This window comes from Miniopterus natalensis, chromosome 18 (assembly GCF_054644295.1).
Source record: "Miniopterus natalensis isolate mMinNat1 chromosome 18, mMinNat1.hap1, whole genome shotgun sequence".
Classification (NCBI taxonomy): Eukaryota; Metazoa; Chordata; class Mammalia; order Chiroptera; family Miniopteridae; genus Miniopterus; species Miniopterus natalensis.
The window spans coordinates 32454180-32515127 of record NC_142098.1 but is presented as its reverse complement, the minus strand read 5'-3'; the positions used below and the strand labels follow the sequence as shown (position 1 = coordinate 32515127).

The window sequence follows — 60948 nt, the reverse complement described above, 5'->3', positions numbered from 1 at the left end:
GGCAGTTGATATTCATTCATTATCTCATCTGTTAGTTCAATTGCTATTGAACACTTGACCCTAATGGGGAAGGGAGACATGGCCCTGCTCCCATGGAGCTTAGTCTACTGGGGCAGACAGACATTGTTCAGATGCTTACCAGTGTGGTGAGCAAAAGGCAGGGATGTCTTGAGTAAGAGGGATAAAAGGATTAATTTGGCTTTGGCTGTTGCTCACCCAGAGTTGAGATCGGGGATGGACATGCAGCCTGGAGGCCTGTTTGAGGCCACAGCAGTGCAGGGAAGACAAGGCGAGGGCTTGAGCTAAGGCTGAGGCACAGTCCCCAGTGGGTGGGGGAGGGCTGATGGGATGTGGAAGGGAGGTGTCAAGAACCACTCGTGGGTCCCCAGCTTGGTAAAGGGAACAGGACGGGGCCCATTCCTAAGATGGGGTTCTAGACAATGAAGCCAGAGGCCTTCCTCACCCCACCCTCCACCCCCAGCCCAGCCCGCCTTCCTCCTGCCAGCAGTGGCCAGGACTCCGTCCCCGGCGCCAGACACAGGCCACGCAGCTCAGCAGCACAAGCCTCTTTTTATTAACCACCTTCCCTGGTCTGAATGTGCACGAGTAGAAAAGACACAGTAAAATGCCCTGGCAGGGAGGGAAGGGGGCTCCTGAGTTTAGGCCTAGAGGTCGGATTCCAGCCTCTTTTCCCGACTGGTCTGGTTCTGTGCAATGACTCCCTTACCTCCGCCACCCCTGAAGTCCAGCATCGGGAGGCTGGGCGGCCACGCTGGTGGGGGCCGTGCTCCTGCTCGTAGGGGATGGGAGCTGGCAGGGCCTGGTGAGGCGCGGCAGGCTGGTTGAGAGAAACCAGCAGAGTGGCTCTGGCCCCAGGGGCCAGGGTGTGAGGAAAGGCAGGTCACCCAGTCTGGGGATTGAGCAGAAGCCTATCCGGCCTCTGCTCCTTAGATCTGACTGCCCTGAGTGGTGGGCTGTGGGGCGAGGTCCCAGTACCCTGCCCCAGTACAGAGGTTTTGGGGCAGGGAAATGCCAGGTGTTCCAGGCAGAGGAAGCCTGCTTTGGTGCCTGGTGTTGGCCAAAGTGAGTGGCCAAGGTGTTCAAAACGGGAATGTGCAATGGGGGAATAGTGTCCCTCCTCAGCATGCCTGGGGCACAATCCAGGTGTGACCTCAACCTGACTGACAGGCTACACCAGGCCTGGACATGAGGAGCTGAGGAAGTTGACAGGACACTGAGCTACACAGAAAAACGGGGTGGAGGTGGTGAAGTGATGGGGCGGGGGAAGGAGCACACAAGATCCAGATTGAAAGGGAAACTTCCAGGCTGGTGGAACTGCTCTCCAGTGTTGCCCAGGCAATAACTCAGCTGCCCTGCTTGCCTCTGGGCTACCATGCTAGGGTTGGCAGGGGAGGGCAGAGAGAAGCAATCATTGAAGGAGAGGATACCGGACAGGTTCACCTTGATCCTGACCAGCCCAGCCTGCACAGGTCTGAAAGGCTCCTAGCCTTCTCCATCACCCACTTTTGTGCCTCTGAAAAGAGGGACCCATCTGGAATCTGAGAGAGAAACAGACTCCCCGCCATGGGGAAAGCTAACAGAGGACAACTCACAGCACTGAGGCACGGGATGGCCCCTGGCCCCTGGCCGAGCCAGGCTGGCACCGTTTGTAAACATAAGACTTGGTGATGTCTGGGGATGGAGGAGAGGGGTGCCTGGACCCCCAGGTTTGGGGAAAGACACTGGGTGAGGCCCCAGGAAGGAGTGGACAAGGTATTAGCCCCATCTGCCTCTGTGCATCCGTATGAATTCAGCACTCTCTCTGCAACTTGCCAGATCCCAGGGGAAGCCACTGCTGGCTGGTCTGCTGACAGGCTGGAGCAGGTGTGGAGTCCCGGGGTCATGAGCACAGCCCCTGCTCGGGACAGGCTGCTCCACGGAGACGGCAACCCTCTACTCGCACCCCTTTTCCACAGGGAAGTCAGGCTGGAGTCTTTCTTCTGAGACCTGCTGGCTCTCTTCACCCACGGGGTCCAGGCATGGAGAAGTCGAGAGCTGGAGGAGCGGGGAGGCTCCTCTGTGACACTCCTCCCACCACCCTGGCTCTGCCAGGACAGGGGAGCAGGAAGGGAGCTGGGTGTGAGCTGTCCAGAAGTGCGGGGCTGATTTCACCCCAGATCCGTCCCTGGAAAAGGATGTCCAGGTGTCACCCCACCAGTAGAGGGGAATGATGCTCCAGGCAGGGTGGCCCTGCAGCTCTCAGAGATGGGTTCCTGGGTGCAAGGCAAAGGCCATGTGTCTCCCGGGAGGCAGTGGTTATGCCAGTAGATCCACGAAGACGGCATTGGCTGTGGTCTGGCCAAAGATGAAGGCTCCCAGGGTGACTAAGAGGACTCCGTAACTGACCAGTGCCCACCAGCTGCAGGGCAGAGAGAGAGGGGCCTGGTCAATCAACCCACCGTGACTCCACAGACTTACCCCCCCAGTTAATTACCGTAATCACTTAAACCACTTCTGTGGGTGGAGCACTTCCTGCTTCTCAAGGACTTTTCATACAAAGATGTGTGCTGCCAGGTGTACGATCCCTAATCCACAGGTAAGGAGACCAAACCTAACGGGATCGACTGGTCACAGCAAGCCAAGGGCAGGACCAGGATTAAAATGCATGTCTCCTGATGGAAAAAGCAGGTCACATAGAGTGAGCCACTTCATTAAAAAAAAAATAATAATAAAGCAGACACATGCAAATGTATCAAAAGCGTAAATGTCTATGAATCAAGAATAGCAACGGGGTTATAATGTATGTATCAAAGTGTACGTATCAAAAACAGCAAGGGTATTAACGGGTATTGAGATTAAGGATGATTTTTATTTTCTTCCTTAGACTTGTCTATGTTTTTTAAGTTTTCTATAGTGAATATTCCTTGCACAATAATTTTTTAAATCATGCAACCTGTTCTCAGCCTCTCTACTATTCAGGGAAACGTGCAAATTAAAACAATGTAGTGTTTTACATCCATCCATTTAAAAGGCCGTTACACCCAGTGCTGGCAGGGGTGTGGGGAACAGTCACTGCTGCTGGGACTCTGACTAGCACTGCCTTTTTGGAGGCTAATTTGAATCCATGCACTGAAATAATAAATGAGCCAAGCCCTGAGATGGAACAATTTCCTTCTAAGAATAGATGCTACCCAGATCTTCGAACAGGTGTGCCAAGGTGTGTCTGTATACGAGTGTTCACATTCAGGACACGTTCATGCAACAGAATATTCTGCAGCCATTAAACAAAGAAGTGAGTTTTCTTGTGCTGACATAGAATGATCTCCACGATTCATGGTTAAGTGAGGAGAAAAAAGAAAAAAAAAAAGCAAGTGGCAGAAAAGTGTGTCTGAAAAATACACTAGATCCCCAACCCCACGTGTCTGCATATACACATGCACAGCTTTGTGCATACAGATAGGTACACAAGCACAGAAACAGTTTGGAAGGGCACAGACCATGCTGATGACACAGAGCCGGTGGGGAGGGAATGGCACCTGGGCTGCAGGGAGGAGGCATCTCCAGTATTTCCTCTAAGGTCCTTCAGGAGTGTTTGAACTGTCGTAACTAGCACATTATCCATTTTTTAAAAAGTATTTAAAAAACTCCTGTTTTTCAAAGTGTGAGAGTCTCCTGACCACTATGATTTTAAGGGCCCCCTGATCTAGTGTCTCCCCTGAGGACCCAGGGCTGGGCCCTGCTTTACCTGGCTGGCTTGACTTCTTCCATCTCAGAGAGTTTGGCTTGAATGAGGCACAGCCCTGCAAGAGAGGAGGCACCCCAAGGGCTTGGGTGGGCTCCCTCCCTCAGGCCCCGCCTGCCCCTTACCAGGAGGCAGTGGTGGAGAAAGGCCTGTTCACACTTCCAGATGTTCCGTCTCTGCCCCCCAACCCCAGCTGGAGGCCTGGCACCTGCTCTCCCAGGAGGGGCCAGCATCTGACAGGCACACCTTGGGCTGCACGTAAGACTCAGAGCTAAAGGGGCAGCACACCCCACGGCCCTCCCCAGTGCACTGCTGAGCACATGTGGCCCCCTTGCTCCAAGCTAAGTGGCAAAGGTTTCCAAGGTGGTGTCCTAAATAGAACATCACCCGTGGCGGGTGACAGTAAATGCTGGTGATTCCTCCCCCTGGCGGGCGAGCAGGTGAGGAGCTGAGGCCGGGAGGGAGGCAGTGCTGGGGGGCGCCAGGGGGGGGGGCCACACCTGGGAAGACGAAGATGAAGCAGGCGGCCAGGCCTCCGATGACCGAGATGACCTTGCCGATGTCGGGGATGAAGAGCGCCAGCAGCAGGGTGAGCAGGAACCAGACCACCGTCTGCAGCACTCGCCGCCGGCGCTCCCGCCCCAGGTCCTCCTCCACGGGCATCCCCTGGTAGCGCAGCCACAGGCCTTCAACCACCGCCCTGCACACGCGGAGGGGCTCAGAGGCTGCCCTGCTGACAGTCCCCACTGCCAGCTCCCTGAGCCAGACGCCCGACTGGGTAGACGTGGGCGAGCCGGTTTCCCCTCCTGTAAGGGGGCCCAGCAGCGACCTCAGGGCTGCTTGGGGACTGGGGATGGCATGAGGGGTGCATGTAAAGGGCTTAGCGCCCTGCCTGGCCCAGGACATGATCACCCGGGGGGAACGGGTTCTATTCTCCCAAAAAGCAAGGGTCTGGGATACCCTGAAGGCTGTGTGTTCTAGAAAAGGGTCTGGGCTAGAGGTTCTTAGAGGACTCACAATGTTCTGGGGACTCTGGGACAAAGGGGGCCCCAAGACTAAAAAAAAAAAAATCCTGTCCAGTATGGCTCAGCGGTTGAGCATCAACCTATGAACCAGGAGATCACGGTTCGATTCCCAATCAGGGCACATGCCTGGGTTGCAGGCTTCATCCCCAGCAGGGGGCGTGCAGGAGGCAGCCGATCAATGACTCTCATCACTGATGTTTCCATCTCTTTCTCTCCCTCTCCTTTCCTCTCTCTGAAATCAATAAAAACATATTTAAAAAAAGGGGGGGCCCGACCCTGCTGGGGGTACAGACAGGGTCATGCTAGGCACCGACTCTTCCCCATGGGCTTCAGTTTCTCTTTCTCCAAAATGGGTTCCATACAAGGCCAAGAGACCATGTCCAAACGGCTTTCAGGGGCCCTGAGGGAGCAGCCCATGGGGTGGGGAGGGAGCTCACCGGCCACAGAAGTGCAGGATGGAGTAGGAGGTGAGCACGCTCAGGATGATGAAGGCGCGGGCCACAGCCACGGCCATGTCGTTGGAGGGATAGGACAGGAGCACGTCGGGGTCCACAGAGGCTCCAAAGGTCAGGAAGCCGCAGATGCCTGAGGGCAGGGATGAGAGGGCTGGGTCGGGCCCCCTGGGAGGGTAAGGGGGACGGACCGTCCACTGCTAGGTGTGACGTCAGTCAGACGGGGAGGGCGCTGGAGCAGCTCTGGAGGCCTAGAGGGTGCTGGGCTGGGATCACCTTTTCACCTCTGCCCCCCACTGATCCTCTGCTCATCCAGCACCATCCCGTCTCAGAGCCAGCTCTTCCCACCACCATCTGATCCTTCAGGTCTCAGCTCACTGTCCCCTCCCAGCCCGTCCACAACAACCCCCACCCCAGGCACTCGCATAACAACCTGTTATTCCTTCACAGTGGCTTTCCCTTGGGAAAGTGGGAGCCCTCACCTGTGCCCATGTACACGGCGAGGGCTATGACCATGGCGGCCGTCACCACCGCGCCCCAGGTCTTCACCTCGGGCTGCTGCATGCTGTTGAAGATGGGCACACTGCTCACGTGGCACTGTCAGGGTGAAGGTCACAGTTATGGTGGGGAAGTGACCTCACCCCGTTTCCAGAGGGAGGTGCCTTGGGGACAAAGACCACAGGGACGAGGGGTGAATCTGAGGTCCCTACTCCATCCTTCCTCCCAGGACCCCCCCCCTCAATCCTCCTGTCATGTGGGCTCCATCCTGGGGTGGGGAGCGAGCTAAGGGGACGACAGGGACCTTGCAACTGGCACCTGAAATCCAAAGCAGATGGTGGGCATGGCATTGAACACGGCCATCCAGGAAGTTGGCCTGTGGATAGACACAGGAGAATCGGCCGCCTGTGAACCCCACACAGCCACCAACCACCCCCAACCACCCCCACACCCTGACTCTCCATTCAGCCTCCACAGCCTCTACACATTCAACCACAGAAGCTGGGGAACAGGGAGAGGACATGTCTCCATTTCACAGGTCAGTAAACTGAGGCTCTGGAAGGTCTCTCTGGGACCAAAATTCAGAAATTTTGGTTCTTACATTGGGGCTTTTATTTCTTTGGTTTGTTCCTTTCAAAGAAAGGAAACTTTTATTTTTTTTAAATGACCAAATAGATTCACCCTGATATAGAAGATACAGAAATTACAGAGAAGCACAAGTTGGAAAAATGAGCAACTTGGCCCTGGCAGTCTCCACAGCTGGAGGCCTCATCTCGCGCTGACTCGGTTGTTGGATGTTAGTGGTGAAGTCTCTCCTGTCTCTGATTCTACCCCAAGTGTCTCTTGGGGGCCCCCACCCACCTGGTCAGGATGTCCCCTGGGGTCATCTCTTTATCCGGCCAGATGTATTTGATGATAACGATGGCAGTCACGTACCAGGTGCCCACGACGCTCAGGAAGCTGCCGGGAAGAATGCATTGGACTCCCTCCTCCTCAGCCCCAGCTGCCTTTTCCCTGATTGCACCCCAGGGGCATCCGCCCTCAGCTAGAGTGACCACAAGAGTCTACTGAACGGATGGGAGACTATTTCAAGCAAAGGCTCAAGAAATGCATGAGATCCCGGCTGGTGTGGCTCAGCGGTTGAGCATCAACCTAGGATCCAGGAGATCAAAGTTTGATTCCCGGTCAGGGCACAGGCCTGGGTTTCAGGCTCGATCCCCAGCAGGGAGCGTGCAGGAGGCAGCCGATCAATAATGACTCATCATTGATGTTTCTCTCTCTCTCCCTCTCCCTTCCTCTCTCTGAAATCAATAAAGATATATTTTTTAAAAAAAGAAATGCACGAGAAATAAGTTTTGAAGAAACCGGCCACACCTAGGAGGGAGCTGGATCCCAACAGGGGATCAGACTGAGAATCCTGACCATTGGGAAATGCCCGGGCTCAGCTCCACGGCTCAGAGGACTGGGCTTCAAAGCACGTCTCCTCCATCAGAGCGGCCCACACCTGCGAGGGCTGCATGCAGGGCCTTTGAGAACTAGGAGGTGCTGGAGGTAAAAGGGTTGAGGGTACAAATACCAGAATGGCAACATTACAGTGGACCTTGGAGACAGCTCAGTGTGACCCTGTCAATTATGGGTCGCAGGAAACAGCTTTTCAGACCCTGAGCCAGGAAGCCAGTCCTCTCCCTTCATAACAGGCCGTGTGGAGGATGCTGCCAGGCTGACAATCCCCCTGATCAAAAACCCCATTCTCTCTGGGAAAGCCAAGGTCTAGGCCAGGAGGCTGCCTTCACCCTCTGACTGTCACCTGTCCCATTTTTAACAAGGACATCAAAACTGAATATCCCATTGATGCTAAGAGCCACTGTCCCCCTTGTTACTGACAGAAAAGGAAGTTTTGTGCTGGAAACCCTGCAAGCCCTGGCCAGCCCATTCTCGCTGCCCCAGAAGGTGAGGTGGCATGGCGGACAGGGTTTCCCCGGCAGCCCTTGGGTCCCCAGCTGCCTGTGATCAGAGCTCTGTCTGGGCCAGGTTGGGGTGGGGCCTCCGAACCTGGCATATTTCTGGAAGCCGATCTCCCTGGGGATGGAAAGGGGCAGGATGAAGAGGAAGGCAGTGAGGCTGATGGTGAACTTGCGGTCTGTGTACCAGGGGCTGCCACCGGCCCCCTCGGGCTCCTTTGCCAACACAGCTATAACTGAACAGGGAGGAAGGAAGGAACAATGTCATGCCAGGCTACTGCAGGGTGCGGCCCTCCTGCTCTGCTGGGCCTTGAGACCTCCATCTGTCTAATGGGCCCAGCAGGCAGGAGGGAGGGTTTCTAGGTGAAGGTCGGGCCCAGGCGAGGCCTTGGGTGGGTGTTCCATACCCTTTCCCTCCCCCCCAGAATCCCCAGGGCCAAGGGGGAGGGATGAGGCAGCTACTGAGGGAACCTCACTTTTGTCCTGCTGGTCCCCAATGATGATGAGGAAGGCGATGCAGGTGCCGAAGGTATAGATGGCAATGGACACCTCACACAGCACGCCCGTCAGCTTGCCACACACAGCCCACACCACCTCCTGATAGGTCCGCTCATTGCTGGCCTGGGAGCAGTAGGCCAGGATGACCAGGCCGCTGATGATGAAAACCAGCATGCCCTGTGGGCAGGGGCAGAGCAAGAGGGTGTGGAAAGTCCTGGCAGCAAAGCGCAGCCTGGTCTTGCTCAGCATTTACTGGGCCAATGCCCAAAGCTGCTTTGGCAAATAAACCTCATCTTCCAGGGCAATTTTAATAGATTAATGGAGGCTGCCGACTGAGATTTTTCTTTAGAAACAAAACAAGCTTTGTGGAAAATTTCAAACACACAAATGTAGGCAGAGTGGTATAATGGATCCCCATGTACTCATTACTCAGCTTCCAAAATGACCAGTTCATTCATTCTCCCATTCTGGATTATTCTGACGAAAATACAAGTTCTCATATCATGCCCAGCCAGCGTGGCTCAGTGGTTGAGGGTCACCCCATGAATCAGGAGGTCACGGTTCAATTCCCTGTCAGGGGCACATGCCCGGATTGCAGGCTCAATCCCCAGTAGGGGGTGTGCAGGAGGCAGCCGATCAATGACTCTCATCATTGATGTTTCTCTCTCTCTCTGAAATCACTAAACACATTAAAAAATGTTCTCATATAATTTCATCAGTAATATTTCATGTAGTTCTAAAATATAAGGGGCTACTTTTTAAACATAACCACAAGATGATTAGGTATGCAATTGATGTCAACTTTCCCTGATTGCTGGGAAGGCTTCTGAAGCCTCATCTGGGCTCAGAGGAAAGGATGCTGGAACAGATTAGTAATGTCTGCCATGTGTGAGGGTGGTGAGAGCGGTAGCTCTGACCATCCCAGATCCAAAACCTCCCCTTTGAGGCACAGAATCCAGACCCAGCAGGTGAACTGCATTTCTGCCCTATCGGCCTGCACACTCACCATCTGCAGGGCGATGCCGGCTGCCACACCCCCGGCAGTGCTGAAGGCTGCTGGGAAGTTGAGCAGCCCTGCACCCAGGCAGGCGTTGACTACAATGAAGATGGCTCCAAATGTGGATGTGGTGCCTCTGCTCAGACTTTCAGGAGACACCTCCCCTTCACTCTTAGGGTCCGAGTCCACACAGGGACTCTGCAGCAGACGGGCTCGCTCCCCAGGATCCGTGCTGAAGCCCCACTCTCCAAGGTCACTGTTGATGCTGACCTGGGCCATGGCCCTGAGAGCCCTCTTCCTGCAGGGTCTGCAGATTCTGCCTCACGATCACATCCCCTGTTCAGAGCTGTTTTCCTAGGAGGCCTGTGGGCTCTGGCTCTTCTCAGCCTAGATAGGAAAAGCAGGTACTACTGTTATCCCAAGGTGGGCACAGAAAGGTGGAACAACTTTCCCAAGATCAGATGGCTGGGATTCAAGCCCAGGTGCACCTCTGTGCAGAACACTGCATTGGGTGCCACAGTGTGGGGTGGCAGAGACAGAAACATGTCAGAGGCAAATCCTACCTGCTTCAGACTTACAGACCCATAGGGTTAATGAGACATAAACATAAAAGAGAGGGGTAGTAACATGTCAGCACAGACAGTGGCCAGATCTGGAGCAGGAGTGTCATGGACATATGAGAGAGGTCATAAAGATTGGAGAGATCAACTCACTGCCCCAGGGTCTCATGTTAGCAAGTTGCAGAGCAGGATTTGGATACAGATCTGTTGGCCTTCCCAGCCACACGGTCCCAAGAGCAGCCCTCACTCAGAACTGTGGGTATTTCAGTGTGTTACAGGCAAGCACACTTCCCTCCAGCTCAGAGTCTAAATCCTGCATAGTGCCCGGCTGGGCGTGGCTCAGCGGTTGAGTGTCGACGTAGGATCCAGGCAATCGGGTTCGATTCCCGGTCAGGGCACATGCCGGGTTGTGGGCTTGATCCCCGGTCGGGGGGGTGCAGGAGGCAGCCGATCAATAATGACTCTCTTATCACTGATGTTTCTCTCTCTCTCTCCCTCTCCTTGAAATCAATAAAAATATATTTAAATAAATAAAAATAAATCCTGCATAGCTTTTAAAGCCCTTCAAAACTCAGGCCAGTTCTCACTTGTCTCCCACATGACTGCCCACCACAGAGGCGTCCCCTCGATGCCCTCAACACCCCGGGGTGTTTCGAATGGCCAAGCAGGGCCCCTGGGTAGCGGCAGGATGCTTCCCATTGCTCCTCGCCGGCCCTGGCCCAGCCGCGTTGGGAACGGCACACTCCTGAGAAGGGAAAGGAGGGTTCTGATGCTCCTGGACATCTGTCACCACTCATGCAACCAAGGCACCAGCTCCAGGGGAAACACCTCTCTGCCGGCTCCAGCTCCAGAAAGATCAGGCAGGTGCCCCCGGGCTTCCTCTTGTGCAACCTGCCACCCAGCCAGCATACCCAGCCCCCCCCAAATCAAAGCAGCGAGTCGTGGAGGGAGCACCGTGGGCTCCCTGGCTTCCAGCACAGCTGCAGAGGGTCCTGCCTTAGTGCTGCCAGAGCTGAGAGACCCCCTCACACCCCTCGCAGCTCGGACAGAGGCGTCAGGTCTCTCAGCCCCCCAAACACTCAGCTGCACTGCCCCCAGCTTACCTGCTCTTTCCACCTGAGGGCTACGGTGGAGGGGGGCTGCCCCTTACAGCTCCTCCTCCCCCAGGGTCTGGGAGCTAAGCCTCCTCACTTCTCTCTCGGGCCCCAATCTCTTAAAACCCGCAGCCAGCAGAGTGTGAGCAGGTGGGTGCCGGGCAGCAAGGGGGGGGCGAGCCGGTCCGATTCTAAGTCACCGGGGGGGCCCCGATAGGTAGGGCAACAGGCCCAGCGCGGGAAGGACGCCAGACTAATGTGCCAGCGGGCAGTTGGCAGAGCCAGAACTGGACGCCGGCGCCCGCGTGCTCGGGCGGGGCCGCCCTCACCGCGGCAGGGCCCTCGGACCCCGGCCCGGGCGGGCTCCCGCCGCCGCCCGGGGCTGCATCCCCGGCACGGGGGGCGCTGCACTGGGGGCTGCCCCAGGGCGCACCCGGCGCAGACGGGGGGACCCCGGGCCTGAGGGCGGCGAGCGGGGCGCTGCGGGGCGCGGCTGCGGGATTCGAGCCGGCCGCGGGCCGCCCGGGCGGAGGCCGGGCTCAGGCGGCCGACAGGGGGCGGGTGTGGCAGCGAGGGCGCCGGGCCGGGGCGCGCCCCGCGGGGGGCGGGCCGGGCTCTGCCGCGGCGGGGGGCGCGGGTACCCCCGGACCTAGCGCTCCCACCCTCCACGGTTTCCACCTCCGGCCACCTACCCAAGGCGCTTCAAGCCCCAGCCGGCTGCGGAGACACGTGAGCGGGGGTCACATGACCGCCGGGGCGAGGGCGGCCGCGGGGCACCCTGGGAGTTGTAGTTCCCGCAGGTAGTTTTTCCTCGGTGCGCCCGTACTCGCTTGCGGAACCCATCGCTTGCTGAAGGACATCTGAGCTGTCTGCAGGCTTTAAAAGCGTAATTAGCTCTTTTGGGCTTTATGCATTTTACCATAAAGTTGATCCTTTGTCCGATACAGTAGGTTTTAGTATATTCATAGAGTTTTGCAACACGCTCCCCTCACCCAAACAACCTGTAAGCATTAGCAGTCCCCCCCCCCCCCCATTTCTCCCTCCCCCAAGCCCCTGGCAACCACTAACCTACTTGGTGCTTTGGCCGAACTGTTACCAAGTTTCACCAACCTCATTCCGTTTTACTGCTAAATAATATTCCATGGTATAGCTATACATACCACATTCTGTATATTTATTCATCAGTCGATCGGACATTTGGGTTGTTTTTGGCTGTTGGGACGACTCTCCAACCAACCGAGCTACCCAGCCCGGGCTCCTCAAGATGTTTATAAGATTATTATTAAAAAAAAAAAGTTGGCCGTACACTTGCTAGATATAAACCAATAATTTCTATGGAAAAAAAATTCCACAGTTAGTAAGAAAAAAAATTCTCAAGCTGGACTTTGGGCATTTAGATGTAAGCCTGGGGCAGTTTAGTCTAATAGTACCCAATGGCTGGTCAAAGGGTCAGCTGTATCTGAACTACTCAGAAAGTTTTCTATTATGTAAAAAACAAAATGATCCCAAGCTTTATCTCAGACATTTTGAGTCAGAATGTCCAGAGGTAAGTCTAGGGAACCAATGTTTTTTTGAAAAAGTCCAGAATTGGAAGCTACTCTACCTTAAACTATAATAAAACAAAGGTGTGGCTATTCTTCCTGAGCAGGCAAACCACCTTTCATCTGGTGGGTGAACATTAACATCTCCCACCCACTGGAAAACTAGGAAAGGGTTCAAGGCAAACAGTCTGAACTGCTGAGAAAAACACTCCCCATGTGACTGTGTTCGGTGAAGAGAGGGACCTATTCCAGGGCCACCTGGCAATAAATGTGTTTAAAAATAATGAGGTCAGCAGAGTGGTAAGGTTCCTTTTCTATCTGAGGTCTTGGCAGCCGACTTTCAACCATTTGGTTCCATCGGGAAGACTTAAAGCAGCTTCTCCTATCCTGGGCAGTCAGTCCCTGTACAGAGCAGCTGAATAATAATATGTTTACTGTTTTCCCTTTTAAGATACTTTTCCAAAGACATCCAATCAAAGTCTATTCCAGATAAGTTCACTCACTCATCCATTCACCACCTTGGTGGATCCGTTCCCAACAGGGACACAGAAGAGCCAGGGTCAGGAGCTGTGCACCGTGTCCCTCAGGGAGTGAGCAGAAGCAAAGGGGGAAAGAGCAAGTTGAGCCCCCTACCCCCTCCCAAAAACTATCCAAGCACTTCAGATGTGCTCAGGCCGACTCCTGCTCCATTGCGTCTGGCCAGGACCTGTCCCATCTTGAATGGCTCCTAGCACAAAGCAGAAAGCGACAGAATAAACTTGATGTCAAGCAGGTGCCAGTGCTTGATGTCTGTTGACAGAGTAGGTTACTTTACGGTAGAGGTCACAGACTGGCGGCCTGTTTGCATCTTGCTTGTGAATCATTAAAAACATTGCATCAGTTGCCAACTTTTAAGCATCAAAAGACCTCCCATAAAAATCAGGATTTGAAAAATCGAAGACCTGCAACCCTGGACTTTCATTCTCACAGTGCCTGTCACTTCCCTGTTACTCTGCATCACTGAGGATGGGGGTTGGTCACCAATGATCATTTTACATCCAGGTTGCATCACTGTTTTAACTTTACCTTCACTGTTTATATTACCTACTTGGCTCCAATAGACCCCTGAAGCTGCCACCTCCCCTCCATCTCTTCTGCTCCCTGCTAACATCCACAAGATCCTTTGAGGTACTCCACCTGTCCCCCAAGGTCCAGTGGATCATACCAACATGTTCACCATCTTTGGATTGGACAAGACGAGTGGCAAGATAAAGACAAGATGTGGCTTTAGTTTATGTTCAGGACAGCTAACACATCTATTGGCTTACAGTCAGCTGGGCATGACTTCAGATTTCTGGCATATACACCCACTCCTGCCCTTTCCTCCCATTAAAGAAAAAAGATAACGTAGCAGACAGTGGTCGGGTCTACAGTAACTTTATTGTAACAGAGAAACCAGGCTGCAGTAAGTCTACACCATTAGAGCAGATGGTGGTTATCTTTCTAAAGGGTGAATGAAGCCTGAGCCCAGCTGGACGCACACGAAGGTCAAAACCAAAGCCCTGAACATCCTCTTGCCTGGTTCAACCCTGCATCACCCAACTCAAGATGAGACGAGTGACTGCACAACAGACTGGACGAAGGCCCAAGGTCCAACTGGGCAGAGGCGACATGCCGGCAGGAGACAGGCAATCACTGAAGAGGAGGTGGAAGTAGGTTGTTACCCATCCTCTGCTATTCTTTGATGAGAAGGGTGAGGCTATGGGGTGAGCAGTAAATTATGCTCTTCAATCTTCAAATAAGTAAATGCTACAGGGTGGGGTGGTGGTCAATCAAGCAGTAGAACAGGATGGAAATCTAGGCTGGTTATAGATCTTTGTGCCTAAGGAAAACACCAGTGATAAAAGAGGAGAGGGGAAATTAAAATGCCCACAAGTAAATACAAGAAGAGCCTTCTTTTTTTCTCTCAAATAAGACCGAAAACAGCATCTTTTGATTTTCCTTGTTGCAGTGGCAGCCGAGTCACCGGTTTTCACAAAACACGATTTCTGCAAACGTGATCTGTTGATAAGGCTGCTCGATCCCAGGAGGAAACACATGAGGCTGACTATTATTGTTAGAACTAGGTCTTCTCACAAAGCCTCTAATAAGGGGCATTTTCATGCTGAATCAACACCGGAAGGTGCTTCAGTTAAAGCTTCTGGAATATTGCAATGGTGTGATTGATCTTTTTTTTGGCTATGACTTTCTTGTACATGTAAACTCTTTCGGAAAAGCTGGACATACAGAGATGAGGGAGAGTTTGGTTCAGAGCCACAAAGTTCCACGCACCAGCCACAGATGCCTCCGCCTATTTCCCTACACGTTCTTTGCTGAGAAACACATTCGAATGCTGAGTTTTAAGTACTGTGGTTGAAAGAACCAGTCCGCTCACCACCATCCACCCTCCCTCTTCCTCTGTGTAAATCTCACAATAGCAGAGGTTGACAGGAAGGTTGTCTCTGTTCCCTCTCATCAGGGAAATTACTTGGTGACCTGGTGAATGGCGTGGGCAAGGTAGCCCACATTGCCGGAGGTGACACCTGCCACGGAGATGCGGCCGTCCTTTGTCATATAGACGGAGAACTCCTTGGTCAGCCGCTCCACCTGCAGAAAGAAGAATACTTGGGCATGTCCTGCTCATGGGGAACCCCCAGCCCTGGCAGGGCACTACAGCCATGTGTTAAACCTTGCTGATCTGCTATTTTGAGCCAGAACTCGCCTGTGGGGCTGGCTACTTTTCCATTGTGGCCGGTCAGCAAGGTGTTCAAAATTACTTAAATTAACGTAAGTGTAGACGTGAGTTACCTCATGACCAGTTAGCAAGGTGATATATTAAGACAAAGAAACAACAGAGGCTCTATTTTCTCACTTAAACCCTACTCCCAGAATTGAGTGTGCTATCTTAGAGTGAAAGAAGAAAAAAAAGCTAGGGTGTTGAATGTAGGGTGATGAATTCTGAAGGGGAACAGGTGAAAAAAGTCTTAGATTCAGCATCTGTAGAAAAAACAGATCCAGGATCCAGTGATGGATCAGTTTTTTTCTAATTTTCAGGCTCCTGCTTATTCTGGGATCTCTGCAGAGAAGAAGCAGTGGTCACAAAAACGATGAAAACAAGTCCTGCTCTTTGGAAGTTTGGAACCTCATGGAGGATACAGATTGGTAACTAACTAATAAAAAACAAGCAGAATGAATGCTATGTACTTCAGTTACCTAAAAGCCTCCCAAATGACTGTTTTAAGGGTAATTCTGAATAGCTAGGTGACCTAGAAGGACTAATTGGTCTGCTAGAGAGAAACTGGAGTCCACTCACCTGTTCGGGCTTTAGTCCTGTGAAACAAAACATGCCAATCTGGTCGGTGATGTGCTGCCAGTTGTGGGAGGACCCCTCCTTCTTGAGATTGGAGACCAGCTGAGTCCGCATGCTAATGATGCGATCAGCCATGCCTTTCACTTCCTGCAACCTGTAAAAAGCCCGGCAAGCAGCTCAATTCTGGCCAAGCCCTGACAGACACGCCACAGCTCATAGCATTTCTGCCTTCCTTGAGTATTCCCTAGTGTGTCCTTAACTGAGTCATATGCTGGTCCAGGGAAAAAACTCTTTTATAGCATTCAAAAAATATGTTTTTATTGCCAGGCCGGCATGGCTAAGCAGTTGAGCATCAACCTATAATCCAGTAGATTGTGGTTCAGTTCCTGGTCAGGGCACATGCCCGGGTTGCGGGCTCGATCCCCAGCAGGGGATGTGCAGGAGGCAGCTGATCAATGACTCTCTCATCGTTGATGTTTCTCTCTCTCTCCCTTTCCCTTCCTCTCTCTGAAATCAATAAAGATAGATTTAAAAAAAAAAAAAAGTTTTCATGGATTTCAGAGAGAGGGAGAGGGAGAGAGAAACACCAATGTGAGAGAAAACACCGATTGGTTGCCTTCTGTATGTGCACCAAATGGGGATCAAACCTACAACTTGGGTATGTGCCCTGACTGGGAAATGAACCTGCCACCTTTTGGTACACCGGATGACATTCAACCGAGCTACACTGGCCAGGGTCAGAGCAGTGTTTTATAAGATATATCATGGCCCATTAGCAGGCAATAAATTCAAGTAGCTGGATGCAACTGGCATTTAAAAAATATTGGCATAAAGCAAATGAAGCCTAAGTGTTGAGTTTTGGAACTGTTTCAGTTATAGACACACATATATAGCTAATGTGTGTTTAGGATCATCATGTAACGTGTATGTCTTATGTGGTTTGTGGTCAAAAAGACTGAGTAATACTAACTTAGAGCTCAGGAGGTACAGATAATAAAAAACCAAAAGACGCAGAAATACCAATTCAGTGCTAGCTATTACAAACAAAAAATATGATGTCCTTAAGGAAGTTCTTCTGTGGAAGATACTTCAATATGAACTTGAATTTAGGAGAAGGCAGACAGGTTTTACTTAACCTGGAGATGATGGAATGAAAGAAACTACCATCTCTGCATTATGTTTGTCTCTTCCAGGGAAAGACCAACGTACTTATTGGAAAGTGCTAACAAAATGCACTCCTCTCTCTCTTCCCCCTTCCACATATGGGAGCCATGTGATACTGTGTGTCACTAGTGGCCAACTACAAACATGCTTTGAAAGCTTATGGTGGGGTGGGTGGCTGGGGGGTGGCAATGTGCTTTTACCATTGTTTTCGCAGATCGGGGCTGTTCAGAACGGTGGAGGCAATCCGGGCCCCGTTGACAGGAGGGTTGGAATACATGGGACGAATCAAGATCTTCAACTGCGACTCCACCTTTTTGGCTTCATCAGCATCTTTGCAGACCACTGTGAAGGCTCCCACACGCTCACCTGAAAAGAAAAATGGAGCTTGTCTTCTAGTTCTACCTAAAGTGCTAAAGCAAATCATGATTACATTTTTTAAAAAAATGTGTCTTTATTGATTTCAGAGAGAGGGAGGGATAGGGAGAGAAAGATAGAAACATCAATGATGAGAGTCACTGATTGGCTGCTTCTAGCACACCCCCTACTGGGGATCGAGGCCACAACCCAGGCATGTGCCCTGACCAGGAACAGAACCTTGATCTCCTGGATCATAGGTCGATGCTCAACCGCTGAGGCATGCAGGCCAGGCAATTATGATTACATTTGCTACATATTAGCTGTTTCCATCAGAAACACCACAAAAATAACTCTGTTATAAGTAAAAAGTTTTTAGTAACCACAATAGTGAGTCTGGGTACAACAGAATAGTTTTACTCAAGTATTCAAAGGTCTCTTTCTATTGTATCCATCTTTGTTTTGTGGCTCATGGAGGAGTCGCTTACTATTTAGAGAAGCAGTAATCAGTTGTCTTTGCTGGAAAAATTCAGGGACACGAAAGAAGATGTGGCTAAGATCAGTACATCCATTTAACCTGTCTTTCCTCTCTGGGAAGGAGGGACATGGACCACAAACACATAGACAGGCAGGCACACACCCCCCCCTACCTGTGTGGCACCCCCTCCCAGCACTTCCTCAGTCTCATCAGAACACACATTGCACTGGGCCCTTTAATTTACCGTATAAGCCCATGTTCTTGGCATAGGACTGGCAGAGGCAGACATTAATGCCCTGTTCGATGAAGTGGCGCACAGCCCAGGCATCCTTGTTTCCATCGCCGCTGGCAAAGCCTTGGTAGGCCATGTCAAAGAACGCAAAGAGATTGTTTTTCTGGGAAAGAGAAGAGAAGATCAAAGCTTTAGGTAGTCCTTCTAAGATGCCCAGGTGGTCATCTGTGCTCATGGGGACCAGATCTGCCTCACACAGAATCGACTAGTTTTCTCCCCAGATGGCAGATTGGAAATGTTTCAGTTTCTTAAGAGCTAAGACATCAATATCTATTTTTTTACTCTGGTTGGTAAAAGAAGGTCCCTAAAGGAGACATTAAGAAAGGAGAATCTTAATCTTCATCTTCTCAGAAGGCTTAGTCAAAGAGGAAGCTCCTTTTAGGCCCACAGTGGTTTGGGTCATTATTTCGGTCTCGTCAGCACAGGACCAGCATCCGCCTTTTCCAGGGCTAAGGTCACCCTGGCAGACTCATTGTACACCCAGGGCCCACAAACGGCCACCTTAGAGCCACTTCATCCTGAAAGTGCTCTCTGAATGCCATTTCTCTGGCTCATTCTGTTTGCAGCTGAGGTTGGACAGAATGTAAAGAAAGGGGAACCAAGAAGAGTGAAAACGGGGGTGGGAGGGAGCAGGAACATCTTCCTCCCTAGGAATCCTGACTCACGCCTCCTCTGCCAGCTGACCCCATGAATGATAATGGCGACGCCAAGGGAAGTGGTGAGGATAGGAGGGGACACAAAAAAGTGGAAAAAGGATGGCCGAGTGACCACTGACCAGGACAAGTACAGACACCACCAACGGGCACCTGGGGTCGGGGGATGCCAACTGTGCAGGCCAGCCAATGACAAGTTTTACCAGAATTCCCTAGACCCAGGCTGAGGAACAAACACTATTTTCACCCTGCTCATGCAGCATCAATCACAGAATTGCTAATCATGCAAATGCGGAGCTCTTTCTTGGACATTAATAATGTGTGGAAACTTCATGTGGGCTCAAGGTAATCAACTGTCACTGTTAAGACATTGCCAGGTTCGGCCAATGTGGCTCAGTGGTTGAGCACTGACTTACGAAGCAGGAGGTCATGGTTCAATTCCCAGTCAGGGCACATGCCCAGGTTGCGGGCTTGATCCCCCGTCAGGGGCGTGCAGGAGGCAGCCGATCAATGACTCTCTCATCATTGATGTTTCTATCTCCCTCCCTCTCTCTCTGAAATCAATAAAGATATATTTAAAAAAAAAAAGACATTGCCAGGTTAGGCATCTAAGGCTGGTTACTCCAGGCAGAACTGTCACCAGTCAGTCCACCCTCCTCACCTTCACCACCGTGGCTATCTCCTTCCACTGCTCGGGGCGAGGGTCCACGCCAGTGGGGTTGTGGGCACAAGCATGCAGGAGAAGAACACTTTGCTGTGGCATTTTCTAAAAAGACAAACAACCAAGAGATCACTCTGCAGCTGGAAAAGGAGATACTTTACCTGAAATGCCATATGGTCACTACTTGGAAAATAACAAAAATAACCTGAGGTTTAAGAGTTACCTCATCCCAAGTATTTTAAGGCAGGTATTGAGACCAAGCTGGGAGACGTCAAATCTCCACAAGGTTTATTCCTGGTCTCTCCCCCCCGCCAAGCCTCACTTACTGAAATGTCCTCCATAGCACCAGTGAAGTCAAAGCCGCACGTCTTGGGGTCATAGTATCGATAACCCTGCAGCTGCATGCCAGCATCCCTGAAGATGGGCGTGTGGTTTCCCCAGGTGGGTTTGGGCAGATAGACATCTCGGCTGAACTTGAAAAATCTTTGCTGAGAGATGGGATGAAATGGAATGAAAAAATGATGAGAGGGGAAAAAAAAGGTTGAAAACACAGCTCCTCCCTCTGATGGAGAGCCAGTACTGAGAAAGCAGCAAGATGGCCTGGGTGGAAAACAGGCTCTGACAGTTATACAGCTGTGTAGCCAAGGACCCACCTGGGCCTCACTCTCTTCATTTATCCAATGGCATTAACTGAACCTCCTTCATAAAGATTAAACGAGTTAAAATATAAAAGCTCCCAGTAACAGAATGTGCTCAATAAGTTATACTTATTATAATGTTATCCTATTATAATTATAATAACATTGTCTTTGTGATTTCTAAATACTTTCATTTTTAACTCCGAGTCCATTTCCCAGGGAATAGGAAGTCTTCCAACTTTGTGGAAAGAGGAAATGTACGTCTGGGTCAGCAAAGGCACATGCACTAGGAAATCCCGTCATCCTCAACTTATAGCTCTTTGCTGAAGGAATTTCCAGACTCACCAGAAAACTGGCTCCGATCCTTAAGGCCCCGGTTCCAGAAATGGTCTGCACGGTGACATACTGAAAGAGAGACACCCACAGTCAGCGAGGCGTCCCACTCTCTTAATTCAACAAGACAGAGGTCAAGCATATGGATACTGTCTCAAATGAGTATTTAGAAACGAGAGAACAGTACTGTTTCATTCCCGCATTTGCTAAGTGACAGACTGACTTGACTCTCCTCATTGGTTCCAACACCTTTGCTGGTGCAGAAACAAATTCCTTATGGCCTGTTAGTAGTATCATCCCGTGTTACACGGAAAACTTTCAGGACACAAAATCCCACCTTCTCAGTGAAAAGGGAATGGTTTATATGGAGGAAAAAAGACACTAAGAATGCTCACTACATTAAAGCATTATTGCAGAATTATACAAAATTGAATGACTCTCTGAACACCCAAGTTCCTTGAAGAGCAAGTCAACGAGTTTGTTAGAATAACATTACTACATGTTAACGTTGTCTAAGAGGCTCCTTTTGTGAGTTTTCAGAATCTGAAATATTCATCCTTTGGGTAGATGCCTGAGTAAATCTGTTTCTTTGAATCTGATGAGTAGGAAACCACAGTAGGGTTTTTTTTTGGGGGGTGGTGGTGGTGTTTTTTAAGGCGCCATAGAAGCAAGGCTCTACAAAACATCAACCAATTTTCTGGACTGGCAGACACTGGATTAAATAGGAGGAACCTAACTGACTCTTTACTAAAAAAGTTTGTCTCTGCAAACTTTGGTGTGACGGAAATAAAAACCTTAATGTTGATCTGACAATACTAATGATTCGCAAAGGCAGAGCAATTTAGAAAAGACAGGCTGGTGTTATTTTAAGATAGGCCAGTTTTGTACTTAGGTAACGACTAACTAGATGTACACAGGCTAAACAAAAATTACAGGGAAAAAAAAAAACCCAGGAAAAAAAAAAATAACCCAGAGGGGTTAACAGGTGGTTGACTGTATGGACATCAGTCAAACCATATTCTGTCCATGATTTGTGGTCACAACTGCATCACCACTGGGTCAAGGTTGTACGCTTTGCTTTGAGTCAATGAACTAACTCGTGGATTTAGACCAGTCTTGTAAATAAAATGTATTTATTCTGGCCTCTGAGGGGTGGGGAGGGGAGAAATGCTGGCTTAGTTTTGCTACTTTGTGTGTTTCCCCAGACTTACAAAGAAAAAAAAAATTTAAACATACAAATGTATCCATTAAAAAAACATTTGTTTCAAAAGAAAGTAAACTATAATGCACATTAGCCCTTGTTTTAGGCAAGTTGTTTGGTGGTCTGGCTATATCCCACCTGCATGAGGCTAATCTTCTATTACAAGAGTGGGCCTGCAAATATCCTGCAGATGCATACAGGAATCTGTGTGCAAAATGCTTATTAAGTCCAGTGACCTTTAGGTCCATCTCTCTTCCACAAGAAGGAGGAGACAACTAAGGGACACTTGTGTTCCGCCATCATGGCTGCAGTGATGCTCTCTGGACCTATGAGAGAGGAGGGAGGTGGCAGGAAGGGAGCATGGTCTACTCTCTTCCAGTATCCAAGCTGGCTGTGAAGAGCAGAGGAGCGCCAGGCTGGTCCCAGCTGCAATAGTTTACCTGTGGCTTGTTACCCGCCTGCTTCCTCCATCTGAGCTGGAAGCTTAGGACACGAGGGTGGGGGCTAACTATAGGCTCAAAGCTAGGCATGGTTTGGAGTTTCTAAAGCATATTTAATGTAAAATGAACATAAGCACACAGAGACTAATGGAAAAGCAGTGTCAAATCTATCAAATTACCACTACATTTCTGGAATTGGTGTTATAGGAAATCTTTTTTTTCATTAGTGCCAATTTACTATCTAAAGAAGAGATATCAGCAAAAGTGTGGCTACCTCAAAACAATCACCACACACAAAGTTGCATATCTTTTCTTATTTCTTTTCTTGTTTAAATTATCTCAAATTTGTTTAAATTATTACATTTAAAAACAGACTCTGTATGATCCCAGAATTTGCTCCACTTACCCGGCCACTTTTCAATACTTCGCTGTTCTCACCCAGGGCGAGTTCTGCAGATGCCTTACAGAACTCAGCCAGTCCCCCAATGGGCAGGTATTCTTTGTCCAGATTTTTTCCAGCAATCTGAGCCTCTGCCTAGACGAGAGAAAATGCATCCGTTTAGCTGTTTCTTACCTGGAATTACCTTAATACAGGGTAGGACAAAAGTAGGTTCAGTTGTTCATATGGAAAATAATACTATAATTAATAGTAACAGAAAAATGAACTGTTTCGAGTACTCGAGAATTGTAAACCTACTTTTGCCCCACCCTGTATTTAATGTTTTAGAATCAAATTTTGAAGGTAAAGCCTTGTTTTTTTATTTGGATACTGTCCCAGAAGAAAAGGAAGTAGAATACTTTATATAATATATTGCAGAACAGAAATATTTAATTTTCTTTCAAAGTTCAGTTTTATGTGGATGGGTAGATACCGCCTCTTGGTTACCATTTAACATAAAATGGCCTTCTTGGAATGCACAAGAACAAGGTTTAAGGGCATCGCTAATTAACATTTCGAGTCTCAGTTTCCTCATTTGCTGAATGGGGGAACTGTTTCTGCATCTCGTGTGGTCGAGGTGAAGAGCTGATGAGCTAATGTACGAAGTGTGCGGTAGGGCTCCGGCTTACAGCAATAGCTAACACTTGCTGATTACTCTGAACTGATTTATTGAGACCAAAAGCAAGTCCAATTTCCCGAGTCCTTTTTGCTACTCAGAGGCTTCCAGCATATTCATATTTCAGTGGAAGAGGAACAGATGCAAATGAAGACATGCTTTCTTTAAAAAAATTACTCTTAGGGGATTAGCTATAATAACAAAAAAACTAATATGCAACAAAAATAGTGAAAATTATGCAATAGCTCGATAGGAAGAAAGGACAGAGCATGTCTGTGTAGGAAGGTGGGCTTCGCCAAGGCCATCAAAATGAGAGCAGTGGAAAATAGTAAGAGTAACCCTGATCCATGAAGGCCTGTTTCTGTCACCAAGAGACAGTGTTGAAATTCTCGGTCCTTTCGTGCACCCTCAGAATTAACCACGACATTATGCCTCTTTTATGGACAAGCACAGGAGTTCAATCTTGGAAAAGACCATGCAGTTCCAACAGCTCACTTTTACAGCCAAGGAGACCGCAGCCTAGACAACCTAAATGATTTAAGCAGTTAGTACCAGAACCTGAACCCAGGTCTCCTGACTCCTGGTCCAGCAGTTTCTGCCGCTCTCCAGGCGCTCCCTCCAGTTTATTTATCCCAATCAGGCGGGAGGTGGGTGGCAAGCTCACCTTCCGGATACTAGGGAGCACGTAAGGTTTTCCATTATCGTCCCGGTAGGCACCAACTCCCAGGTTCATCTTCTTGCTATTGGTGTCTCTTTTAAAGGCCTCTGTGACGCCCAGGATGGGATCTGGGGGCCCCATCTCCACATGGGCCCACCAGGAGCTGAAACGGGAAATACAAGACATCAGTTACAGCAGCAAGATTTCCACGGTCAGAGACATTTTGGATCTGCCACAAATCCATTTCAACAAGTGGGTGCATGTATGCTACGTACAGGGTAAAGCAATAGGCACTACAATTCAAAGCACCTCCCAGAAGGGTGGAGAAAAGCAACAATTTCAATACAAATCCTATGAGAAGCAGACGGACGGGGTGGCACCTCCCTGAATCACCTTGGGGTGCACAGGATGCATGTGTAGGTTTTTGAAGCAGCCCAAACCTGACCTGAATTCCCAGGCAAAGACTATTCCAAGTAATTTGGCAGTGAGACGCCGAGAGTGCCAAAAGATGAAACCAAAGAAGCAAGGGCCAGTGTAAGAGGATAATGTGACCGCTCCCCCCCCCTTCCTCCCATCCCAAGGGGCTTCGGTTTTTATCCTGTTCCCAAACTTGTTAAGGGCGTCATTTGGAGAGCTTGTTAAAAATAGTTTCCTGCGGGGAGGGGAGGAGGGGATGGGGGACATCTGTAATACTTTCAACAATAAAAATAAGTTAAAAAAAAAAATTCCTGGGCCCTACCTTGGATGTAGTGAAAATATGTAGAATCAATACTTTTTTTTTCGGGGGGAGGGGATAAGAATGAAAGGAGTTAACTATAAAACCAAACAGAGCCTGGTACAGAGTGAGTACTTGATGTTATCTGGTATCATTGTTACCAAATTATCACACTGTACCCTTATATATAACCATGTGTCACTAGCATGAAGCCTGGTGAGGAAAGTATGCAGAGAATTCAAGGAGCACATGGCCAAAAGGCTTTAAGACAAAATACAGGTCTTTCCTGCTTTTCAATGATTACTACTTAGGTTTTCCTAGTCTCGGGAGATATTATCCTTCTTCCTGCTCAGTAGTTCTATTGCCAGAACTTAAAACCCCTCTCATTTTTTTCATTCTAGGCTTCCTGGTTGTTCCAGTATCTCAGCAATGGTAAGAAACAGATACCTCAAAGCAACTTCTGAACTGGGCCGGAGGAAAGCTTTTGTTATTTCCTATCCCCAATTCAGACCCTGAAGACATGTAGCCACCTGCCTGCCTAGGTCACTGTCACTAGCTGATGAGTAAAAGGAATACTTTGAATGTCAAGGACATATGATAGAGCTTCTAGTAAGCAATTTTCATTTTTAAAAAGATGGCTCTGTCTCCAAGGCCGTCAATCAATGATGACAGAGCCGATGCCCCTAACCACAAGGACAGAAGGCACCTTGTTAAATGGGGGGAAGAGCACTTATTTGTCATGTTCTTGAAAAAGTTTATTTGGCATAAAAATTCTCTCAGAAACAGTCCTGAGTCTTCTGGCAGAGATATAATTGAGAGTAGCATCTTTTGAGAAGAATTCCAAAAGCAACTTCAAAACATGGAATCTCAAAAATCTAAATATCAGAGCAGGGATACTCAGTTTGATTAGTCCTACATCGGTAATCATGCTCAGGTCCTCCATGCCCTTCACTATTCTGTTCCTCAAAAGGGTAAAGACTCTCTGCCACGCTATAAGAACTCTGATGTTTTTAAAGAGAGAGTACTAGATAAAAACAAGAGTGCTCTGGGGACGAAGTTTATGCAGACAACCAGTGGCCTACAAAGTGATTCCTCTCAATGAACTTTGGAAATCGGCTCAAAGCCTCAGCCATTGACCAATACTGACCAGACAACTGAAAGATGTTAGGCACAGAGTATTCAGATAAGTGTTTTCAATTGAAATGCCTTGCAGTTTCCCTGGGAGCCTGCAGAGTAATTTATAGTTTTTTGTTTGTTTGTTTTTTTTATCTTCACCCAAGGACATGCTTATTGAATTTTAGAGAGAAGGGAAGGGGGAGAGAGAGAGAGAAACATCGATCAGCTGGCACCCTGACTGGGAACTGAGCCTGCAACCTATTGGTGTATGAGATGAAGCTCCAACTGAGTCACCTGGCCAGAGCTAAGACTATTTTTAAAAAGTTATTTATTTATTTATTTATTTACTTGGGGGGGGGGGGAGAAACATTGATTTGCTATTCCACTTATTCACACATTCATGGGTTGCTTCTTAGATGTGCCTTGACAGAGGACCGACCCGGCAACCTTGGCATATTGGGGCGATGCTCTAACCAACTGAGGCATCCGGCCAGGGCAAAGTCTATTATTATTTTTTTAAAACACATTTTGCAACCACGATTCCTCTAGATGTTTAGCCTTTGATCTAGGACACAATATTAAAATGTCGTATTTGTTTTCTATTGCATTGACTTAAAAAAAAAAAATCAATGTTTAAAATAAAAATATTTGATTTGAAAGACACACAGGCACTGTTCTAAGTGCTGAGAGATAACAGTGAACAAGGCAGGTCTGGTCTCCGCTTTCCTGGAATTTACATTCTAATGAGGAAAAGACAGGAGAGAAGAAAATGAGTCAGGCTCCCGAACCGAAAGCCTGACTAAAAGGTCACACCCATAGGGATTTCCACCAAGTACTAAAAGTAGAACCGTAGACCATCCGGCCAAAGGCATAAAACAAGTGATCGTTTTACCATCGCTACAATGGTGAAACCAACACTCTCTTGCCCATAATTTTAGGCACGCCTTTCTGTTCTCCAAATTTGCCACGTACGTTGTAACAGCCCCTCCCTGATTCCGGTCCGTAGGTATGCCGCCGACTTACAGAGCACCCCGACAGTGTGCCAAGAAGGAGCCAAGCCAGGGAGCTAAGAAAGCGTGAAAGCCTGGGAGAAACTCCTGCTAAGAGAGTGTGGGGCTTGGTAAGAGACAAACTGTTCTGCTCACTTGATATCATACAACAGCCAAAGAAAAGGCCAAGGCATGGGAGAGAGATCAAGGCTCTGCTCGCTGGAGTCAGTACCTGGTGGTGGTGGTTGGAGACTGGGTTCCTGATGAAGCAGTACTCAAGGACACTGTCCCCAGTCGGCTTCTTGAGAGGATTAAATCGCCCTGGGGTCAGATCTCACTGGGAAGGAACCACTCATTTGTTTAATGCACTGTACCTCCCCCACACCTATTACAGTTTGAAACGACATACAGGGTGGGGCAAAAGCAGGTGTGCAGTTGTTCCTACGCTTTAAAATAACACAAGAATCAACTCTGTGCTTTGGGTACTCACAACTGTAAACCTGCTTTTGCCCCAACCTTGCATTTGCAATGTCCCCAGAGACGCCTCTCTGGGGCTGGTCCAGCGCGGCGTCTGTCCCCAGCACCTGGTCTGCGAAAGTCGGGGACGGAACACTGACTAAATGAAGGAGCAGAGTGAGATGCGAGGAAGGACGGCCACTCCCCTCCAGCCAGACCTCCTTAGGGCTTAAGGAAAAAAAAAAAAAGGGGGTGCACTTTATCCCGACCCTTTTCCATCCAAAGACCAAACGGCAGCAGGGGCGAAGGGGGGGGGGGTCACGGGTGACTCAGGCGCCAAGGTCACGGGATGCAGGCAGGAGAGCGGGGTCCGAATGCCAGGGTCCCGGGACCCCCCCCTCCCTCCTCCCGGGCACACGCGCGGCAGCCGCCAGCCTGCAAAACCCTCCCGGCCCCGAGAGGCCGCGACAGGTGAGCCCGCCGCCCCCCAGGGTAGCCTGTCAAGGGCACGCGCGGTACCCCCGGCGCCGCAGCCAATCAGCGCGAGGCAGCCGGGACCCCGCAGCCAATGGGTGCGAGGCTTGCCCGCGCGGCAGCTCCGGGGCTCTCTCCTTCTTCCCCCACCCCCTCCCCCACCTGAATCTGGGCCTCGTGACCCACCTGGAGGGGAGTCCGGGTGCCGCGGAGGGCCACACTTCCTCACCCGGGGCGCGCTGGCCCGCTCGCCCGCGCTCTCGCGGGCCGGGGAGGGGAGGGATGTAGGACCCCGGGGGTCACTGCGACGCGCGGCCGCTCAGTCGGAGAAAGTGAGTGTGAGTGTGTATGTGCGTGTGTGAGTGTGTATGTGCGTGTGTGAGTGTGCGTGTGTGTGTGTGTGGAGTGTGCGTGTGAGTGTGTGCGCGCGCGGTGCCCGAGAGTCCCGGGCAGGCCCGTCTCCCGGGCTCCGTCCCCCCTGCTTACCTGGCTCTGGCGGAGGCCACGGCCGCGAGGCCTGGGTGGAAGGCGGCGACGGCGGCCAGGGCGCGGCCGGAGAGCAGCAGGGCCATGGTGGGCGGCAGGCGGGCGGCGGGTCGCTGCGGGACAGAGCGCGGGGCGCGCGGCGCGGGCTGCTGCTGCTGCTGCTGCTGCAGGAGGTAAGGCCAGCGACTTCCCCGGCGGGGCTAGAGCTGCCGCGCCCGCGCCGCGTCACAGCGCACCCTGGCGGCCGGAGCGAGCGCGGCGCCGGTCGGCGCGCCCCGAGCCTGCGCCCCGGGGCCACGTGCTCCCTGCGCGCCGCGGCTTGCAGCGCGGGACACGCCTCGCGCTTTCAATCACGGCGGGCCGCGGGAGGCGGTGGCAGCTGTTAGGCCGTTATGAAAACCTGGGAAAATGCAGGCTGCTGCAGGCAAAGCAAATTGCGTAACGTCATAAAGCCTGGAACGAGGTGGCCGCCCTCTCTGTCCAGGCCCATGCTTCCCTGAGTGCCCATCACCTCACCTTCGTGAATGCTTCCTTACCTGGGCTCTGAAGGGGACATTCCAGCCTCCTGTGGGCGCCTCTGAGGGTTCAGTGAGATGATGTCTAAAAACAGGGCCAGGTTCGGTAAGCACAGAGGAACCCCTGGTTCTTGATGACACACCTGCATTTGTCAGATCTTTGCAGTTGTGTGTGGAAGGGAATGAATTACTTCGAGAGGAAAAAGCGAATGATTTTGAGATCCCAGAAGTTGAATAATTTAAACAAATCCACTGCAAACACTGGCTCTTTCTCTGATACTCTAAAAACCAAATAGAACCATGTCCCTCTGTGGCGTCTCCTTTGCCCGGTGCCCTTCCCAACTTACCGTCCCAGTTTCATCTGCTCTCCCTGTGACCTCATCGTGTGCTCCCACAGTCCACGACTTTCCGCTTTACCAGTTTCCTACAGCTGCCATACAGATGTTCTACAAATTGCCACAAACTGGATGGTTTAAAACAACAAAAATTTCTTCTTTCACAGTTCTAGAGTCTAGAAGTCCAAAATTAAGGTTCCTGCTGGAGTCTCTGAGACAAACTCTGTTCCAGGCCTCTCTTCCAGCTTCTGGCAGTTGCCAGCAGTCCTTGGCAGTTCTTTGGCTTGTTGACACATCACTCCAGTCTCTGCCTCCATCTCCTTCAGTGGCGTTCTCTCCTTGTGTGTGCCTCTTCTCCTTTTTTTAAATCCTCACCTGAGGACATGTTCATTGACTTTTAGAGAAAAGGGAAAGGAGAGAGGGAGGGGAGGCATTGACGTGAGAGTGAAGAGAAACATCGGTCTGTTGCGTCTCATATGCGCCCCGATCAGGGATCCAGCTCGCAACCTAGGTATGTGCCCTGATGGGGAATCGAGCCCCTGATCTTTTGGAGTATGGGACTACACCCCAAACAACTGAGCCACATCTCTTCTTATAAGGACACCAGTCATATTGGATTAGGGCCCACCTTAGCGGCTTCACCTTAATTTGATTACATCTGCAAAGACCCTCCTTGCGAATAAGTCACATTCACAGGTACTTGGGGTTTGAACTTAAACATATCTTTTTTTGGAGATGCATTTCAATCCATAGCAATCACTCTCCTTAAGACCTAGCAATTATACTTCCAGGTATAGACCCTAGAGAGTTCATGCATGTATAAGGATGTCAGCGAAGCATTGTTTATAAAAGCAAAACATAGGAACAACCTAATTGTCCATCAGGGAAACGGATAGATGTGCTGTTACAGTCACGTGATGGAGCATTAGAGAGCTATGGACATGAACGAACTCAGTTTATAGGTGTCAGCATGGATAGACCTCAAAAACATAGGAATAGCAAGTTGCAAAAGTATAGGTGTAATATGGCGCGATTTAGATAACATTTTAAAATACACAAAACCATATGATACATCATTCAGAGAGGTACGTAAAAGTTTGAAAAAATATACTAGGGATACAGTTCAGTATGGGATCAGGAGGGCGCGAAAGGCTGTTTGCCCTTGTGGAGGGAATGACGCAACTTTGTCACATTGGCTTCAGAAAAAATTGCAGATAATATGAACGCTTGTCACCACTCTGGGTGCGGTATTTGTTATATCGGTCTCTATTATGTATATGTTTAACTTTCCCCTAAGAAAGCCAGTTTGAGTGACTGGTATGAAAGATGGAAAGGACAAGCCTAAGAGGTAGGGAGAGTAGTTGGAAAGAAGGGTGACACAGTGATCTGGGCAAAAAACTCGGAGGGTCAGAGTTCCGGTGGAAGTAGCAGGGGTGGAGAAAAGGCTACGGATCTGGGGCCTATCAAGGAGGTAGAAACCAAAGGGTTTGGTGATTAGATAGAGGGAGAAGTCGAAAAGGAAACAGAAGTAATTCCCAGTGTCTCAACGTTGGGATTGCCTGCAAGTAACAGAGATCCAAAATAATTGGCTTAACCAAAATAAAATTTCTTTCTCTAGCATCCAAATCTGGAGATAGGCAGTCCGGGGCTGGCTCCACAAAGTCCTCAGGGACCCAGGTCCTTCCAGCTTGTGATTCTACCCTCCCGAAGGCGTGGCTCTCACCCAGTGGTCCAAGGTGGTAGCCACAACTTCAGCCACCACGGCTCCATTCCAGGCAAGAGCCTAAAGGAAAGGGCAAAAAATAAAGTGCAAAGGACACACGCTAGCTATCTTTTAAGGGAAGGTCATGGGAGGAGGCAGAGTGTGGCAAAAGTCAGACGGAGGAGAGAGAGAGCCAGGGGACGGCTCAGGAGGGAGGGCTCAGTGCTCCAGTGGGAAATCAGGGAGGCCTTCATGGGGGAGATGGCATTTTACGTGAACTTTGCAGGACATAGGGTATTTCACAAGTAGAGGAGGAAGGTAGGAAAAAAACAGGGCCTGCACCCCTCCTTGCTGCCTCCCTTGTCTTTGCTGCCCCTGCTTTTTGTCTGTGGAGTACGTGCTTGGGCACTAGGAGTGAATGTGCTCAAACGTGACCTTGTTGTGTTTTGCATTTGCGTGCATTTTTCGGAAGTCAGTGAATGGTGTGTGCCTTTGTGTAGATGTCCGTGTGTGCGCCTGTTTGTACACGGATACCCTGTAGGTGGGGGTGGCGGGGAGGGATGTGTGCCAGCTTCCAAACCCATCTAACCCACCTGATGAGAAGCCCTGAGGGGATGCCCGGCTGCCTCAGTGGCCTTGGGGGGGGGATGGTGCTGGCTGAGAGGGCCACTCTCCTCTAAAGAGGTAGCCCCTTTCTTTGGACTCACCAGGGCCTTTTGTTTCCCCACAAGCCTTGTCCTTCACTCCCAGCCTGCCCCAGGGAAATGCAGAGCCTTAGAAGCAGAGCTTGGGGGAGTGCTGGGGGCAGATGCTGCCCACCACAGTCAGCTTGCCCCTGGCAGGAGGCAGGAGGCAGTTTCTGGTGACTCCGCCCCTCCTCGGGGTGGGAGAGCATCTCCCCGGCCGCCACAGGGCATACGGGTCTCTGGCTAGTGGGCTCTCTGGAAACACCTCCCCCTGGCTCGGAGGGTGTCTCCAGACACTTATCTGTGCATGTGAAACTACTCTGGAAAAGTGCCCCCATCTGCTTCCACATGATCGCTGTAAGGATTTTAATAAATGATTAAAAAACACTTTATTAATGATGTCCATCTGTGACTCCCCGTGTGCAACCCCTGGTGTGTCTTGATTCCTTTTTTCTGCCTCACGCTCGAACTTTCCACCAGAAGGACCACGGTTCCTCTGTGGGCTAGGACCGTGACAGCAGAGCCACAGGTTCGGGACTAGCCCCGGGCTTGTGCTGGCTGTTTGCGGGGAGGGGGCACAGAGCAGTACACGCGCAGCGAGCGCCTGTGTGTGCCGGCCCGTTCCAGGGCTGTGGGCCGGGGAGGCCAGACACAGCCCTGTAAGTGCTCCGAGTGTGGAGGCTCTAGGAGGCCAGATGAGAGGTGGCTTCTGGCTGGGGATCCAGGAGAGGTGACATGGAGCAAGTAGCACAGGAGTGGGACCTGGAAGGAAGAGGTGTTTCAGCATCGTCATCTGTACTTCCCAGCTCTGTGTCTGGGAGACCAGGCCTGGGCACAGTTGTCTCCCCCATTCACACGTGTGTGAGCTCAAGCCCCAGACGGTAAGGTGACTTACCCAGGGCCACACAGAGCGCCTCTGATTGGGCCTCACCTTTCAAATAGTTGGACTGTTGTTTATTCCAGTTAGTCCCACCCCTCTGGGTGCCTATGCTGGATCCACCCTGCCCTGCCCATGGGGGTGACGACCAGGATTCAGAGCCGGCCAGGGCTGAGATGTGAGGGCCTGCACATATTCCATGCACAGATTCCAAATTTGTCTTCCTCCCACCTATCTCGAGACCTGACATGCCCATCGCTGAGTCATTTCCGACTTACCTACCCATTTCCTTAAACCAAAAATCCAAGAGTCATCTTTGATGAGCTCTGCCTTACCTCCCATATGCCCCAGTTTACCTCTAGAACATGCGTGGGACACTATTACCCAGACATTTATTCCCTCATTGATTCTGACAATGATGCTGTGAAGTGGGTGCCCAGAGCCCATAGCCGGGGAGGGGCGGAGTCAGGATTTAGTCCCAGCTATTTCTCGTTACCACAGGAAGTAGAGGCCACCTGCCTCTTTCCATCCACATGGCCACACCACCGGCCCTTTCTTGGGTCACGACAAAAGCCCCTCACTGGACCATTTGAATCCAGTCCTGCCTCTGCAGGACATTCCCCACAGAGCAGCCAGCAGGATCCTTCTAAAACATATGGCCATCGTATCTTCTTCTTGCTTAAAACCCTTCGGAGGGTCCCTAGTACCCTCAGAATAGAGTCCAATCCCCTTCATATAACCCTCGAGGCGGCCTTGCAGGATCTGCCCACCGACCCCGAGACCCTTCTGTCCACGGGCAGGTGCTCTTAACTACGGGCCAGGGCTCCCTTGGGTCTCTTTACCGCCTTGGTACTCCTGCTCCCCCTTCACTCTCAACACTTGGCCATTAAGCACCCGGGAGACATTGCAGAAAAGGGACATTGCAGGAAATTATAGAACAGTGCATCTCCACATGCCGGCGAGCACCTTGAAGAGAAACCACCGGGAGGAGAAGACAGCTGGCCGGAGTCTAGAGGAATGAACAATAAAAGAAAGGCCGTTACCAGGTTGAAGGAGCAGCACTTGTCAAAGCTGGAAGACACCAGAGAACAAGGTACAGAGTCAGACAAGGTCCAGATGCTCCAGACATTACAGCTCAAGTTGGGGAGGGGCGAGAGGTGTCCCCCCAGCAGTCTGACGTGGTTTTCGTGGCAGGATTTTCAGCCCCGTGGTACAGAGGAAGGAGTGTCTGAGGCCCAGAGAGGTCATGTGACTGGCTCAAGGTCACAGATCAGAAGAGTCAGAGCCAGCCAGATCTTCGATATTCCTCCCCCTGCTAGTATGCAGCCCTGGGCAGGTGACTGAGGGGATTCGGACAAGCCCCAGGCCTCACTCTACTGGCTGGAGGGAGAGGGAGAGGGGTGCAGGCAGTGACCTCAAAGCCAAGGTTGGAAGCTGTACTGGGGAGAGATTCCCTGTGCTCAATAGTTAGAGAGAATTTGAGCTCCCGCCAAGCACTGTTTGGAGAAATAGAAGCCAGTGTACACATTCGTACTTTATGCCTGAATCATGCCTAAGGGCCTGACACAGCCACAAAAGTAAGAGCAAACTTGAACTTCCGACTTGAAGCTATTCTCCTGCCTTGATCTAAGCCATTGCGTCTGGCCCCACTCCCAGGCCAGGTGTTGCTCTCACTGCTTTTGTGGGTTGAAGTAACCCCCTTCACATAACTCAAGTGAGGATCACTGTTGAATTTTTTGAATTATCAAAAAGGAAAGAAAAAATCAGGACCACAGCCGTTCAAGCCACTGGTTTAGTGGACACAGGCCTGTCCCCTAAACTGGAGAGGGAGCATTTTCCCAAGAATAAGGGTGACATCAGTGTGGGCACTGACCCTGAGGGATGCTGTGCAGCCTCCTTGAAAACACCCAGATGGGCTTGAGCTGTTTCCGTCTCCAACTATCGCTTCTTGGAGGCTAGAGAGGCTATTGCCCTCCACACGGGGCCAGATGGCTGCTGCACAAGGCTGTGCTGACAAACCTTGGAGCTCCTAGATCAAAAGTTGCCTTTCGATGCCATCGATTCAGAATGAAACAACAATCTCAGTCCACGTGAGAACCCAGCGCCCACCCAGCTCACCTTCCTCTCTTTGCAGATGGAAAAAAGCAGGATTGGGTAAGGAGGATGACTGGCTGCCACTCAAGAGTGAGTTCCTGGTGGCAGAAGTCAAATCCAAATCTTTCAGATTCCAGACCATCACTCTTACTGGGTTTAGCTGCTCAGGAGACAGAAAAAGACTTCTGGTTTCAATCTGTTGAGATCTTGCTTCTGGGCATGCTTCTCAAAAATTTGGTTCAAATAACTCTTATAACACTTTTCTCTAGGTTTGGACGTTCCTGGACAAGGCGATGAGGCAATGTAGGTGCTATTGTGATGACAGGAAACTGCATTTTGTGCAATACCTGTGAGAATTCCTGTTGACTAGAATTCTACTCTTTATTCCTTTTAATTCTGACATGTCTGAGCAGGAAATGTCTGTTTAACATTTGACAAAATTCTTTGTTTAATTCGACTGGATCCTATGTGTAAAAGGAAAACACTTAAACTACACTAAATTTTTTTTTCCTTTTAAATTTGCTGCAAAAAGCTTTATTGTTTCCATTTGGTCCAAGGCATGGGAGAGGGCTCCAGGGTGGTTAAAAGGCTGCCTGGTGGTTTCAGGGAGAGGCTCAGGCAGAAGCCAGGCACCAGGGGGATGCAGAGGAGCCCCTCAGAGGCCTCTGCGCTCCAAAGGCTCCTAGTCCGCTTGAGGGGGAGCCTTTCCGAGAGATACTCCCCCCGCCAGCCTGGGGCGCAGTAGCTGCGGAGGTGACCAGGTGTCGCCCATCTTCCTGAGGAGGTTCACCCGCTCGCCCAGGAAGCGGCTCTGCAGTAATCACAGAGCTGAGGGGCTGTGCAGGCAGAGCCCGGGGCCTGCAGGTCCCAAAGGGCCTGGGTCAGGCTCCTCTCCAAGGCCGCTGCGGCTTCCGTGGCGTCCTGAGTGTCACCCCACTCATCCCGGGGAGGCTTCTGCACGTCCTGGAGGAGGGCACAGCCGCCGAGCTGGCTTTGCATCTTCAGGAACCGCTCGGTGCCCTCTCACTTCTCCTTGGTCAACTCGAAGGAGCGGCCCACACCCTCCAGAGCCACAGCCTCGCGGTGGAAACAGAAGCCCAGAGAGAGAGGTAGGTGTCGGCGGTCGCAGACGCAGGGTGACCAGGAGGTTGACGGCAGCCTCCACCTTGGTGGAATAATTCTGACGAATTTGGGAGCTCCTGGTTGTTCGGCGATAAGGCGTTAAGCTAAAAAAATGATGTTGGCTGGTCTCGGAGACTGAGGATGGCCGAGATGGTTCCGAAGGTGGCGACTGGAAAAGAGTTTGGAGGCTGGTCGGGGGCTGGACGAAGGGGCGTCCCCGGGTCTGTTCCGTCCAAACACTGTTAAAGCAAGAGACAGACCCGGGGACCCCCGAGGGCTGCCGACACAATTCTTTTCAGAGAACTGGATATTCTTGTGCCCCGCCCTCCCCAGGATTCTAGGAAAAGCTACAATAAAGTAGATGAAAAGTACAATAATGTGAGGAGGAAGAAGGGGTCTTTTCTGTCACTAGGTGGTGGTGTATGTCGAGGGAGAAGTGACTCATTTGTTTGTGGTTTCCTGAAGTTCTGGGCTGCGCAGAGTAAGCCCCCACTGATGGCGACCTGGTTGATATTAAGGGTTAATATATCCTGACCCTGAATCTGTTTTGGTTTGTTTTTCGAATCTGTTATTTAATGTGTGACTTCTTCAGCATTTTAAAAAAGGAAGTAAGGCCCTAGCTGGTTTGGCTCAGTGGTTAGAGCGTCGGCTTTCGGACCGTAGGGCCCCGGGTTCATTTCCAGCCAAGGGCACGTGTCTCAGTTGCAGGCTCCATCCCCAGCCCCAGTCGGGGCACGTGAAGGAGGCGACCAATAGAAGTGTCTCTCTCCCATCAACGTTTCTCTCCCTCCCCCCCCTTCCACTCTCTCTGGAAAGCAATGGAAAAATATCCTCCGGTGAAGATTTAAAAAAAGAAAATAAGTAACAGATGCAAGATCCCTATGAACGTTGAGCTTTGGTGGTTGGGGGACTTTTCTCAGTTTGTTCATTGTGTGTGTGTGTGTGTGTGTAAAATAGCCACACCTGCATAGAAGGTAACAGGACCTTGTAAGGGAATGAGGGCAGGAGTGCGTGTGTACCTGCGGGAAGGGCTGCCTCCTATCAGGAGGTGTTTTTAGAATCATCTGCCTCCCTCCCAGCAGGTGGCAAGGGCTCAGGAGCCACTCGTGCTCCTTAAGCAGAGCCAGGGTGGCAGAGAGGGCCTGCCGCCCGCAGCACGGGTGGGCAGATGCTGCCCTCTGGTGGCGAGCGCGCCGGCGTGCTCCCCGCAGGGCGCCGCAAGGGCCGGCAACGCGTTTCACCTGGATCCTCAGCAGCCCCCCTCCTGCTTTTGGAAGAGAAGCGATTTCACCAGAAAGTAATTTTAAAAATTTATAACTTAGAACAAAAACGGTTGTATTCTGGAGTAAAATGTATGTTATATTTATTTTAATTTTTAAAATTTTATTTTAAAGACTGTTTCAGAGCAGTTTTAGGCTCACAGCAAAACTGAGCAGAAGGTACAGACGTTTTCCCATATACATGCTCCCTGCCCCCACATGCACAGCCTCCCCCGTTATCAACACCCCAAACCAGAAGGTACAGACGTTTTCCCATATACATGCTCCCTGCGCCCCACATGCACAGCCTCCCCCGTTATCAACACCCCAAACCAGAAGGTGCATTTGTTACAACCGATGAGCCACCACTGACACATCGTTGTCACTCAGAGTCCATAGTTTACTTTAGGGTTCACTCTTGGTGCTGTATGTTCTTCAGGTTTGGACAAATTTATCAGCTATTATGATATCATACAGAGTATTTTCACTGCCCGAAAAATCCTGCTGCTCCACCTACTCACCACACCCTCCCTCACATATTTATTTTTAATTTTATATTAACTTTTTTTTTTGCTGTTAAATATATATTATTTTTTTAATTTTAATTTTTAATTTTTAAATTTTATTATTGTTTAAAATATTACAGATGTCCCTTTTTCTCCCCAATGACCCGTTCCACCCCGTTCCTTCCCCCTACTCAGTCCCTCTCCCCACCATTGTCCATGTCCTTGGGTTGACTTTATATTAACTTTACAAAATGCCAAGACACTTAAGGCCAGGCACCCAAACCCCTGTTAAATCCTTTCACTCTGCTTTGCATTGTGTTTGCTTAAGGGAAAAAAATCCAGATTTTTATAATATAGGGGTGTATAAATACTCTACTGTTTACATTTTATAACTATGAAAATTCTAACACGGGCATATGTTAATTAGGAAGGACATAAGATAAAATGGAAAGAAGAGTCCTGGCTAGTGTGGCTCAGTTGGTTGAGTCTTGTCCTGTGCACTGAAAGGACACTGCCCAGGCTGTGGGTTCAGTCCCTGATTGGGGCGCCTGCAAGAGGCAACCAATTGATGCTTCCCTCTCTTTCTCTTTCCCTCTCCCTTCCTCAGTCTCTAAAGATCAATAAAAACATATTTAAAAACATGAACAGGAGAAAAATCTTCCCTCCCCATACCCTGTCTCCTTCCTTAAAGGAAACCAATATAAACTGCTCCTTCTAGATTTAAATTAATACGCAGCGTGTATATATGTAGGAATTATGAATCTCAGTCCACAAAGATACGAAACAAATATGACATTATTTTAAAAACAAACATTTTCTATTTTAAGCCCACATCTTGACATACGATAAAACCTGACATCTTGACAGGCTGGTGGTAATGGTACCTCCCACCCCCAACCCCCAGGGTCATGTTGCATGTTATGCTTTTGGGGTTTGCTGAGGGGACAATGTGGCCCTTGGTCTTCCATTCTCCCAGGGGATCTTTGAGGAGTCCCTGTTTTCTGATCCTTCAGGTGGTCCTCCACCACTTCCATGGCATGCTCAGGACATGAGACTCTGCCAGCCCTGCCCTCGTATGGGTTTGTATAGAGGTACCACTGGGCCTGGCCTCTCTGAGGTCCTGTGACCTCTCGGGCATTGCTGCTGGAACACAGGGCTCCTCCGGTCTGCTGATTTCCTTTCAACTTATTTTGCCAATAATTGGGAGACAGGTGCTGAAATCTCTAACTATAATTGTGGATTTTTCTATTTTCATGGACCACACTTTGAGTAGTAGCAAGTATGTAGGCATCTCCTGCTACTTACTTCCCTGGGAAGCTTTTCCTGACCTCCCAGCTCACCCCCAGGAGGAGGTGCTTACGGAGCACATTCTAATTTTCCTGCAGGAGCACTTGAGCACTTACCACAGTGTTTAATTGCCTATTAATTTTTCTGTCACCTCCACGGGAGCGTATGTCCTAGACAACAGTAACCGGGCTTTGTTACGATCACGTTTGAAAGACTCAATAAATATTTGATGATGTAAGAAAGATATTTGAGGCTCAGTAAATGAACAGCTGGCATAATTAAAATCAGGAACAAGAGCTCAGTGAATTCAGGAAATTGCGGCAAGGAGTGGCAGTGAGCATATAAGGTCCTTGGGAATTAGCAAAAATTACTGGGGAGGGCATGACTTTTCACACGATGGAAAACAGAGCGAAAGCTGACAAGAACATCTGGCACTGGGTTTCATTAGCATCTCCTCATATTTGGAGGGTCATGTTCTTTTTTTGGTTTTCCTTTCTACCCCATTTCAAAGGATCCAAGTAAAATGTTGACCGGCAAATGGGATTTGGGCCTCATTTGAGAGCCCATGTGTATGCCCGGGGGATTACGGAGCATGGAAGGGTTTACACTGGATGTTGTGGCCCGTCCAGGTGACTGAGGATTTTCACTTTGTCCACAGGAACCAGAAGTAGGGACATTCCTGAGAAAATAAGGCCTCTTGGTTGGTGCAGAGAACTTGGTATCAGCACCAGTAAGAGTCTGAGAACACGCGCAAGATTCCAGACAGACAACAGATGCAAAAACAAATTAAGAGAGCGATGGTTCCAGACGAAGCTTAAGAAAGAGAAAAACCTGCCAGAGGTGACTTCTTTTTGAGGTCTCCTGATGCGGGGAGGGGCCGTCAGGCTTCAAGGGACAGAGCTAGGCTCTGCTAGACAAGGTCTGATCCTGAGGAGGTACGTTTGGTGTCATCCCGCAGTGGTGATAGAAGGAGGCGCTCTCAGCGCTTCCAGAGCCAAGACAGATGGTGAGCAGCAGCCACTGAACCAACGGGTAGAAAAATGTAAACGTCACGGAACATTCTTCCACCTGTTTCCCTCTGCAGTGTCAGCTTGGTGCAGTAAATCCCCAAATCCGAGCTTCCCGCTTCCCTTCCTCGGGCTCCCCGGGTTGTGTCTGTCTAAGGCGTAGATGGGCAGCAGGCTGTTTTGGAAGAGGCCCGTCTAACAGAGATGTTGAGCATCGTTTTTCAAGACGGGGCCCCCTCCCTGATGTTGCCAGATTGTATTAATATTTTCCTTCCCTGGGCTTTGAGGCTATAGGTGCAGTATCATGAAGCCACAGGAAAGAATCCATTCAGTAGTTTTCTGTTCAAACGCTCTGCCTTAGCCACTCCCTTTCTCACTCCGCTGCTGTACTGATCCATGAATTTGTTCAGATTTCTGTCTGTCTAGGGGCTGGCAAGACAGATGTAAATTTTTTTTTTTTTAATGTTTTTATTGATTTTTTTTTTTTTTTTAGAGAGAGAGAGGAAGGGAGAGGGAGAGAGAGATAAATTGATAAGAGAGAAACATTGATTGGCTGCCTCCTGCACTCCCCCGACTGGGATCGAGCCCACAGCCTGGGCATGTGCCCTGACCGGGAATTGAACCCTGATCGCCTGGATCCTAGGTCGATGCTCAACCGCTGAGCCACACCGGGCCGGGCCAGATGTAAATTTGATGTGGTCCTTGCCCTTCAGGAGCTCATGGTCTAGTGGAAGAGAAAATGAATAGTTTTTTTTTTTTTTTTTTTTTAGTTATATATATAATAATTTATGATTTCTCATAAATCGATGGGTTGGCTGTGACTTTGGTGGGGCTCAGTATGCAGGTTCTTCTACATGTCTTTCCTGGGTTGGGGCTCTCATGTCGATGCCTTCAGCTGGCTTTTGGGCTTGGCTGGAAGATGCACTGTGGCTTTACTCATATGTCTGGTGTCTTCCGTGTGGCCTTTCTCTTTCCTGAGCTGTCTCAGCATTCGGTAGTCAAGCTCCTTTCCAGCAAGGCGACTGGCTTTGCCAGGGAGAAAGCGGAAGCTGCCAGGGTCCTCAAAGGAAAGGACCAGAGATGGCATCATTTCTGCTACGTCGCACCGATGCAGATAATCACAACAGCAGCCCTGACTCAAGAGGAGGGGTAATAGATGGATGACGTAGCACAGACTCGCAGAGAGGGGAGGGATGGATGGAAACCCTTTTGGGGGAGTCTCTTCCTCAGATAAAAATAAATAAGAGCCATAGTTAAAATTCAATGAGCCCATATACGTCAGACCTGAGCAGGCAAAGCACCTGACACATCTCAGAAATGCTCTTACTGTTGCTCAACCCGTTGAAGTAGGAATCGTTTCTTATTCCAACTTCACAACCAAGCAGATGGAGGCTGGTAGAGTTTAAATAAATAACCCCTGGTCCAAGGTCTAATTAATGGCTGAATCAGGATTCAGACCCCTCAGAGGTTGATTTGTCGTTGCTCTAGGAGGGGAAGATGAAGGAAACGGTGAAGGACTCCGGCTATGGGGTCCTCACGCCGTAATAAACGCAGAGGCCAGCACGCACAAGGCATTCACTTTTTGGGAGCCCTGCTACGTGCAGGATGGAAGGTTCCGTGACGTTGTCATGATTAAGTTCTTCCATTCTGATTGGAATTACGCCCTGGCAAATGAGCAGGAACCGTCGGAACTTAAGTAGCTGCTCTATAGACGAATGCAGTCCTTCCGAAGTGTGCTGTTCACTTATTACAGCTCTCTCGTTTTCCATTTGCTCCCGCTCAGGGCGTGTGGGCTCTGGGGCCTTGGGGTGGCAGCTGGGATTTGAATATTTAATGTGGAGCACTTCCCACCGCCCTGCCTCATTACCCCCACTCACTCTCAACATGCATCAGAAGGTGGGTGGCCCCTGGGGGGCGGAGCAGGAGATCATCCTGTGGCTTTTCACATGCGCTTTGTCAGAGCCCTGATTATTTGTCTGAATTGCCTGTACGTGGTCCCACGTGAAGGGCAAGGACCCACGTAGGACAACGGTCGCAGTTTTCAACCTACCTTGCAATGGGCTGGGCAAGTTATACTTATTTATTCTGACTCCTCACAACAATCCCTCTTACAGAGAAGAAAACAGATTTCTCAGCTCCAAAGCTTTACCTCCCGGTTCAGACACCAGAGGCTATGCTTCGCCTTCTGTGATGGGAATTGAAGTGGCTGTTTTTTCTGTCTCACATGGCGAGGGACAGGAACATTAGGACAGGTCTTTGAATACAATCTCTCGTCATTTCCATGCCGTCTTTTGGTTATTTCAGTGAGAGTGGGCAACCTGTATATATATATATATATATATATATATATATATATATATATATATATATATATATATAGTTCTCAGCGTTGTGTTTCTCCCCTGCAGTCATGGTAGAGCCAGGTTAGGATGCTCATGGGAGTAAGTCAGGTGTGGGCATCCAGAAGCTGGGCCGGATGCAAAATAGACCAAAACGCAGAGCTTATGGATTTACTCTGGATCACCTTCCCCTCTGATGCCTCTGCCAATTGAAGGCAAGCATTTTGAAGCTACCCACGGATCAATATTTACCGGGCATAGCTTAAGGTAATAGGTAGTATTGATCAGAAGAAGAATCTATTGCGTGTGTAGGGGAATACAGCAGGCTAAGCAGGCAGCTTAGTTAGATGAAAAGAACACGGGCTCTGCGGCCTAACAGACACTGATTTGAATTTTGTCTCCACAACCAGCCTTGTGACTCTGAGCATTTCTCTTGATCAGCCTGAGCCTCAGTGTCCTTGCCTGCAGAACACACCTGCCTCATAGGCTTGTTCTGAGGAAATAACTACTGCGAGTTACCAAGGCTTCCCGCTCCGCAGGCACGGCGATAGCAGCTTTATGTACACCCAGGGTGCGCGTTTATGCTTTTATTGATGCTTGGACACTCGCAAATATTTATGTCGGATAGTGGACCATCAATTTCTGCTATTATATTTCCCTTTACTTTCCCCCCCATGTTGGTGGTTGTTGAAGTAATTTTCGAACATACCAGCCTCTCCCTGCTCTGCTCAAGACACACAAGACGTGTTGGGTGGCCACTGTGGAATCTTAAGGAGCAAGCTGCATACTCCTGGGTGCTATTGCAGAATAAAAGGAAAGAATCCAAGCAGACGGCAGAATGCGGCGCGCTTCACACGGCTGCTGTGTCGCCGCCCTTCTCTCGGGGAGAACTCTTCGGAGCTCTAAGCCCTCGAGGATCCAACCTCCCAGGTCTTGGCGTCCTGAATTTAACAAAGGGTATTATCCCTTTGCTAATTCCCTTACCCTTTATTTGTATCTTTGGACTTTATTCCATGTTATCCCAAGCTATAATTATTTTCTAAGAATCTTATCGCTGTGTTTGTATTATGAAGTCATTACCAATGCCACAGTACCTAGTTGAGAGTCGGCCCAATGGGTAGGCAAAGATTCCCATAGTTTGATGTGTAAAATAACCACTCAGAACAGTTCATAGCAGAGCACTGGATATTATGTAAGAAAAGGAGATTGTTTAGGTTTGCTAAGGGTAGAAGATGGTTTAGACATGCTGAGTTTTTAGGAGACTTACGCATCATTTAAGTAAGGATGCCCCCAACTAGCTCAGGGTATGAATCTGATGACCAGCAGCAATTTTCTCATGGTTCCCGTTGGACACTTGGTGAACTGGAGGCTCAGAAGTCACTTTCCCAAGGTTCAAAGACGTCTGTCTCGCCAAAGCTCATATGTTCTTTACGCATTATTATTACTATTTTCTTTACCATTCCATGGGTAAATAAATTAATGGAAAAAAAACCCCACCAAGGAGGTAAAATCGTGTCCCCCCCACCTCCAGTTTTTTCAAACAGTCTTTTTCGATCCTACTCAGTGTTCCGCCCACTTCTCATTCTGTTCATTCTCACCTGTCACTTTAGTCCTCGCAGAAGACAGGAGAGTAGTCTTGCCTAAGGAAGTTTGGAAGCTGTATTTGTTTAATATTTCTTTAAATAACACCCAGCGCTCTTTGGCTGTTTAAGATCATTTGGCTGCTTTGCTGCTTGTGCGGACAGATAGGATGCTTCGGAAAGAGGGCACAACAAACAGGAAAACAGACCAAACAAAAAAACACCGAAATGCCAACGAGACGGATAGGGTAACGAAATGGAAAGACCGAGGTGCCCCAACTAGGCCACATTATATTCCAGACTGTGCCTGGTTCTATTTGGGAGCCCCGTCCTGGGCTGTCTGTGGGGCCCAGCGCTTCTACTTTGCTTATCTGTCCAGTCGTCGTTGCTGCCGATACAAAGCTCTATTCCTGTGAGGCCGAGTGTGACTCGTTTATTTCACAGGGTGGAGGAAAACGGGAGCTCGTGTTGGAGATGTGGGTGAATAGGTATTGGTGTGGCGTAAAAACCATCACAGAAGATGGAAATCGGAGCAGTAGAGCTGGGGGCCGTGACATGGGGTCCACCTACGCAGCTGGAGGCAGATGCTGATAAACCCATTAGGACAGTCCCAGTGGACCAGTTCTTTGGTCCGGAACTGCTTGTTCTCTGGACAGGAGGGGAAAGTGGAACGGTTGACTTTTTAGCATGAAAGGGCTTAGCAGAAGGCAAATTTAGGCTTTTTTAAAAACTCTAAGAGCTCCGTGAATAGTACAATCTAGCCATTTATCCTCCCTCGATGGGTTTCTTTATATCACCAAATTACATCATCTGCTCTTCCTACCAGTTAAAGGTCTCAGCTCCCTATCTGGTTTGCGCCAGGCACTGTTCGGAAGGTGACTCAAGGTCAGGAATTTGGCGTCTGGCTCCTAAGTTTTCACTCTGTTGTCTTTCTTCAGTAGATAAAAGAGGCCCATGAGCACTGTAATCTGTTGAGTGACTTTCATTTAGGACTTTAAAAGGGGTGGTCTGAAGGCTTGAAACATTTTCCCAAGGTGGGAGTTTTAATATTCAGAGATGCAGCCTGCTTTTGGAAGCCGAAAAACTCTTTTGTTGCTGACAAAAATCAGAAAAGCTCTGGAGTTTGGGGGAAAGAGTCTTGTTTTTAAAATCGCCTCTGAAATCACTGTGTCATTGTTAGAGGAAGGTTCACTTTGTGGCTAATGGGGACATAATTCGCAGCCGGTGCCTGCCCTGCCCCAGGGGCTCAGGGCTTCCCGCCGCTCCATCCGTCAGTCTCGGGCTCCGCGCGTCGCCTTCCTGAACTGGGCTCGCACACCCTGAGATCTCTCTTTCAATTCTACAGTCACCCTGCGGTGTATTTTTAAAAGCTGCCTCTCTATCACCCAAACCTCCTTTTTCCAAAAGGCAGAAATCAGACACCCGGTGACCTCAGGCTTATGTCATCGATGTTGGGAAAGGCGTGCCACCGGGCCCGAGATGATGCAAAGAGGCTGCACACCGCCCTGGCCGGTGTGGCTCAGTGGTTAGAGTGTCGGCCCGCGGACTGAAGGGTCCCGGGTTCGATTCCGGCCAAGGGCACGTACCTCAGTTGCAGGCTCGATCCCCAGCCCCATCAGGGCGAGTGCGGGATGCAACCAAATGACGCGTCTCTCTCACATCGATGTTTCTCTCTCTCTTTCTCCCCCCCCTCACTCTCTCTGAAAAGCAATGGAAAAAATATCCCCTGGTGAGGGTTAAAAGAAAATAAAAAAAAAAGGAAAGAGGCCGCACTGAAGAAACTCCCCCTCCATCCCTCCCACGGCACAAGGTCGGGTTACGCGCACTTGGCACCGTTGACATTTTGTGCCGGATAATCCTCTGTCATGGGAGGCTGTCCTGCCCCTCGTAGGACGTTTAGCAGCATCCCTGGCCTCCACACACTAAATGTCAGTAGCATCCGCTCTGACCCCAGTTGTGACACCCAGAAATGTCATCAGACACTGCTAAATGTCCCCTGGGTGGGGGCAAAATAGCTGTCAGTTGAGAACCTCCGGCATACTAGTGAAAGGCCCGGGCGATGGAGTCAGGCCGGCCTCGGTAAAGTGTGGCTATGGTTTCAGCGGGGGGATGGTTAATGTGGGGATAGTTAATCGATCTTTCGTGCCTCAGTAGCTCCATCTGTGCAATAGGGGTGTGATTTCCTGCTTCACACGCCTGTTCTGACGTTTCAGGGAACAATGCCCGGAGTCTCTCGGTGCTGCTGAGACTCTTCTTCCCTGTCTGTCCTCTCTAGGTCCCTAGTCTTACGCCCCCATCAGCTCCTGCTGGCTCTGCTCTAAGATTCCTCCGTCTTCTGATTTTCTTTCTTTTTCAAAATATGTTTTTATTGATGTTAGAGAGAGAGGAAGGGAGAGGGAGAGATAGAAACATGGGTGAGAGAGGAACATAGATCGGCTGCCTCCTGCATGCCCCCTACTGGGGATTGAGCCTGAAACCCGGGCAAGCGCCAAGACCTTGAACAGAGCCGTGACCTCCCGGTTCCTAGGTTGACGCTCAACCACTGAGCCACACCAGCCAGGCTACTACGTGTCTTTTCTATTTCCCTGGCCAGCCCAGGTCCTTTCCAGTTTCTCATATCAGGTTTCATCCCCCAGTGACTGGGTCACCCTCTGGGTGGGAACAGATATGTCACCATCCCAAACTTGGGGGCCTCTTTGCTTTTTCAAATGTTGCGGCTGATCTTCAGGTTTGGAACCCAGCGAACTTCTCTCTGGATACTTGAGTCTTTGGGAAAAAACTTGACCTTCATTTATGACAGTTTCCTAAGTGAAAGGCAGTCTTTGTAAAGGATCGTCCTTGCTTCCTTCCATCCATCCTTTGTTTTCGTCGGCTTCGGGTACCACTGCGTGCTTAGTTCAATAGCCATTTATTTTCGAGGAGCGAATACTCTGCTGGTGTGGTGAAACTGAAACAGAGAAGGGTGGAGGAGTATCGAAAGAGTACAGAATGAGGCTTCGTAGATATCTGGAACCAATAAGTCCGACAGCCAGTGGGAGCTTATCCTGTGCCCTGATAAATGCTCCCATCCCAGGATGTACATAAGTATGTCCGACTCTGTGCCTTTGCTCGTGCTGTTTCTGCTGGCAGTAAGGCCGTCTTTCTCTCACATCACTGTCTATTGAAAACCTACCCACCTTTCAATTCATCTTCATTCATAATACTAATTTGAGATTCTTTCGTAGAGGCATTTAATAGTGTCTTCTCTTAGGCCATAGTGACCTGGACATCATAAATCATATTTTAATTACCTTTGTGCCCTCCATCAGCTCTTAATACATCAATTAGCTTATAGTAGGTGCTTAGAATACTTGACAAATGGGCGAATCCGGTAGCTAATACCTCTTGCATACTTGCCGAGGGAAGGTTACTGGGTGAGGTGTGGGGCGGGGGTGGCGAGGGATGGATGAGATGTGGTCTTTCCCTTTGTGTCCTTCTCGGTTTGTGCTGTTGTGTATGCCTACAAGGGAAACAGGAAATATTTTTTGTCTTCAAATACCTTAGCGTTTATATGCCAGCTCTGCGTTGCTCCCCAAATGCATGCATGCAGGAGGAGGGAGGGGGGCGGGCTGTGAACAGTGCCCGTTACCCTCGAGGAGGAACCAAGCTCATCTGTGTGTAAGCTGCGGTCTACTTGCTGCGTTTCCAGCGTGGGGCGTGGCGAGGCTGAAGATTTTGCAGGGGGCCGGATCGGGGTCAGTTGTGGGCAGTATTTCTATAAACAGTGAATTTCCAGTGCTTCAGATACGAACACTAACTACGTTCGGAGAAGCACAGCAGTGTTACCGAGTAAGGCGAGCACAGTGTCTGAAGCACACACAGCTAGTGCTCAGTAGACCTTGGTTAGGAGGAAAGAAGCAGGAGCAGAAACCAGCCGGGGCCACTAACACGTGTCTCAATACACAGAAGCTACTAAGAGCAAGACCAAAACGGGGTCGACCGATGTGAACCTAAATTGGAGCCCAGCGAGGCCAGTGAGCTATTGCTCTTACAATTAATATTTTATTAACAACCTAATGTGTTTTGCTCCTTGCACCAGACACCTCACAGGTATTAACACATTTATTGTTTAGCAGAGCACTTAGTTATAGTTACCATTATAATTACTGTATGGATGAGGAAATGAAGGTTCGGGGGCGAAAGAAGCTCGTCGAAGCTCCCAGAGCTGGCACGTGGTAACTGTGGGACCCCGTCTCTACAGAGCAGGGCTTCCCTAAACCAGGCAGCTCAATCACCCACTCCGCATTTCCCTCCTGTTTTACTCCCACCCTCCCTCACTCCTGCTTCTGATGTCTGCACCCAACTCCTTGTCTCAGGCTCTGCTTTCAGAGGAGCCCAAATCTAGACACTAGTTCATCAACCCCACATGTTACATCAAGTTCAGACTCCTCCGGGCATCCGTAAGGACCACCAGGTATCTGAAACTGTTAAGCCATCAATACCACCGCTTGAGAATTATATCTCGTACGATAACGGAAGGTGTGTTTTTAAAAAGCCCATCTTTTGATGTTTTGGTGGTTAAAGTCAGCCGGGGCCTTCTCATTTCTCCACGTATGTGCCTGTAATGGGGACCTGTGGGATTCATTTCTGGGAAGTGGTGCTTATTTAAGAAGGGACGTTGAGAGGACACAAGGCCGCTGTGAGCGCTGCGACTTGAAGAAACCGGGTTTGGACGGTTGGGTGCGTCATGCACGCTGGTGGACAGCAGGGGGCAGCCCGACACCGGGCTCTGGGGAAAACTGCTTTCCCCTCCGTAGGTGCAACAGTAAGTAAAACTCAACCGTTTCGTGGAAGCGGATTGATTTTTTTTTTCTTTTTCTTTCTGAAGGGTTTGAGTGAGGGACCAGGGTTCACTCTGTAGCACGTCACAGAAAGTGTGCTTCTCTATCTCACCTCTGAGGGCCTCTTCATTACAGGGAAGGGGCACCAACTCCATGCACCACGCATCCAAGGGGCTGAGCGTGGCCTCCCTTCCTTTGTTGCCTTCAAGCACTGTCAAAGAACTGCTGCGTGTGGGATCAAAGCGCACAGGGCTGCTCCTTTGGAAAAATGCTCCCTTTGCCTGGCTGACTTCGTCCAGGCCCATGACTTTAAGTAACTACTATCTCTAAGGAAGGTAACTGTTAATCTGATGCCTCAATCCCATGTGTCTTCCCAGGATCCCAGGCTTGTGTATTTCTATAACATACCAACCAGCTAGCTGGCATCTCACATGGGTATCTAATAGACCTCTCAAGTCTGGCCAAAAAGAACTATTTCTAACCCCCCACATTTGCTTCTTTCCATGGCTTGTTTTTCTTATTCCAGTAACAGCCAGCACCCCTCTTCTTTTTTTTAAAAAAAGTGTTTTTATTGATTTCAGAGAGAGGAAGGGAGAAGGAGAGAGAGAGAAACATCATTGATCAGGTCATTGATGAGTTATTGATCGGGTGCCTCCTGCACGCCCCCTACTGGGGATCGAGCCTGCAACCGGGGCTTTGGATACTCAACCACATCCTGGTGACTAAGGCCTAACGCATGAAAGATGCTCAGTGAACAAATAAACGACTAAATGGGTGGAAAGAGCACATCTGATGCTGCCGAGGGTGGGCTGTAGGGTTCTCTACTATTACTTTCCTGTAGGCGAGTTACCTCCCTCTGGGCATCAGTTTTCTCTTTCACATATGTAATATTCTGAAATACTTTTATTCTAATCCATGAGTGTGCTTCTCACGAACCCCTGAAGAATTTTTTGAGACACGAAGAGTGGAGAACCCTCTTGCTGTCTAAAAGTTTTGCACACCCTTGAAGCTGGTGGGGGGCACTAAAGCCTTAATGCTTCCTATCCATTCACTCACTTTCAGGGAAAGAACCCAAACTGGAAGCTGCCAGGGGTTTTAACGTCTCCTACAAAACGGATCCAGGTCATGAGACCAAACTTCCCCTTTCAGGAAGGTGCTCCTTTGAGTGGGTGAGCGGGAGGCCAGGCTGCCTTTCCTCTAAGCCTCGGCTAGTGGTACCTGGTGCGAAATTCTGGACCTGCTCTTTCAGATACAACTGAAGCAGAGCATGTCTGTTCTATCTTACTGTCCTTGAGATTTTATCGAAATGAGGCAATAATTGCAGACCCAGACTCTAGGATGCTAAAGCACTGTTCCTAGCCAGCCAGGAAAGGTCACCAAAGAAGCACTTTGACTGCTGCTAAGAAGGGAGATTAGTGAAAGACTTTGTGTGGGCTCAGATCCAAGGATGCGGGAGATTTTCATTCCCTTTCTATTCTGTTGTTGCTCTGATATTCTGATTGCTGCTAAGCTTGAACTATGTGCTGAGACTCCCCCCTCCCCTCCCCTCCCCTCCCCTCCCCTCCCCTCCCCTCCCCTCCCCTCCCCTCCCCTCCCCTCCCCTCCCCTCCCCTCCCCTCCCCTCCCCTCCCCTCCCCTCCCCTCCCCTCCCCTCCCCTCCCCCTTCCCTACATTTGGGTCAGCCTGTACCAAAGGAGGAGGTTATCTTGGCTGTTAAACCTTTGGCTTGGTGTCTTTTGAAGAGCGCGTTTTGCATTTTGTTACGTCAGGATTGTAATTAGGTCCGTTAATTAAGGGAAGAATGAACTTTTCCCAAACTCTGTACCTCTTTGAATTTTTGATAAGTTTGCTTAGGTTGCTGCTGACCTTTGCTGAGGGATACGCCACTGCTCATTAATTGGCAAATTTTAATGAGGAGAGTGGATGAATGTGCTGGCCTTGACGCTAAATAAAGCTGGCCACCTCCCAGGCCTGACCACCCCACGCTGCTTCAAAGTGGGTGGCACTTCTTGACCAGTGACCGTGAAATGCGGGACCCCCAGCTGGCGTTCAACCTTGTGCCCGAGCTGGGACCTCCCTAACCAGGCACCGTGCTGAACAACTCCTCACCCACCGTCTCATTTTGTTTTCATGGTAACCTCCTTACACCTGTTTTAGAGAGGGGACACTGAGGCACAGGGAGAATAGTAACTTGCCCAGGGACACATAACTCGTCAACAATACTGATGATGATAATAATAATAACTACCATAGAATTGAGTTTTAATTATGTGCTAGGCACTCTCCCAAGCTCTTCATGTGTATTGTATCACTTGATACTTGGAATAGCCCTGTGAGCCAGGCACTGCGCCTGTCCCCATGGTACCGTGGGGTACTAGAGTCAGAGGTAGAGTAATTCGTCAAGGTCACCCAGGCCTCTCAGCCACACTAACTGGGTGGCAGGCCTGATTCCAGTGCAGGCCTGCTCCATTTCATAGCCTCTGCTCTTTTTTGTTCATTGGCCTCATCGATGTAGATTCAGTAAGGGTAGGTGTGTGTGACCTTCTGTGTCTGAACTTGGAATTTTTTTTAACTCCCCAGGCACAGCTGATTCTTCTAGAGTTATAACAACATCTAGAATATTCTCAGGTGATTCCAGGCATTTAGAATACAGAGAAGAATAAAATGCAGACAGAAAGACAGACAGACACACACACACACACACCCCGCCCAAATATTTCTTTCCTTTTTAAACATGGGTCTCCTCTGTCCCTCCAAAGCCCTAGTGAGCTCTGACACTTCAGATTATAATTAGAGGTACAATACTTAACCGGTAAGAACTGAGTGATGAAAAATGTGCTTAGTGATCAAAGTCCGAGATGCAAATTTTGGCTCATAACTATGGTCACTATGATGCCTTGGATTGTAGTGAGCGAGGGGGTATCCTCTGCCTGGAAGTATTGTAGGAAAACAGAACAAGCCTAGGGGCAGCCATAAGTAACCCCTCACTGCTCCTTTGAAACACCTTTCCCCAAATACTAGAGCTTTTAGCGGTTGTAAAACGTAGGGCTGGTATCACTTTGCCCCTTGCTTGATAAACACTTACACCCCTTCTAATAATTTACAACCATAACGACACTAAAAAAAAAATTACCAAATACTCAGTAGTTTAAAATACACACCAGCATTCCCAGTTGTGAGAAGCATTCCCCACTGTTGGCTAAAGATATCTTTTCTAGCAACATGCCACTGATACTAGGATTTCTGTCTCTGAACCTTGCCCTAAGTGACTTCTTAGAAATATCGTCACTGTTGGTAGAGATGATTCGACATCGCTGGGCAGCTGGTTCATTTGGGGAAAAGCTGGTTTGCGATTCACCCTCGTCACGTCCTGTTGTGCTCTCCAGAGACGAGACACTGAGGCAGAGAGGATGCTGGTGTCTCGGCCAGGGTACTACTTAGTAAGCACTTTGCTAACGTGTACGGACCGTGATTCTCAAAACAAACCCGTGCACTTGAATATATGTCCTGTGGCCTGCTAGGAGGGTGAATGCCATTTGACCCGTAGGACTGTGGACATGGACTCTGATATCTGGAAGGCCATTCATCTCACACTTTAAGTTAATATCAGAGTCAGAGCTGGGACTCAGGTGCCAGAGTCTCAAAAAACAGGGTTTCTGATTCAAAATATCTCCTGTGCTCATGGAAGAGGTTATTATAAACTGGGATAGCGGGAAGCCGTGAAATAAAAGCTCTCTCCTACCGGGCATGGCCTTGCTCTTTTTTGGGGGGAGAGTGAGAGAGTTGATTATAAAAGTGAGAAGGGAGTGCTGAGATGGTCCAGGGGAGATCTAAGGACGCTTTCCAGCGAGGGCAGCATCTGTGTGGAGCCTTGGATAGTGGGTTAGATTTCTGCTTCTAGATCGGTGTTTCCTACCCCATTGAAGACCTTTCCTGCCTCTTGGTGAAATGTGGGTGAAAAGAGGGTAATGTGTCCTCAGGAACCCAGGGTGTTCAGATCTTCTCGGTGTTCTGTTTCCTTCTGAGCTCCTGCTGCAGAGTGAAGGAAGAGGGAATTTCATTTAAAAAAAAAAAAAAAATCCTGAAAAAAGCAAAGCCATAAATGTGTTAAAAATAGAGTAAAAACAAAATCCAGAAAACCTGTGAATATTTCGTTTCAGTTCTGGATACTGAATAAGTCAGCAAATTGGTAATATTAGGTTCCACTGTGTTTTCGAGGAGGTGGACTGTTTTCCTAGGGAGTTCTCAGGTTTAAAATGCAGGAGGGTTGCCCTGGCCGGTGTGGTTCAGTTGGTTGAGACTCATCCTGTGCCCCAAAAGATTGCCAGTTTGATTCCCAGTCAGGGCACATACCTGGGCTGCGGGTTCAATCCTCCATCGGGAAGGCCACCGATGGAACCACAATGAACACAGTTATGGTCTCATCGCAATGTGCTGTTCCTTTGGAAATTGGTGTCTTACCTTTTAACATCTGCGATTAGCTGAAGCTGGCAACCTCAAGGATAAATCCCGCACTCAAACGTGCTGCCACTTAACCCTGCACCACCTGCAGGCCGCAGCTGAAATCCAGATCTTCCCCTCAGAGCAGAAACTCAATTTGAAATGGTCAGAAACACGTGCACTCTGAGGACAGGTGCCGTCTCCACCTGCTCAAAAAGAGGGCCAAGCTCTGAAAAGTAGGATTGGACCATCCTAAGAGAAACAAGTCTCATTTTCTGCTTCTCAAAATGAGCCTAAAATCTAGCTAAAAGGAGCGCCAGATCAAAGTCTAGCTGGGTGACCTTGGCCGTGCCACTTGAGCTCTTGGGCCTCAGTTTTCTAACCATAAAATATTGTCTTATTACGTTAGATAATTTTTAATAGTTTTTCCTATAATGTGCCTCTTCTGGAATTGGTTGTTAGAAGCCATTTTGCGGTTCACCCTTCACCTACCAAATGCAGCTGTATTTTTGTTCCAAGTGTTAAATATTTAATCAACTCCAAGGTGAAACCCAAATGTAATTCATTAAGCAACCTGGTGTTGAATCAAATGTAACGGACATGACAAATGCCTTTTCATTAGTGTCCATTGGCTTCGCTGGTTCAAGAATTCTGGCTGATGGGATGAACGGCAAAACTGTTCTCTGTTCGAACAAACTGAATGTGTGTGAACAGGAATAAAATAAAATAAGAGCCAGGAGGCTTCCCGGCTTCCTTCTGCTAATTGTGATGTATTGATTTATCTATGCTACATTCGTGTCTACAGGGCTCTCCTTTGGTTAACCCAAAAGATGAATGAATTTAATGAAAATTTTTACTTCGCGGTGCGCATTAACGTAAAGGCTGGAGGAGAGCACGCGTGCCTGTGAGTGTGCACGTGTTCACACCCAGGCACACACAGGATGTGGAGAGAAAGACACACATATGCAGCTTAAAAAGTGCTCTTTAACCATGAGCTAGTACTTTATCCCCGTTGGATAAAAATAGTATTCCCATCTAATAGTGCTTATTTATTTATTTATTGCCATGGAAGGCCTATTTCTCTAATATTTATTTCAGGTTTAAATTTTTTTGGTGCGTTTCAAAAATCTATTGATGGATTTTAGAGAGAGAGATATAGAGAGAAACATCGCTTTGTTGTTCCACTTACTTATGATTCACTGTTTCTTGTATGTGCCCTGCAACCTTGGCGTATCCGGATGATGCTCTAACCAACGGAGCTACCCAGCCAGCGCCAAAGGTTTAATTTTTTTTCAAAGCTCAGAGATGCACTGTTGAACTCCCCTTGAATTTTTGCTGCCACACATTTGATGGTTGCGCAGGGAAGGGAGACTTGGGGGATATCGTTGTGACAGCCACCGGTGCTTTTTGACAAGGTGCTGAGAGTTGATGACGTTCAGGGAAAGGTGGCTTCCAAATGCTCTTCAGGATCCATTAGGCGCGATCATTAGCGTGGCCCAGAAGCGCGGTGCAACGCTTGCGGGGGCCTGTACTCTCAACAGCCCACAATGAGCCCATTCTTGACACCACAGACTTTTAACATCTCCATTCTAAGAACCGCAGCGATGGCTGGCACTTTTCATTCGGAACAACAGAATGAACACGCTGTTCCCTTTAAAGACATTAGCAGGTATACTCTCAGAGTTTTAAGATGTTTCCATGGGGGACAGTCACGCTAAAAAAGCACCGTGCGTGTGAGTGAGCTGGGTGAGAATATTCAGATGCGACGCACACTTTGTTCATTTCATAATGAGCATATTTTCCTACAGCTCTGCCCATCTATCCACATACGTCAGTATCTAATGCATCATAAGGTCTGAACCACACCATGCTGGACCAGCAGCACATGGAAATCACATAAATGTATCCTTGTACTTTTTTTTTTTTCTAGAGAGAGGAAGGGAGAGGAGAGAGAGAGAAACATCAATGATGAGAGAGAGTCATTGACCGGCTGCCTCCTGCACGCGCCCTACTGGGAAGCGAGCCTGCAGATCCGGGCATGTGCCCTGACCGGGAATTGAACTGTGACCTCCCAGTTCACAGGTCGACCCTCAACCACTGAGACACGTTGGCCGGGCACCTTGTACCATTTTTTAAACCATTTCTCTCTCATTTTCATATCATTTCCTCTTGATGAAAAATTCCCTGCGATGAACTCTAGATGGGGTTATCATCCTATCTTAGGATATCTGTGAAGGGAAAATGTAAGAATTTAACTCACTTTTTCTCCCTCAAACTCTCCTATATAGAATAAAATGAAGTCACAAATACTGAGCATTACGTATAAATGTTCATACGGTCAATTGGACGGGAGATGCTGAAGATGAGGTGGAAACTCATTTCCTTTGTTGAGCTAATTGTTTTAGCCAGTCAGTCAGATTGTCAGATTGACCTTCTTCCACATCTCAGCGCTTAATTGGTTCCAGTTTTACAAGTCATCACGTCACCCAAACTCTTTAGGTTCTGTCCTGGATAAGTAACATTTCCTCTTGGTTTGTGTTTGGAGTAGCTGGTTTTGGATAGAAAACCAGGTTATCCAAATGATCGACTCTCTTTTTCTCTTCACATTTTCTTTTCTTTGTTTTTTAAAAAAACGTATCTTTATTGATTTCAGAGAGAGGAAGAGAGAGGGAGAGAGAGAGAGAGAAACACCAATGATGAGAGTCATTGATCGGCTGCCTCCTGCAGGCCCCCGACTGGGGACCGAGCCCGAAACCCAGGCATGTGCCCTGACCGGGAATTGATCCTTGACCTCTTGGTTCCTAGGTTGATGCTCAACCACTGAGCCATGCCGGCCGGGCTCTATTTACTTTATAGTCACTGTAGGTCCTCCTCAATCCAATTTTTCTTGCCTTCCTCACGCCTGACACCATACTTGTCCTGGTTACCTGTGCCTTAGTCTTGTGGATTGTCAGTCCTGTGTGAAAGCTCACGCACACTTGGCCTCTGAGAAGCTTTGAACGGCCTTGTTGAAACAGCAGGAGTTACCTCCGTAACTCGAAGACACTCCACATTCCTGTTTCTCCTTCTACATCATAGCCTTCTTCTGAAGTTCCCTTCAGCTCTTCCTCTGTATTGGGTCAGACTAGGTTTCAGACCTCACTAATATTTTCTTTCTTCCTTTAGCCTAGATGACATCATTCAGTTCCAAGGCTTTAATTCCCACCTGTATTCTGAGGGCTCCTAGTGGTACAAACCCTGGGGCCTCCTGCATGCCAGGCTGTGCGGATGAATGAGTGAAAGACATTATTCCTGCCTTTGTACAGAAAAGACACAGCAAGCCCAAAATAAGAGTGCCCGACGGAGCCTCACCTTTAGTTCTGATCGTCTGGTGCCCGTCATCACTTCTCTTCTTGGTGATTAGAAAGATACTCTATTTTAGGACTCAAAGCCCAGTGACTATTTTGGTCGACATGCAGAGTATATTTTGCATGTAAATGTCTCTCCCCCAAAGAGCCCCTCGTGGGTTACATTGGGATGCTACTACTCCTGCCAAGACTTCAAACAATTTTATGAAGATTTGAATTAAGAGTAGGAAATGAAAGCTGCTCATTGCAAATTGGCTTCCCTGCCTTGCCAGGAGTCAATTTCTACTTTCAAACAGTTCAGAAAAATCACGAATATTACCTTTTTGGCTATTAAATGTATGAGTGACACCAGAATTTCAGGTTGTGTTTTACTGAGGTTTGTGATTCAAAGCCTCAGATACTTCTCATGGTCTGTATGGTTGTTTAAAATGGATAAAATTATCTAAAGAATTATTTATCTCCCGGAGAAAGTAAATCAAATCAATTAGTATATATCAAAACACAGTATGGCTGGGTTTTTGTGGATCATCTATACGATTGATAGGGGTGCCTCCTGCCCTTTTATTGCATGTGGTAAATTTTTACAGGTTGTTTAGATTTGCCCTTTACCAACGTCAGTGGCAAGATCGGCAGTGGTTTAATATATTAGTGGTTTTCAAGGGTGCTAACATTCAAGTGGGGAGCAGGGCACATTGTCCTGGAGTGTCTATTTTTTTAATTGATTTTTTTTTTTTTTTTTTAAGAGGCATAGGAAGGGAGAGGGAGAGAGAGAAACATCAATGTGAGAGTGAAACATCAACCAGGCTGCCTCCTGCACGCCCCTTCCCAGGGATCCAGCCTGCAACCCGGGCATGTGCCCTGACCGGGAATCGAACCGTGACCTCCAGGTTCATGGGTTGATGCTCAACCACTGAGCCATGTCGGCCGGGCTGATTTGGAATTTCTAACCCAGGAAAGCAGCAGTACAGATTTACCACTTTCACTGATCCTTCCAGGGTATTTGTCAGGAAGGGACTCAAGTCTGGTGTTGGCTTTGGGATCTACTTCTTCCTTTGCTGAACTCAGTTTTAAGAGATAGCAAGGGACTGCTGCTAACTCTTGTTGAGAAATTGTTTTAATAATCACACGGGAGCCTGATAATAACTGGAAGGAGTTCAAAATTATTTACAGTGGGGCTTTGTCCCAGCTTCTGGCCAGGTTATTCCAGGTGGAAGATGAATGCTGATTCTTTTAGTTCTTTTGTTTCTAGTTAAATGAGTTAGAATCAGTTCCTCTTCTTTCATGTTAGGTGATCTTCAGAGGTTTGAAGAACATGTACTTTTTCTTACTCTTAAACACGGAATCAAAATAATATAGGGTTTGTGATGTTGGTGTGAGGCTAATTAGTAAAATCCTGGGTGATTAGACAGAGATCACCCTTCTTACTCAGGTGTGTGTGTGTTATGTGGCCTGCTATGGAGACGCCAGAAGAAGTTGCCTTTAAGGGATAATTAATTTCATCTCATAAAATGCTTTTTAAAATTAAAAAATTTAATTGTGGTAAAATGCACATAACATAAAATTTTACCAACTTAACCATTTTTAAGTGTAGAGTGAAGTGTATTCACATTGTTGTGTGACCAATCTCTAGAACTTTTCCAGTTTGCAAAACTGCAACTCTATACCCATGAAACAACCCTCCCGAGCCCCGAGCCACCACCACTCCACTCTCTGTTTTTATGAGTTTGTCTACTCAGGTACCTCTTATAGTTGAAATCAGACATTAAAATGTTGTTTTAACTTCTCACTCTGAGCCTGGTTTAGGCCAAGACAATGACCTAAAATAATTTTACTGATTGCATGATGTTGAATTGAGAAGGCTGGCTGGACCATCCTATAAGTTATGGGCATCAGATGGCCCACAATAATCATGCCTTATTGTACTATTAAGATCTTCTCAAATCCTTGGCTGACGACATATGCAGCAGTTAAAGAGGGAACAGGATAATCATAGGCCCCAGGCCAATAAGAGGGCTTGAAGGCATCACCCCAAATCCATGCCCTTGCTCCAGATGAAAGAGGTGGGTAGAGGAAGTGGTCCCAGGGGGTTCAAAGTTCCACATATATTGAGTGCCTATGATATACTGGGTGCTTTTTCATATGTCATCTGATTTAAAAAAAAAAAATCTTTTATTGATTTCAGAGAGAGGAAGGGAGAGGGAGAGAAAGAGGTAGAAACATCAATGATAAGAGAATTGTCATTGATCAGCTGCCTCCTGCATGCCCCCGACTGGGGATCGAGCCTGCAACCCGGGCATGTGCCCTGACCAGTAATCGAACCGCCATCTCCTGGATCCTAGGTCAATGCTCAACCGCTGAGCCACGCCTGGCCGGGCATATGCCATCTGATTTTAATCCTCACATTAGTATTATGAAGTTGGTTATTACTGTACTTGTTTTACAAGTGAGGAAACTAGAACTAAGAGAGCTGACTGGTTTACCCAGAATCCCAAAGTTAATCAATGGCGGTGGTAGTATTTGACCTTGGTTCCTTTCTACCTTTCTTTACTTTCTGTCATGGTAGCTGTAGCAACACATTCATGCTATGCCTCATCCTTATGTTAGGGATACACAAACTGAGCTAAGTTAGGCTAAGTAATTTTTCCAAAATTACACATTTAGCAATTGTGAAATAGGAGTTTGAAATCAGGAAATTATTAACAATATGCTGCAAGCCCTTTTCTGATTTGGGGCTACCTTGACACAAAAGTTTGCAAAATACCAGCAGTTAAAAAAGATACCAGTAAGTGGGAAGCCTGCACGTCCAGAAATAATGCAAATGCTGTGCTATCTGGCAATGCTTTCTTCACAGTGAACGAAGGTCGGGGTGGTCATACTGGGAAGACCTTGAATGAGCCACCTAAAGATTTGTTCCTAATTTGGTAGGCAGTTGGGGGCTTCTGAAGCACCTTGACTGAAGGTAATCAGAGCCGTGCTTTTAGAAAAATCAATGCATACATTAGAAGGTGAGGCAACTGGATGTAAGCACACTCTCAACACCACTAAAATTAGAGTGACTTTGTTACCTCTGCATTCCCTTGACCTTTTCCCAGTATCAGTTGGGAAACGTACTCTTATTTAACATTTAAAACAAAGCACTCTCTCTCCCCACCTTGCCCCCCCATCACAGGTTTTGGTGAGGCTAAGATCCCAAAGTTTTGCATATCTACAAATGAAGACTCTTAACACTAAATCAGTAAGTCAGAAGTCAGTATTTTAGCCCGGCCGTGGCTCAGCGGTTGAGCATCAACCTAGGATCCAGGAGATCGAGGCTCGATTCCTGGTCAGGGCACATGCCCGGGTTGTGGGCTTGATTCCCAGTCGGGGGCAGGCAGGAGGCAGCCGATCAATGACTCTCATCATTGGTGTTTCTATCTCTCTCTCTCCCTTTCCCTGAAATCAATAAAGACATATTTAAAAAAAAAAAGAAGTCAGTATTTTAGTGATAAAGATTGAAATGTAAAATCCTAATCCTACATGTTGTTTCTTAGGTGAGGTTTAAACTTATGGAAAGGATAATTCTGTTGCAATGAAGTGATATGTATATACATATATCACACACATGCACACACACACCTTGTTATATGTGTAGGCATATGTTTAGACTTCTCTACTCAGCTACCTCCTATTTTCTCATACCTCATATTCTCAGTAACACTAGAGGTCACTCAGACCCCGTCTTTGCTTTAGTCTTGCTGTTGTTCATCTTTATTTAAGTTACGTCTGAATTCCTGTTGTGGACTTGAGTTTCTCTTTATGAATTATACAGCTTGCCCATCTTAACCTGCTAATGTTAGTTTGTAAGATTCTCTGTTACACTGATCGTTTAATTGACAAATTAACTTGTGTGAGTTTGCCAGACACCAGCACAAATGAGATTTTTCTTCATCTCCTCAATGGTTGATGTCAGCAGTAGAGAGGCAGGTTGATTGAATGCAGAGTGGTTCTAATTTCAGAAAAATCAATGTGATAACCATAGTGTTCAGACTGCAGTTCTTCAAATATTATATGTTCAGTCACAGAAAATAGGCTCTAATTTTTGTTTTCAGTCAACTTTAACATTTTTTATTAGTCTGCAGACATAGACTCAAAACATTAGTTTATTTTTTGCACTAATTAGGTTGCTCATTCCATTAACAATCTTTCACTAAACACATTCTACATGCAGGAAACTCAGGCTTTGAGAGCGTGGAGGTGAATAATACTGAAAATGGTTCAATAGACTTTTTATTCATGTTCCCCTAAACTCTAAAATGCTGTGTTGCTGCCCTGGCCGGTGTAGCTCAGTGGTTAGAGTGTCAGCCCATGCACCGAAGGGTCGTGGGTTCGAAACATATGCCTGTACCTATAACAATCACTGTGTCTCTCTGGCATTGATGTTTTTCTCACTCTCTCCTCCTCCCTTCCCTCCCTTCTATTCTCTCTAAAAATCAATAGAGAAAATATCCTCAGGTAAGGATTAAAGAAAAATATTGTGATGCTGGGAATGGGCTTACGTAAGTTCTTTAAGTATAAATTTAGCAAACTCTAGGAAAAATAGGGTGATTCATCTCCTTCCTTTTCTTATAATTTCCCCCCCTTTCCAACACCTTCCATCAGGTACACTGGTAGGCACCTGCCCTTGGGTCTCCTTGTAGCTGGCACCTAAATGTTATTTGGGGGCAAATGACTTTTCTGGCTACCTGAGCCTCTTATATTGGTAACTCTCCAAGGAGTTAACAAGACAGAACATTTTCATACAGTTTTTATAAAACGCTTGATCGATAAAGTTTTGTTACGAACGCAAGGCTGTTTTCCGAACACGATAAAAAGAACATTCTTTACTTTTCCTCTCGTTTCCTCCACGAAAGTCTCCGTGGGAAGGCGAAGACCACGGCATCAAGAGTAGAGGTGCTCTGATTTTAGTGTGAATCATCTCGAGGGCTTTTTAAAGCACACTTCTGGGCCCCCGGCCTCCGAGTTTCTGATTCAGGCCTGGGGCGGACACCTGAGAATGTGCCTTCCTACCCGTTTCCCACGTAGCGCTTAACCTGTTGGTCCGGCTCGCCTCTCCCCGAAACTTAGGTCCAGAGGATAGAGCACCATTTTTGGAATTGGGAGGCTCCCCTTCTAGTATTAGCTTTGCTGCCAATTA

The 60948-nt window shown here is 48.7% G+C and overlaps 2 protein-coding genes across 3 annotated transcripts; both read right to left on the bottom strand.

The window, feature by feature from the left end:
• Positions 1-557: 557 nt before the first annotated feature.
• On the bottom strand, positions 558-11548 carry SLC38A7 (solute carrier family 38 member 7). Of its 2 annotated transcripts, none has more exons than XM_087826613.1 (11): positions 11520-11548; positions 9183-9560; positions 8155-8353; positions 7770-7914; positions 6579-6677; positions 6036-6093; positions 5702-5816; positions 5205-5352; positions 4243-4442; positions 3746-3800; positions 558-2419 (listed from the first exon to the last, which is right to left on the bottom strand). In XM_087826613.1, the coding sequence occupies exons 2-11, from the start codon at positions 9450-9452 to the stop codon at positions 2317-2319; spliced, it is 1392 nt and encodes a 463-aa protein (XP_087682739.1). In that variant the 5' UTR covers positions 9453-9560; positions 11520-11548; the 3' UTR covers positions 558-2316. The 2 variants fall into 2 exon arrangements, with proteins under 2 accessions (XP_087682739.1, XP_016062079.2); XM_016206593.2 differs by lacking the exon at positions 11520-11548 and adding an exon at positions 10837-11174.
• Positions 11549-13768: 2220 nt separating this feature from the next.
• Positions 13769-27960, bottom strand: GOT2 (glutamic-oxaloacetic transaminase 2). The gene is made up of 10 exons (XM_087826612.1): positions 27860-27960; positions 23630-23786; positions 22317-22445; positions 20282-20341; positions 19625-19786; positions 19299-19403; positions 17937-18087; positions 17061-17226; positions 15700-15850; positions 13769-14993 (listed from the first exon to the last, which is right to left on the bottom strand). Exons 1-10 carry the CDS (start codon positions 27943-27945, stop codon positions 14871-14873), a joined length of 1290 nt encoding a protein of 429 aa, XP_087682738.1. The 5' UTR covers positions 27946-27960; the 3' UTR covers positions 13769-14870.
• Positions 27961-60948: the final 32988 nt, after the last annotated feature.

Bases quoted from the DNA above. Each gene is read 5' to 3' on its own strand.
- GOT2 (XM_087826612.1), bottom strand. From the start codon at position 27,945: ATGGCCCTGCTGCTCTCCGGCCGCGCCCTGGCCGCCGTCGCCGCCTTC. The intron at 23,787-27,859 runs GTAAGCAGGGGG...TTCCCGTTTCAG, and splicing joins GTGGCCTCCGCCAGAGCCAG to CTCCTGGTGGGCCCATGTGG. The intron at 15,851-17,060 runs GTAAAAGCACAT...GGCTTTTTACAG, and splicing joins CCCGATCTGCGAAAACAATG to GTTGCAGGAAGTGAAAGGCA.
- SLC38A7 (XM_087826613.1), bottom strand. From the start codon at position 9,452: ATGGCCCAGGTCAGCATCAACAGTGACCTTGGAGAGTGGGGCTTCAGC. The intron at 5,817-6,035 runs GTGCCAGTTGCA...TCACCCTGACAG, and splicing joins CCATCTGCTTTGGATTTCAG to TGCCACGTGAGCAGTGTGCC. The intron at 3,801-4,242 runs GTGTGGCCCCCC...CCTCTCTTGCAG, and splicing joins CTTCATCTTCGTCTTCCCAG to GGCTGTGCCTCATTCAAGCC.